General features: G+C 36.6%; 2 protein-coding genes, 1 long non-coding RNA gene and 1 other non-coding gene across 4 annotated transcripts; 2 read left to right on the top strand and 2 right to left on the bottom strand.

Moving 5' to 3' along the window:
* The first annotated feature begins 5,871 nt into the window (after positions 1–5,871).
* On the top strand, positions 5,872–5,978 carry LOC127124174 (small nucleolar RNA R71). Its single transcript, XR_007803801.1, has one exon. It is a non-coding gene; the product is annotated as a small nucleolar RNA R71 (small nucleolar RNA).
* Positions 5,979–37,209: 31,231 nt separating this feature from the next.
* LOC127121086 (uncharacterized) lies at positions 37,210–40,966 on the top strand. The gene is made up of 4 exons (XR_007803307.1): positions 37,210–37,546; positions 37,634–37,846; positions 38,819–38,897; positions 39,143–40,966. It is a non-coding gene; the product is annotated as an uncharacterized LOC127121086 (long non-coding RNA).
* Positions 40,967–44,679: 3,713 nt separating this feature from the next.
* Positions 44,680–45,588, bottom strand: LOC127121733 (AT-hook motif nuclear-localized protein 28-like). Its single transcript, XM_051052179.1, has one exon. It carries the CDS (start codon positions 45,586–45,588, stop codon positions 44,815–44,817), a length of 774 nt encoding a protein of 257 aa, XP_050908136.1. The 3' UTR covers positions 44,680–44,814.
* Positions 45,589–52,399: 6,811 nt separating this feature from the next.
* Positions 52,400–53,266, bottom strand: LOC127121732 (protein MAINTENANCE OF MERISTEMS-like). The gene is made up of 2 exons (XM_051052178.1): positions 53,099–53,266; positions 52,400–53,002 (listed from the first exon to the last, which is right to left on the bottom strand). Exons 1-2 carry the CDS (start codon positions 53,264–53,266, stop codon positions 52,400–52,402), a joined length of 771 nt encoding a protein of 256 aa, XP_050908135.1.
* Between the last annotated feature and the right edge of the window lie 18,823 nt (positions 53,267–72,089).

The following is a 72,089-nucleotide window of genomic DNA, read 5'->3' as shown; positions in this document are numbered from 1 at the left end:
CTTTTTTCTTTTGTTCTAGGGGAGGGTCTTTCAAACCCTAACGAATGATAATCTGACCATCTTTTACTAATAGATCAAAGATTTCGTCGCACTTAGACACATCAAAAGTATAGGTATTAGCTACGTATTTGTCTGTTTTTTCTGGATCGACAGGATTTTTTCCATTTGATGGATTCAAAACCTTACACGCATAAGAAGGTCCGGTCTTAAGTTCTGCCACGTTAACCTCACTCTTTTCGACTATATCTTCATCGTCGGAAGAAACTCCTTTGACTGCGATGTAGGACACTTTTTCTTTCTTATGACATCGACCCGCCTTGGACTTCTCAGCTTTCAAGCGTTCGATACGTCAAACCCTATCGGCCAATTCAGCCATATCTCTAAGATACTGAGTATCCAGCTTTTTCCTTATAGAATAATCTACACCCCAGCCGCTATCTCGACTAGTTCGTGTTTAGGGACTTGGGTAAAGCATCGTACTTTCAGCAGTTTAAACCTATTCAGGTACTGATCTATTGACTCAGCAACCTTTCGCTTAACGTTCACTAGTTCTTTGAGGTTGATCTTTGATTGTCCCATGTAAAATTGTTCATGGAACAATCTCTCTAACTGTGTCCACTTTTGGATCGATTGTGGATGTAGCATTGTGAACCATGTAAACACATTTTTCATAAGAGAACTTGGGAAGTATTTTAACTTCAAGTCCTCATTGTTCACTATGTCGCCAGCCTCGGTCTGATACCTAGCCACGTGCTCGAAAGTGGATTCTTCGGTATCCCCAACGAACTTGGTAAATTTCGGGACTTTCCATCCCCTAGGCAATTCTGTCTATAAGACAAAATCTGGGAGGGGCGAAGAGTAAGTCGGCCGTTATAGGTAAGGACTTACTCCATTTTTCGCTATGATCCGTTAGACGAAAGCCTTTAGGTTTTGCTCTCCCATGGATGCATCGTGTCGAACTTGTCGAACCACCTAGTTCGGGTTCTGGTTACGGTTAACTAGTACCACAGGGGGGCCTTCGTGCCATCCTTGGGATGTATTTGAATTCCTGATATTCATGTTCGACAGTATCATCTGTCATCTCCTCTTGTCAAACCGGTGTCTCCGGTCAAGCGGGAGGCATAGGATTCCGACGGACTTAAGCCCTTGGGGCTCCCAAAAGATCTCCTATCCTTGTATTTCGATTTCCAACTGTTGGTAACTCTGCGTCAAATCCGGGATCAATGGCCTCAATATAGCACCCATTTGCTGAGTTAGCATGTGCACCATTTCATGGTTGCTCTCATCCATCTATTGTCTCATAACAACGACAGAACTTGACGTAAAAGTTAGGACTGATTGAGACGTCTATCCGAAACCTGGGGGTCGACCAAATGGGGTTGCCAAAGGTCCAAACCCCTGGTAGCAAGGGAATGACGATGATGAGGTATCGTTGTAAGTAGAGCTGAGATTATGTATATTTTCCATAAACTCTGTTGGCATTCCCAACGTTTTGTGCATGGGGACCATGAAACTGTGCATATGTTACCCCATAGTTCCCATGGTTGTCGTTGTCGGCGTTTGTGGCTGACACGGTGTCATAATTGGTCCTACAAACGCTGTTGAAACCGCTGACGCCACACTAAAGTTGGGGTCGACAACTTGGGGTGTCGTTGTGTCTCCCGTCGAAGACGCTTCTTCGTGGGGTCTAGGAGACGTCATTTTTCCACAGTGCAATCACATACACTTAGGTCCCACCAGGTGTTCCAATTTGTTGTTTCCTCAACAATCTCTAGCCTTCCTATAAAAGGGTTACTTGCAGGATCGGCTACAAAGTCCTGGACTTAGTGTTTGAGCGTATGGCTTTTGGTAAACAATGTTTTTGAAAGGTCTAAAACGGTGTAAACGTAACTCTTGATGAGTTAGGAACGTGACAAACGTAAGCCGAAAGGGGAACGTATAAACGATAAAGTAAGAAAGGCAAAAGGTAAATTTGGTAATATTAAATGACTTGTAAATCTAAAATGGAGGCAAAGTACATTTTTGTGAGGAGATTGACTCTTTTCTCGTAACGCTTTGATACTTCAAGCTTTATCCCTCCTACAAATGTTCAAAATGCAACCCCTAGAATCTCACCTAACATTGGCTTAAATACTAGTTAAAAATAATCGTCTGTAGGTTACAAAACCATCTCATGATACCACGCGTCGGTCCACTTCCCCCATTTTGACTAATAACAACCCACGATTTCTTTGAGCGCCCACGATTTCCTTCACCGCTCAAACCCTTCGACTTCGACCGAGGCTTACAGATGTCAACCTACGGACGCGTCCACCATCCTGTCGAGGGTGCTCCGAGAGGTTCCCTAGTCGAAATTTGCTTTGTCCCCTAGCTGAAAATTGGTCAACTAACAAAACTACACATAATCATTCTTTATTTGTGTGCCATCTAGAATTAGGGTTGATAACGTCAAATTTAGGTTGATTGGATTGTAAATTGGGTTAAGATCTTTGAGGGTTCTAAATAATAAAATCGAGTTGGGATTTTCCTTCAAGATCAAATTTGGATTTGAAGGTTTTGGAAAGATTATGCAATTTGGATCCGATCAAGTGAAGGCTTTGAAGAAAAGAAGGTTCTTGCAAAGGAGTAGTGTGGGATAGTGAATCATATTGGTAAATCTTGGGTTACAACAATTTGCGGTTTGGATTCGATTGAGTGAAAGCTTTGAAGAATAAGGGGTTTCGTGCAAAGAAGTAACGTGAGATGGTGAATTAAATTGACATTTTGTGATTGATCATTGGGTATAGACTATCCTTGTAGCTTGACATTCAATTGGTAGTGATCCAAAGTCTTTGATCAATTTGTGTTCATTATCATAAGTTTACAACATTTACGCATATCCAAGCTTTTCAATAGATGTTCGGTTAGACGATCCGATTCAGGTTGCTTCTGCTTGCCCTAAACTTTTTAAAATAATTTTTGTTCAAAGTTTTTAACTAGTGATCTTTTCAACCCCCCCCCTCTCTAGATAGAAGCTTATCAACGATTAATTCTCTATTATTCAATGGAACGTGATCTTCTCTTTTTACTCCCTCCCGCGTTCGGTTATAGACTGTGATGCGTCGTCATACCCTAATTTTGTCTAGGAATTTAAAATTTCCATGCATCAAACTTTATTTTGTTTTGCTTAAAATAAAATTTTGGTTCTACAGACAGACCAGTTGAATCAACTTCTTAATTGCATGTAAAATTAATGAACATTTTTTTTAGATTTTGGCCTGTAACTGTCTGTTTTATTGATCTCCAATTCGCATAGTTAAACCTGGTGTGCTATGTTTATTTTTACACGCATCCGATCAATCGCATTTTGATCAGCGTGAGCCTTTTTATCTCAGTACTATTTACTGCGAGATTTGATCTTTATCTATCTGTTTTACGGAAGTATATTTCGCATAGATTATTCAAATGTATTCATTTTATTTTTTTGCACAATTTTGTGCAAGATTTGTATTCATTTTAGTTCCTAAATTTTTGTTTTTATTGTCAAAATATCAAGCCAAAATAAATTGAGGCAAATAAATAATCATTTGTTTTTTATTTGCTTTATTAAAAAACATTTGAATATTATTTCATTTTAATCTTTTAAAACTCATTTTGATCTCCCAAAATATCCAGGGATAATTTTAGGAATTCATTTAATTGTGAAAACCCTAGTTATTACTCAAGGTTAACTTCTAGCCATTAGATTCAAATGGTCAATGGTACAAAATCAAACTCACTTGGATCCCTCTTTCAATTCTCACAACTTAAATAAAAATATTAATTAAAATAAAATAAAATATAATGCCAGCTAAGAGAAAAAACGTGATACTCATCCCTCCCTCATGTAGCACACGTGGCACACTCCCATTGAATCTCTCTTTCTTTCAATAAAAATTATAATGAAATAGTTTCGATAAAAAGAAAAAGATTTAAATTTACTTTTGATCCCCTATTAAGATATGTTAATTTTGTGTCTCCGTTTAAAAAAATCATCTTTTTGATTCTCAGATTTAATATTTTTTGAATTTTTTTAATCCTCCTCCAAATTTGTGTATGTGACACTAACATAACGATGATTGTACGATGCCACATCATACATTTGACCATATCACATTTTTTTAAAATAAAAGATTTAAATTTAAATATTATTTAATATAAATAATAATTAATAAATAAAATATTTTTTTTAATAATTAACTCACCACAGGTTATATTTACTATACTTTGTAAAATAATTTTTAACTTTGTTAGCTTATGGGAATCGATTACACACCCATAGGAAAATTAAAAGAAGATTATGCCATTAGTTCTTCAATACAATTATGACTAATTGATACATCAATATATATATATATATATATATGAAGCTTAATGCATAACTATTCCTCATTCTGTCTTTCTGCTTCCTTCACCTCATTCTCTTTTTTTTCCAATGCATACTAGTTCTTGTATAATCTTGTCAATATTTTTCTCTATCATGTAGACTTATTTTGTTCTGAAAAAAAAGAAGAAAAATTTATAGTATAACTATATTAAACATATTCATTTAGAATAAATTTGATAACTAAATAGAATCCATGTTTATAAACTTACACCTTCCCAATTATGGTCCAATTTTAATTCTAAAATCTCAACTATCTTCAAACAATCACAATATTTGCTTTGAACACCTCTAAGGTAAACTCCGAAGCGGAAACACAATTTTTGTATAGAGAATTTGGACAGCCAAGACAACAAGTATGTTTTTTCATTGAACCAACAATGTCCACGTGAAATTATAAATGCATGCAAACTGCACCTCTTCCATAATCACCTCGTTTTCTGACGAACGGTGAAACTCGTCGATTAACTCACGACAACCACTATACTTCATCAACTCCAACTACAGTTTCGAACGATATCTTTAACTCCGATCAAAGCTTCACCACCTCTATTTTTAAAATCCAAAGGAACAAACCATGAATCTTCAACTCTGATTCAAGCTCCACCACCATCATTTTCGTCGTCACCTTTTCACTGTAACAAACCTACAACTTCCGTTCAACTTCCCGGGGGAACTACGATCACCGATTCACGACCAAGAAAACTCTGGCATCCACCATGACAGTAATCACAATCGCAAACTGCTGCATAATGTAACTCTTTTATCTACTTCTTTTTTTTATCTTTTTATTTTAACTTATTTTGTTTATATTATTTATATTGTTTATTGTTTATTGTTTTAGTTGTTTTGATTATCATAATTCAATTCTTTATTGCTTATTTTGTTTATATATATATATATATATATATATATATATATATATATATATATATATATATATATATATATATATATATATATATATATATATATATATATATATATATATATATATATATATATATATATATATATATATATAGTTTTAATTGTTTTATTTTGTTTATATGTATTTGTTTATTATTATTATTATTTTAAAATAGTTTTGGTGTATTGTTTAAATATGTTTGAACTCTGTATGATTATTGATGTCGAATGTGCATGTTCTATTGATTTTCCTTTTGATTCAAATGGCATCATGTGTATCTATAAATATTCTGCTTTCAATCTTTTGAGTAAGTGCATCCACTTTAGCATTGATGCGGGCTATTCCATTAACTTCGTACATTCCGCCTTTCGGAGTTGATTTTTCTACAGCAGCACGTTCACCTCCCCGTTGGAAATGATTTTGAGCCATGATCTCTATGAGTTCATAAGATTCGTCATACGGTTTGTTCATTAGAGCACCGTCAACGGCAACGCTTAAATTCATCTTAGTGTTATATAACAGACCAATGTAGAAGGTATGGATAATCATCCATTCTTCAAGTCCATGGTGTGGACAAAGTCTCATCATGTCCTTGTATCTTTCCCAAGCATAAAAAAAAGATTCATTATCTTTTTGCTCAAATATGTTGATTTGAGCTCTTAGCATAGCTGTTTTGCTTGGTGAAAAATATCGGGCTAAGAAGAATTTCTTTAACTCGTCCCATGTGGTTACAGAGTTTGAAGGTAGAGACTGGAGCCAAGCTCTAGCTCTATCTCTTAACGAAAAAGGGAAAAGACGTAGTCTAATCGCTTCTTGACTGACACCGTTTGCTTTCACTATGTTTGCATACTGCACAAACACCGACAAATGTAAGTTAGGATCGTCTGTAGGACTACCTGAAAATTGGTTTTGTTAAACGACTGATAACAATGAAGGTTTCAACTCGAAATCGTTTGGATTCATCGCAGGGGCAGCAATGTTGTTATATGTTTTTGCTTGCGGTGGAACAACATAATACTTCAACGAACGGTTTTGTGATCTTTCGGCCATAATCGGTTCTGGTTCTGAAATTAGGATAATAGGATATGGAAGATCGTATTTAATACGAAATCTGTTGATTCGGCGTCTTAAATTAAGATAACGCTCGATATCGTCAATTGGTTTCTCTAACACCTTGCTATGAGAGCGAGTGTTTGGCATACAATCGACAAAGAAATAAGAAAATTTGTTGCCTTAGTCTATACTGCGCAACAAAGGAATCACAATATTGACTAAATTAGTCCCCGACAACGGCGCCAAAAACTTGATCGCATCCAGACGTGTCTGTCGGAAGATGACTACAAGTGCACAGTCTATCGTGTAGTTTTAAAAGTTTGTCGAACCCACAAAGACTAATAGTCAAACTAATGTTATCTATTTTTGCAGTGCAAAGCTAAGGCTATGGGTTATAAGGTTATGAACGGGAAGAAAAATACTAATTTCTAAAGGTTTAAAAGTTATGATAAAACGAGCCCAGAATATGGATTCTGTGTTCCTAAGGGCTTAGGTAGAATTCGGGAAATAAATACGACTCTATTACGTTATGTAGAAAATATCGACTTAAAGGTCCCGACTCACACTCTCGCGCTATCGACAAAGACCACACCTCCTAACCACAGGATTTTGCTTTCGCTAGCCCGTTCTAATTAGAAAGCGTATTTTGAAAGTAAATGAGATCCTAAATGATGCCTAAAGCGCTCTCGCTAACTTTAGAATCGATGCCTAGTTTCCACTATTTGGTTCCTTCCTCACACTCTTGCGTTATCGGACTGAGCCTTGATTTTTTCTTCACTCTCGTGCAAAAACAATAAAACATAGATTTGGAAACTAAATCCAGAACATAATTAAATCATATATTCGCACTTATCATTTCTACCGAGTTCCATCAGTAATGACGGTCCTCATACGATGGACTCAAGATAATTTAGCAAGGCATGATATTAATTGAAAGCAACATGAACTTACGTAAAATTAAACTTGAATTAAATTGAACTTGAAAATGGCGGCAAGTTTGTTCTTGATCCAAAGTACAAACGATACGAAAATTAAAAGGTATGACAATCCCTCGATGTGAGTTATTGTCACTTTACAGGTAATTTTCTGCCAAACACTAAGAAGAAATATGATAGAGCTTCCACGCGAACTTGATGGGTGCCAAACACTCCAAAAATGGTCTTATATATAGAGTTCAGACCCTTGGCAACTGCTTGGAATGTGCAGACCTAGTGGAGGGAGTGGCCGTTGAGAAACTGCTGGAAAAACTGCCCATTATGCAGAACTGCCTTCTGCATGATAATGGCGAACGCCATTAGGGAAATGGCAAACGCAATTCCTTTAATACTTAAGTGACGTGGCAGGCAATGGAGATGGCGAACGCCATCTAGCAGGTGGCGAACACCATCTGTTCAGAATGGCCAAATCCAACTCTTTTGCTCCTCTTTTGCTCATTTTTCGCTCTTTTTCCACAAGGCTTCCAAATTTCCAATGAAATCGGCTAACAACTACAAAACAAATAAAACAAAATTAAAAAGCGATAAAATACATAAAAACATATATGGATAACATGTGAAATAAGTCTAAAAATACGATACGATTTCTCGTTATCATATGTAAAATCAATGAACATTTTTTTTAGGTTTTGGCTTGTAACTGTATGTTTTATTGATCTCCGATTCGCGTAATTGAACCTGGTGTGCTTGGTTTATTTGTACGCGCATTCGAGCAGTCTCATTTTGATCAGCGTGAGCATTTTTATTCGGGTACTATTTACTGCGAGATTTGATCTTTATCTATCTGTTTTACGAAAGTATATTTCCCGTAGATTATTAAAATGTATTCATTTTATTTTTTTGCGTATTTTTGTGCACGATTTGTATTCATTTTAGTTCCTAAATTTTTGTTTTTATTGTCAAAATATAAAGCTAAGATAAATCGAGACAAATAAATAATCATTTATTTTTATTTTCTTTATTAAAAAACAATTGAATATTATTTCATTTTAATCTTTTAAAACTCATTTTAATCTTCGAAAATATCCAGGGATTATTTTAGGAATTCATTTAATTGTGAAAATCCTAATTATTACTTAATGTCAACTTCTAGCCATTAGATTCAAATGATCAATGGTACAAAATCAAACTCACTTGGATCCCTCTTTAAATTCTCACAACTTAAATAAAAATATTAATTAAAATAAAATAAAAGATATTGCCAGCTCATAGAAAAAAATGTGATACTCATCCCTCACTCATGTAGCACACGTGGCACACTCCCATTGGATCTTTCTTTCAATGAAAATTGAAATGGAATAGTTTCAATAAAAAGAAAAAGATTTAAATTCACTTTAATCCCCCTGTGAAGATATGTTTCATCTTTTTGTCCCCGTTTTAAAAAAAATGATCTTTTTGGTTTCCTTATTCAATATTTTTTGGATTTTTTTAGTCTGTCTCCAAGTTTGTGTATGTGGCACTGGCATAACAATGATGGTGCGATACCACATCATACATTTCGCCACATCACATTTTTTCTAATTAAAAAAATTAAAATTTTAATATTATTTAGGATAAATAATAATTAATAAATAATTTTTTTTAATAAACAATACAATTATGGTAAATGAGTACATACTCATAACAATTCCTCTCTCTCTCTCTGATGCATACTAGTTCTTGTATAATCATGTCAATATATTTCTCTATGATCTAGACTTATTTTATTCTGAAAAACAAAAAGACGAAAAATTTATAGTATAACTTGGGATTGTATTAAAAATATTCATTTAGAATAAATTTGATAACTATATACAATCCATGTTTATAAATTTAAACCTTCCCAATTATGGTCCAATTTTAGTTCTAAAATCTCAACTATCTCTAAGTAATCACAACATGTGCCTTCAACACCTCTAAGGTAAACTCCGAAGCGGAAACACAATTTTGTAGAATTTGGATAGGAAAGACAACAAAACTTAGAGTATTTTTTTTCATTGAAACAAACATGTAAACGTGAAAAGCAAAAATTTTGTTTTCATTTCTATCAAAATAACCTCATAAACAACATTTGCATGTGACAATTTCATTTGCATGAAGGCTTACCACAAGTAAAATATTATGAATAATCAAATCCAAGAAAGTTATCATAAATTCAAGATTAAAGGGGATTAAAAAATAAAAAAAATTAAAATAGGGAGATTAAAAGTAAATTTAAGCCAAAGAAAAATGAATTTTCTTCTCCACCCCTCTCTTCTTACAAAAAATTGCAACCGTTGCTACTCATTTTCCCAACCTTAACCAAACGTCTCTTCTTCCTATCTTCCATAGCACGACCTACAGTCTTTCTTTTCTGATCCAAACACCTTAAGCACCAACCACCTTCACGATCCGCTACTAAAACCACCATGATATATCATCCAAAATCTTTTTCGCATTGTAGTAATAACACTAAAACCATATTGTCATACCCCAATTTTGTCCGGGCATATTTAAATTTTCATAGAATTAATTTCATTCTTTATTTTTGCATCATATGCATAACAAATTATACATTCCAAGTTCATACCAAATTCCTTCATTTACAAAGATCTCATTCAACTAGCTATTAGGTTACATTCCATTGCCCATTACATGAAAAGATATGAAATCCGGAAATATTGATGAGATGTTGACTTTTGTCAACCGTTGACCTTTTGGTCAACCGGTTGACCAAACTCAACCCCTTAGCTTAGAACCGTTTTAGTCATTCTCATGTTCCTTTTCAAATCTTTTTAAATCATAAGCATTCATTGTTTTCTTAAACCTTTATCATTAAAGCATTAATCCAATCTAGCTTACACTTCCATACACAAGTTAATATAAACCATGTTCATTTCAAAAGCCAAAATTATATTACATGAACCTTTGTGAACCAATACACAAATCTTGTTCATGCTCATTACAACAACAAAAAGCCAATTCACAGGTTGACATACACCATACAATCATGATCACAAAGTTCATCTCAGCAAGTATCTGTATCACCTGCAATCCCATCATTTCCCTTGACTTGAGGATACAGTCATTTCCTAAAGATGGAGAGTTTGGTTTTAAAAAAGGGAGAGGCCTTAAGTGGCATTGTTCCAGACCGAGTCACACAAGTCAGTGTAAGTTTTATGCGACCACAAATGCACGATCTTCATATCCTTTGTATACAAATTGCAATGACCAAAGCAACATGGAAACCTGCATTTTCACAACAGAAACACAAATCAACGGCAGATCGTGGCATCTAAACCAATGCATCATCATAGCTACTAACATATCTGTTGCATAGAGGAAATAAAGCAAAACCTGCAGTGAAACCCACAAGGTAACCTATGCGGTTCCTGGAAAACCCAAATCAAAAGCTATACAACACAATGAGGTAGCCCAAAGGCAGCGATACTTGCGATATTAATTCAGTAGCCGTAATGGCGCTTGACTAACCAATCTACAATAGATTGGCAATGTGAAACGAATAATGTAATTGCCAAAATGCTGTAAAAAAAATCTGCCATACTAAACCTAAACCGCTGCTAGCAGCTCACAAAACAGCTCACTACCGTGCATATTCAACATCCGCAAACAAACTTTCAAAAAATAATTCGAACGAAAAAGGAGTAGAAGGCGGTCGCCTTATTATTCTTCGAAAGAATTGGACGATTGGTGTACACCACATTGCTCAATCTTTCGTCGTTCTTCAAAAACATCTCAAACAAATCAAACTTAACTTCTCGGCCCCGTGCGATCGAAACAAAACCAATCAAACACCCAAACACATCAATTTAACTTGTCACCCCCGCGTGACCAAAACCCTTTCAAAAGAACCCTGTCAATCCTTTCTAATGCGCACAACAAACCAGTGCTAGAGCCTCCACCGAGAGTAGACAAGCCAGCGTTTAGCCGTTAGAACGCCGACCTACACAGTCGTTCATCAAAACAAAACACACCAAATATTCGTAGTAGCCCGAACTACGAATGCTCTGATTTCCTTATTGCACTATAAGGAGAAGTAGGCAGGAGATTGTTGTATCTTCGCGAGCACACTAATAAAAAACCTCTCATTTCCCTCATGAGGTCTTCATCCATATCTATCAACAATTCTAATCACTCGAAGCAAGCAAATAACAGTCAACTAACAGTCAAATAGCAAAATCAGACTAAAAGGTTCCCGTTGAGTACAACGGACGTGAGGGGTGCTAATACCTTCCCCTTGCGTAATCGACTCCCGAACCCGAATATGGTTGCGACGACCATTATTCTTTTTCCTAAAGGTTTTCTCGATATTTTCCTATTCCTTCATTGGAATGAATAAAGTTTGGTGGCGACTCTGTTTCGAACAACATTTTTTCCGCGTTCCATCGTGAGGGATCGCATTATCATTTTTTCGAGGTGCGACAGACTGGCGACTCTGCTGGGGAACCTGCTCCAAGCAAGAGAGAGTCTAGCCTAACTTAGTCTGATTTTGCTATGATTGTTGGAATATATTCTTTCTTTCCCTGTTTATCTCTCTGTATTTTATGCTGATTACTTGTGTTGTATGTAATATGTTGATACTTTAATATGGGGCCTGATGTATGCTGTGAGATAAGCTCCATACCCGAGCTTCGAGAAGAACTTAGAACCCGAAGTTGTGTAGTATTGAACCGGGGGGTGTACACCTTATTGGGACAATACGAAGACTCCACCTAGAGTAGATCTGTTTAGAGTTTTCGTTACAATATGGCTAGCCCATCATTGTGGGGGAGGTTCTAAATACGATCCGTGACTCTAGGGACCTCGCCTTAAACCCAAGTTTTGTTTTCATGATTGGTGATTATGTAGTATTGAACCGAAGGGTCTACACCCTGTTCGAACAATACGAGAATCCCACTTAGATTAGATCATTTCAGAACTCCCATCACGATGTGGCTAGCCCACCATTGCGAGGAAGTTTTGAACTTGATCCGTGAGTCTAAGTTCCTTCCTTGAAAACATAACTTTAGAACCTACCTTTGGGGAATTTCTAATCAGAGAAACCTTTTCTTCTTCCAGTTGTACTGATGTACTCAACATGTGGATAATTTTGAGTCTGTATTCCTCTGCGAAAAACATGGCAGAATTTCATGCATGTGCACATCATCAACATGCATTGCATATCATTGTCCAGAAAACAAACACTTACACCATATTCTACTCTTTGTCCAGTAACGCTGACTACTCGACACCGGTACGAGACCCGCCGCAACTACAAGATTACACTCGAACAGTTGGAAGTAAACCAAGTCTCGATGAGGACCGATATTGACTCCATGCAGGCAAAGATGGATCGCTTGCTTGAGACCATGTTGCTCCTGGCCCAGAAGGAAAAGGATGTTGAGACTAATGCCGAAGCCAGGAAAGTTGCTGCCGAGTTTGGATCACCACCGCTCAGTATCCCTGGGGTGACTGGCCTTGATGGTAACCCTAATCATCCTAGAGGAGGACCCATCCCTATTCTTGTTCCCATGGTCAACATGAACCCCTATGAGCATTCTGCTACGTCTGCTCGCCATGGATTCATGATGGGTGATGAGGATCCATATGACGCCTTCTTCATGCCACAACCCGCCAAACCTGTTGTTGGAGATCTCCCGGACCCAGTTGTTGAGAGACTCCATGCTCTGGAAGAGAAATTTAAGTCCTTGGAGGTTCACACTACTCCCGGTTTGGACGCTGTTGACATGTACCTAGTACCGGGACTCGTGATTCCACAAAAATTCAAAGTCCCCGACTTTGACAAATACAAAGGGATCAGTTGCCCGAGAACCCATCTTAGAGCCTACTGTCGCAAAATGGCTGCCCACATCATTAATGATCAACTCCTGATTCACTACTTCCAAGATAGTCTCAGTGGGGCATCCTTGGAGTGGTACATGCAACTAGAGAGAGGTCAAGTCCAATCATGGAGAGACCTTGCTGAAGCCTTCCTTAGGCATTATCAGTACAACACTGATCTAGCACCCAACTGCACCCAGCTGCAAGACATGACTCAACACAACAATGAGTCATTCAAGGAATACGCACAGCGTTGGAGAGAGCTAGCAGCTCGTGTCCAACCTCCTCTTCTTGATAAAGAATTAATCGACATGTTTATGGGAACCCTGCACACCCAGTACATGGAAAAAATGGTACGATCCAGTTTCCCAACTTTTGCTGAGGTCGTCTCCATGGGAGAACGAATCGAGAGCCAGATCAAGAAGGGGAAGCTACCTTGTGCTGCCAATGCTTCAAATGGGATGAAGAAACCTTATCCCAATCTCCCAAAGAAGTCAGAAGGGCAGACCAATTCCGTAATGAGAGGAGGGGGATATAGGGCACCTTCGTATGCTTATACGCCTTACCCTCAGGTTGCTGCTGTCATCCCAACGCCATATCAGCCTCCACATCAGCAACCATATCAACAACAGTATCAACATCCTTATCAATAGCTCGCTTACCAACAACAACATCAGAATCAACAGCAACGTGCTCCACAACGTCAACCTAATCAGCAGAGGGCAAGGAGGCCAGAAAGACATTTCGATCCTTTGCCAGTATCATATAGCAAGATCCTCCCCTATCTGCTGAAGGATGGATCAATTGTACTGAAGGAGATAACACCTGCAACTCCACCATATCCTCCAGGCTACGACGCCAATGCTCACTGTGAGTATCACATGGGTGCCCCAGGGCACACAATAGAGAACTGTAAGGCCTTCAAGCACAAGGTTCAGGACCTGATCGATAGTAAAGCAGTTACATTCACGCCAGTTAGGCCAAACGTTACGACAAATCTCATGCTAGCGCATGCAGAGTCAAGTGAAGCTTGAAGGTAAAGCTTCCCACCGGCCTGAACAAGCAGAGCAATTCCGCCGAAGAATCCAAAGATGAAGGCATGTTCATTTGAATGAAGGTGGTCATTATGCCCTTATTTACCATTTCACATTCTTGTAATTTGATCTTGTTTGTTTAAGTACTGTATGCTTTGAACATTGTTGTTTTTATTTGGTCTTATTAATGGGATGATTATGCATGCTTTGAATCAATATTTCATATTCACTCATATTATCACATTTGCAAATCACAAACACATACTTTTTCACCTCACTTTCTTCATCACACTATCGTTAGTAAATGTTGGAAGGAGGATGACGAAAAGAAAATACTCATAATTGCTGATTGAATGCTTTCGGATAAAACCTTGCTGATGATGTACAGGCATTGTTTCAAATCCCCAAACACTGGAGAGATAAGGAGTTAATCCCTAGTCAACCACTTCGAGCCTAGAAGTAGGAGTTTCTTTCAGATCTAAAAAACCCTTACGCTTAACCTGGGGCAGGGTAGTGTTCAGTTGATTTGACTACACATTCAAATTACAAGATGAAATATCCCATACAAGGATCAACCATATGACACTCTTCACACACATCCCGAAGTGTCGAAGGAACCATACAAATCCAATTTTTATGTCGGTTGTTCTTCAATGACCAATAACTTGGCAATCACAATTTTCAAAAAAAAAATCAAAGAAAAAAGCTCGCTAAGTCGAGCACCCTAAAAGGAGACTTAGGCAAAACAGGGGCAATCCCGATGGATTAAAGCTTCAAACAAAATGGTCCATGCAAAAGTTAGGGATCAAAACAAAAATCGAAAGAGACAATCAAAGTCTCCAACAAAACAAAACAAGATTCAGTGACCACCATACCAAAATCAAAGGGTCACCGACATCCAAAAAACGAAATAAGGTGGCTGCCATTCCAAGAGACCTTGAATCACCATCTTTATCCTTACACCTGCAAAAGACGATTGTGTGTGAATTAACTGAACATAGGTTGGAGATCATCACGAAGAAGGGGTGGGTTAAAATAAACTTTGAGCCTTATATCCTTTTGTTTCAATAACCATGAACCAAGCCACTTTACAACCCTCAAAAGACCTAATTGAAGTAGGGTTTATTCTGAAAGCATACTACAGCAAGGTTGAGTAAACTGACTCCTAGAGATTTACTAGTATTCCATTCTCACTACATCATTCACACACTAGCTAAAATCAACACTGCGTTTGGACTCATGATCCACTCGCCATACACTACCACGACACTCCAAATGAATGATTGTTTTTCAAAACTTGCATAACTGTTACATTAAGATAACCATTTCTTGAATAACAATTCTTAATTGTCAGTCAGTGCTTGACATCAAGGAAATTCCAACAAGGGGCAATTCAAGGGGCACTTGATCGTTGACGCTGATACGAAACAAAATCATTTCATAATCCCATGGATCATGGGCATGGCATCCATTTGATCATATTGACCTAAAAACGGTCAGCATAAGACAAATCTCCAAGCATCGGTTGATCAGGGAGGAAAGACACTTCAATACTCAGGCAGTCCGGGGCAGGTCCCTCAAAGGCTAATCAGGGGCAGACCATAGCCAAATTTGGACGTCGGAAAACAAACTTAGACCATGTCATGGGATAATCACTCCTAAGGTTTCCTTTCAAGGAGAATTCCTTTGAACACCTTACAATCAGGGGAAAGACGAGTTGCAAGGGGCAAACTCCTTTCATATCTTCAAGACAATCAAGCAGATGGCGTCAGACACTAATGACTGCTTGAATTCGTAACAAAAACATCAAAAGTCCATGCAAGTACAACATCACATCTTGACAAGAAACCTTGCAGCACGTCAAAGGCATAATCATCATGCGTTGATCACGTCGATATGCTCAGTTACAGGCTGACCAAACTCATCAGGAGAAAGATTTGAGATCTTCTCAAAGACAAATACACAATATATCAGCAAGAGATCAAACTTGGGGCACCAAGAGTATCCGCATCCATTGCGTGTTCATCACATCATCAACTACTGAGTGTCGGGAAGTCAGATCCTTTCCACCAATCAATAGCTCAATCCACATTGACAATCACCAGAAAACCCAAAGCCCACCTCGTTGGCACCCACACAAATACAGATACAACCAGCATTGGTTTCACAAAATACATTGCCTTTGAAAAGGGAGGCCAATCCCAAACTAACCAATCATTCTTTGCATTCAAACATGCATCTCATGCATCACATGCATCACCTCATACTAACGCATACATGACATTTATGCATATAGCACGAGTCAAAATCCAAGGTTTAGTCGTAGGCACCCAGGCCAACCCTCAGTTGAGTCATTGTTTTTCTATGAGTGAGTTCTTACCCTACTATCGGGTGTTCCCCATCGAGTTACCTCCTTCAACCTTTTGTTGATAAGACATTATCCTCAGCTAAGTCAAACAATGTTTCTCCAAACACTTACCTTGTTTCACGTTGAGCGTCCCTCAACAAGTCGTTTCCTGTAACCTTTTGTTGATAGAAACTACACCTCCCTAGAGAATATTTGTTCTGCAACCTTTTGCTGTTGATACTCCAAGCGAGTCTTAACCAGTAATGTTCTAACACTACCCAGCAAATCAGGTTTACTGAACTTTGACAGTAGCCTTATTTTTCCAAATATTTTTCTCACCATCATCCTTTTGGTGAAAGTCCATTGAGGAATAATATTAATCATCACCCTGTTTATGATCATCGTTATCCTTTTGGTAATGGTAAATCCTTGACATTTGTGATCTTACTATCATCCTTTTGGTGTCGAAGATCCTTGGAGTTTTGGTCCAACCTTCATCCTTTTGGTGAATGGCGACCTCTGCAATAATTACAGCCTACCGTCATCCTTTTGGTGTCGGTGATCCTTATGGTGATAAGCAATCCTTGTCATTCTGGTTCAACCATCATCCTTTTAGTGATGACTTTCAGTTCAATCTAAATATCATCCTTTTGGTGATAGGGATTATGGAGTTTGGTTTAAACTATCATCCTTTTGGTGATGGAGACATTTGGAAAGTCCAATCCCACTGTCATTGTTTTGGTGTCAGCAATATTTGAAGTTATTATAACTTGTTATCATCCTTTTGGTGGTAACAAGTTTCGAAGAGATGTTTCCACCTTCATCCTTTTGGTGTTGGTGATTATTGATTCATTATCATCCTTTTGGTGATAACGAGTTCTGTTGTGTTGTAGTGCCTTCATCCTTTTGGTGATGGTGACTATCGACTTATTATCATCATTTTGGTGATAACAAGTTTTGTGTTTCGATCCTACCTTCATCCTTTTGGTGACGGCAATCAGTAAAAGTTATTAGCTTACTATCATCCTTTTGGTGGTAACGAGTTTTGTTGTTTAAACCTACCTTCATTCTTTTGGTGACGGTGACCATTTGAGTTACGGGCTCATTATCATCCTTTTGGTGATAACGAGTTTTGTTTTGATCTTACCCTCATCCTTTTGGTGATGGCGATCATTGAGTCTGTTTCAGCTTATTATCATCCTTTTGGTGATAACATGTTTTGAAGTTTTGTCCTTATTATCATCCTTTTGGTGATAACAAGTTCTGCTGTTGATCTTACTTCATCCTTTTGGTGATGGTGATCATTTGAGTCTATTTTGACTTATTATCGTCCTTTTGGCGATAACAAGTTTTGTATTTTAATTATACCTTCATCCTTTTGGTGATGGTGATTGTTGACTTATTATCATCCTTTTGGTGATAACAAGTTCTTGTCTTGATCTTACCTTCATCCTTTTGGTGATGGTGATCAATTGCGTTGTGTGCTTATTATCATCCTTTTGGTGGTAACAAGTTTTGTCGTTTGACATTACCTTCATCCTTTTGGTGATGGTGATTGTTGATTCATTATCATCCTTTTGGTGATAACAGGTTTTGTTTTGATCTTACCTTCATCCTTTTGGTGATGGAGATCCTTTGAGTTGTGTGACTTATTATCATCCTTTTGGTGGTAACAAGTTTTGTTTTTAATTATACCTTCATCCTTTTGGTGATGGTGATTGTTGACTTATTATCATCCTTTTGGTAATAACAAGTTTTTGTCTTGATCTTACCTTCATCCTTTTGGTGATGGTGATCAATTGCGTTGTGTGCTTATTATCATCCTTTTGGTGGTAACAAGTTTTGTCGTTTGACATTACCTTCATCCTTTTGGTGATGGTGATTGTTGATTCATTATCATCCTTTTGGTGATAACAGGTTTTGTTTTGATCTTACCTTCATCCTTTTGGTGATGGGGATCCTTTGAGTTGTGTGACTTATTATCATCCTTTTGGTGGTAACAAGTTTTATTTTTAATTATACCTTCATCCTTTTGGTGATGGTGATTGTTGACTTATTATCATCCTTTTGGTGATAACAAGTTTTTGTCTTGATCTTACCTTCATCCTTTTGGTGATGGTGATCAATTGCGTTGTGTGATTATTATCATCTTTTTGGTGGTAACAAGTTTTTTCGTTTGACATTACCTTCATCCTTTTGGTGATGATGATTGTTGATTCATTATCATCATTTTGGTGATAACAGGTTTTGTTTTGGTCTTACCTTCATCCTTTTGGTGATGGGGATCCTTTGAGTTATGTGACTTATTATCATCCTTTTGGTGGTAACAAGTTTTGTTTTTAATTATACCTTCATTCTTTTGGTGATGGTGATTGTTGACTTATTATCATCCTTTTGGTGATAACAAGTTTTTGTCTTGATCTTACCTTCATCCTTTTGGTGATGGCGATCAATTGCGTTGTGTGCTTATTATCATCTTTTTGGTGGTAACAAGTTTTTATCTTGATTTTACCTTCATCCTTTTGGTGATGGTGATCATTGAAGTTATTTGACTTATTATCATCCTTTTGGTGGTAACAAGTTTTGTCTTGTATCTTACCTTCATCCTTTTGGTGATGGCGATCATTGAGTTTCGACTTATTACCATCCTTTTGGTGATAACAAGTTTGTTGTGTGACTATACCTTCATCCTTTTGGTGAAGGTGATCTTTGAAGTTGATGAGTCAACTAATCATCCTTTGGTGATAGCTTTGATATTATACTCTCAGTAATGGGAAACTTTATCAAGATAACCATCATCCTTTTGGTGACGGACATAATCCTTTTGGTGATGGAAATCTTTTGGATTATGTCTAACTTTCATCCTTTTCGTGATAGCGAGATTTGTTGTCAATCTTACCATCATCCTTTTGGTGATGACGATCTTTGTTGTACCCACTGTAACCATTATCCTTTTGGTGATGACTACTTTTGAAACTCGGTTTGTCGATTATCCTTTTGGTAATGACGATCTTGGAAATCATGGCGAATTTTTATCATCCTTTTGATGGTAGCAATTAACTCAATTGTCATCCTTTTGGTGCCAGAAAGCCTGTTCAGTTTTAGTCCCACATTTGTTTCTACATCAATAACAACCTCTGCAAGATTTAAATGTTGACTCGAGGGTTGGCAGTGATCTGACGTTCTACCCCCAATTACCTTGGTGCTGTTAGAATCCATTGCATTTTCTTTCTGCATTTCTCCATTGTATTTCAAAGGACAAAATTTGGGTCTTTTCGTATTTAATTACCTTCCACCATGAATGTATGAAGATTGTTGTCATTCTTACCTTCTAGTTCAAGTTAATTAAATAAGGGCAACTGTCATACTCCAATTTTGTCCGGGCATATTTAAATTTTCATAGAATTAATTTCATTCTTTATTTTTGCATCATATGCATAACAAATCATACATTCCAAGTTCATACCAAATTCCTTCATTTACAAAGATCTCATTCAACTAGCTATTAGGTTACATTCCATTGCCCATTACATGAAAAGATATGAAATCCGGAAATATTGATGAGATGTTGACTTTTGTCAACCGTTGACCTTTTGGTCAACCGGTTGACCAAACTCAACCCCTTAGCTTAGAACCGTTTTCGTCATTCTCATGTTCCTTTTCAAATCTTTTTAAATCATAAGCATTCATTGTTTTCTTAAACCTTTATCATTAAAGCATTAATCCAATCTAGCTTACACTTCCATACACAAGTTAATATAAACCATGTTCATTTCAAAAGCCAAAATTATATTACATGAACCTTTGTGAACCAATACACAAATCTTGTTCATGCTCATTACAACAACAAAAATCCAATTCACATGTTGACATACACCATACAATCATGATCAAAAGTTCATCTCAACAAGTATCTGTTTCACCTGCAATCTTTAGGAAATGACTGTATCCCCAAGTCAAGCGAAATGATGGGATTGCAGGTGAAACAGATACTTGTTGAGATGAACTTTGTGATCATGATTGTATGGTGTATGTCAACATGTGAATTGGCTTTTTGTTGTTGTAATGAGCATGAACAAGATTTTTGTATTGGTTCACAAAGGTTCATGTAATATAATTTTGGCTTTTGAAATGAACATGGTTTATATTAACTTGTGTATGGAAGTGTAAGCTAGATTGGATTAATGCTTTAATGATAAAGGTTTAAGAAAACAATGAATGCTTATGATTTAAAAAGATTTGAAAAGGAACATGAGAATGACTAAAACGGTTCTAAGCTAAGGGGTTGAGTTTGGTCAACCGGTTGACCAAAAGGTCAACGGTTGACAAAAGTCAACATCTCATCAATATTTTTGGATTTCATATCTTTTCATGTAATGGGCAATGGAATGTAACCTAATAGCTAGTTGAATGAGATCTTTGTAAATGAAGGAATTTGGTATGAACTTGGAATGTATGATTTGTTATGCATATGATGCAAAAATAAAGAATGAAATTAATTCTATGAAAATTTAAATATGCCCGGACAAAATTGGGGTATGACACACATAACCTCATCTCCACCATCTAACTCGTTTTCCGACGCACCACAAAACTTACCGAGTAACTCATGACAACCACTATACTTCATCAACTCCAACCACAGTTTTAAACAACATATTAAACTCCGACCAAAGCTTCACTACCTCCATTTTTGGAATCCAAAGGAACAAACCGTGAATCTTCAACTCTGATTCAAGCTCCACCACCATCATTTTTGTAGTCACCTTTTCACTATAACAAACCTACAACTTCCGTTCAACTTCCGGGGGAACTACGACCACCGACTCACGGCCAAGCAAACTCCGGCCTCCACCATGACAGTCATCACAATCGCAAACTTCTGTTTTTTTTTTTTATCTTTTTATTTCTACTTACTTTGTTTATATTGTTTATGTCTTATTATTTTAGTTGTTTTAGTTATCATAATGTAATTCTTTTTATATATTTTTGTTTTAATTGATTTATTTTGTTTTTATGCATTTTTTTATTATTATTGTTATTTTAAATTGTTTTCATGTATTGTTTGAACATGTTTGCACTCTCTATGGTATTGATGTCGAATGTGCATGTTTTACTGGTTTGCATTTTGATCCAAATGACATCACATGCATATGTAAATATTTTGTTTTGTTGCACTACTATTTTGTTCGGATCATATTAGATCCGCATATTTGAGATGACGTGTATGTTGTAATGATTTTAGACTTTTGCCTAAATTCGATAACGTCGTTATATTATTGTAAATATTTTCATTTCTTACATGCTGATGCTTGTGGTTTATTATCATGTGTTTAGTTTAATTTTGTTTATCAACGTTGCATTTTGCAATTTTATTTTGATTGTGATGAGTGCATTTCTGCATTAGCAAGTTGTTGGTTGGTTGTATTTTGTTTACGTGCGACATTTCAATTTTTTATCGTAACGTTTAAATCAGGTTTGTATTCGCCTTTGGTAGTTCAGCATAAGGTCAACACATGTTTGCTTTTCGCTAATTTACGTCTCGTATATTGCTTTCGTTATGATATAATTCGATGCATTCGACTCATTTGCGATGACCGCACTTTACGCTAGCAACTTGTTCGATTTGTAGTAGCATACGACATTTCGTTTCATTTCATTTAAATCAGATTTGAATTCTGCATTGGCACAGTCGTATGACACATCCTCGCGTTACAGGAACTCAATTCATGACCTCGCATCACATTTAATTTTACGCGCACGTTTACTTTCTGATTCATTTGTGATGAACACGTGTTGTTCATAATTACTATATACAATTGTTTCCCCTATCATTTTATTGCGTATTTGGTATTGCATTTCGTACAATATGTGGCATAAAGTCATGTCTTGGGTTTCGACTCGCATCTTTCATCCTTCAACCATCTTCACCATCGATTCCAAACTACATCTCAAAACCATTTTAAAACCATTTCACAATTAAAATCATCTAAACGCTTTTCGCAATAAAAATTGATTGAAAAAGATTTGGGGAGGAAGTCATTTCTTCTCCTTTCCCTGAACGTTCACGTGACGGCCGTAATTAGCCCACCCTTTGAACATTCGTCAATCGCATCAAAATGCTTTTCAATAACCGAATTAAGTTAATTCTTTCGTGGACGAAAAAGGATTAAGGAGGAAGTAATTTCTTCTCTTTTCCCCGAGTGTTCGTGTGATGGTCGTAATTAACCTACCGTTCAAATAATTGTCTCTATTAAAGGAGCACAACTTAATTCGCCACACGAATTTCATAAATAATTCAATTGAAAATGGATTGGGGCGGAATTAGTTTCTTCTCTTTTACCTGAATGCTCATGTGATGGTCATATTTAGTCTACAGTTTGAATATTCGTCAATCATTTAAAAACACTCTCAATCCATCAAATAATTTTTTTCTCGCCCTAACGCTTAAGCCTCTCATGCGCGAGCATACAAGCAACATTTAACCGCTAGAAAACGATCAAGCATGATCCTTTCTACTGCGATACAAACAAACACTTATCCTTTCATGCACGAGCATACCAACACCATTTAACCAATGGAGTGGGACTTAAACATTCATTCTTTAAAATCAATCAACCAACACTCATTAGCTACTAAGAACTACGTAGCTTTGTGTTCCTCGTCACACCTAGGGATACGCCAGAGCAAGATTCATTGTCTCGTTAAGCACTATAACAAAAAACCCAAAAAATATATTTTGTCTTGCACAGAACTACGTCTCACTGAATTCCTCATTGTACTTGAGGATACCTAGGAGCAAGACATGCATCCTTGTCAAGCACCCTAATAAAAACATTTTTGTGACCCCATTTCTTTTCCTTTTCAATCTTTTATCACTCAAAGAAAATAATTAACATAAGCTAACATTTATCACAAATCTAACTAAATGGTTCACGTTTAGTACAATGAACATGATGGGTGCTACGACCTTTCCCTTGCGTAATCGACTATGGAACCCGATTTTGGTGCGACGACCATTTTTTTTTTCTTTTAAGGGTTTTATCGATATTTTCTCTTTCTTTATTTGGAACTAATAAAGTTCAGTGGCGACTCTGTTCAATCATTTCCGCAAGCGCGCAAACGCTCGTGAGGTAATATTTTTATAAATGCGACACAAGTTACTTACATATTTCCATGAACGGACTTGTAAACCAGAAAATAGGTGAATGAATTATCTCCTACTTTTTTCCTTCAACTCTCAATGTTGCTCCATATCCAATGGTTCATGGGACATAAAATAATAGTGATCTAGCCGATTTATATAAAGAGATAAAATCTAAGGTTAAGAATACTCCTGAAGGAAGTATAGTAGAGAAAAAACTACAGAGGATCCAAATCCAGAAAATGGGAGGCACAGCCAAAATATAGGCACCCGTTCTAATAAATGGACCGCTAGGAGACAGGAGGCAGGTGTAAGTGGCATGTTAATCGTCCCCTTTAGTGAACCTCATGTTCTTCCTCCTATGGGTATTTTACAAATATACCCATACAAATATCATCCTACCAAAGAAATAAGGATAAGGAATATAACTCCGTGAATGGTTGAAGAAATTAGTTGCAAAAGAGAAAACTACAAGAGATAATATGTGTAGGAAAGAAGCAGTTATTACACCAGAGAATAATATGAGAAAAAGGAAAATGTTATGATATATATGTTTTAATAAACATGTCTCTTTGGCCTAGTAGCCATAATTAGCATGTTAGAATATTTACATGTCTACTCGAAGATTTGCAAATTAATAGATGAGTCGGATTAAAAGATGATTCAGAAGGCAAACTTAATTATCACAGACTTAAAAGTAACTTTCAAAAGGTTTTCTAAAATTTTCAATTTAAAGAAGTGAACGGTCTCACTAGAACGTTTAAAATTGATAAATGTCCTATATATTAATCTTGATAGCTCTCCTTAATAAATTGCATTGGTCTTAATAGTTTTTGATGCAATACATTCAACATCAAAAAGTATAGAAATAGAGGACTCTATATAAAACCTGACCGCTTTTATATTATTGGCAGAACGCTCTATTTTTTCTGCATTAACGCTTGAAAACTCTCCAATTTAGTACTCCCTCCGTCTCATAAAAAATGTCTTATTTGAAAAATGTGCGGTTCTTAAGAAAATGATTAGATGTGTTGGTTTTAGTAAAAAAAAATTATTTATTAGAATACCCCTATTAGAGTAGTTAATAAAGTTGTTGAATAAAGTGAAAGTTAATAAATACAGATATGATAGTGGAAAAATAATAATAAATGCTACATTGATAATATAAATGGACAATTATTTTGAGATAAAGAGAAAGTGCAAATAATACACTTTTAATGAGAGGGAGGGAGTATTTTTCTAAACATTGCATAATTATTATCTTGTTAAATAGCAGTCCTTGTGGATTCGATTTTTTTATCACTTCAATATTATTGATACACTTGCCAAGAAGTCATCATTAATCAATCAATTAATATTTTGTCCCACTAAGATTAATATTATTTAATATTAAAGAACACACTTTTTACATTCTTTTATGAAGCAACACTACATGTATCTACTCCAATAACAAAAAATACTTTAAACATCCCCCATTGAATATGATCTCAGTGATCAAAATGAAATATGACTTATTTGCATATTTACAATGAATATTTGGCTTATCCTACATATGCCATCTCACATATATTATACATTTTTCAAGTACACAATCTAAGTATGATTATGCTCTATATACACTCACCTTAAAGAGAAAAACCAGGATACATTTTCAAGATAAATACAAAAATGCAATGAAAAAGAAAAGAAAAATGAATGTTGGCACAAGACCGAAACAAGACTCTATTCATGAATATGAATAAAAGTTATTCTAGAGAGAAGGATGAGTTTCTCATTTAGAACAACTAAAAATGAATGCCGATTTATAGAAAGAGATAAAATATAAGGTTTAGATTACTGCTAAAGGGAGTGTAGCAGGAAAAAAACTACAAAGGATCTAAATCCAAAAAATAGGAGGCATAACCAAGATATAGGCACCCGTTCCAATAAATGGGCCGCTAGGTGGCATGTGTAGGTGGCATGTTAATCATCCTCTTTAGTGAACCTTGTGTGCTTTCTCTTACGGGCATTTTACAAATATACTCATACAAATATCATCCTTAAAAAAATAGGAATAAGGAATATAACTATAGTTAGACTCTATAATTGGTTGAAGAAATTAGTTTCAAAAGACAAAACTACAAGAGGTGATGTGTGTAGGAGAGAACCAGTTATTACACGAGAGAATAATATGAGAAAAAAGCAAATATTATGATATTTATACTTTAATAAACATGTCTCTTTGGCCTGATAGTCATAATTAGCATGTTAGAATATTTACAAGTCTACTCGCAGATTTGCAAATTAATAGATGGGTCGGATTAAAAGATGATTCACAAGGCAAAATTAATCATCACAGACTTGACTTTCAAAGGGTTTTCTAAAATTTTCAATTTAAAGAAGTGATAAGTCTCACTAGAACTGTTAAAATTGATAAATGTCCTATATAATTAATCTTGATAGATATCCTTAATAAATTGCATTGGTCGTGATGCAATACATTCATCATCAAAAAGTATAGAAATAGAGGACTCTATGTAATACCCCGCATTTCCTTAAATACTCAAATTCCTATTAATTGAGATCAATTGAGTTCCTATGTGCTCTAAAAGTTATCAGTTGGGATAAATAGGGTAAATAGTGAATCAATATTGACTTATTTAATATTAATTGGGACATTTTGGTAACACTAATAATGGGTCAATAGCTCTGGTAGAACAAATATTACAAGTATAGTGCCACTTGAGATATTTGTTACTATCTGTAATCTTTTTCTAACCACATGTTACTTGTGGAAAATGGTGGACACATGTTTATATCTCTTACCACCTACCCATATTCCATTTCTTTTCTCTTTGCATCAGGCAAGTGAATAGAAGAGAAGAAGAAGCTCAAGAGAAGGAGAAAAAGGAACTTTTGGAGAAATCAAGAGCTTGGAATCATCATCATCATCTTCATATCATCATATCATCCTCAACAACTTCTCCTCTTCCATTTCTTGAGGTAGATTCTAGTTAGAAACCCTAAGATTTCTAGGGATTAAGGTTGTAGAATCATAGGTTGATTATAAGAATCCATGCTTTATGATGAATGTTTTCTCTTGGTTTTGTTGATTTCCATGAACAAGTGCTTGATATGTTCTTCATGATTGTTGTCACTAAATGATTGGTTATGATTGTGGTTATGAACTTGAAACCCATGATAGATATATGTGTATATAAGTAGGTTGTGGGATGGGTTTTGTTGGAAGAAGAAGTGTGTTATCTGTAGAAGAGTGACAAAGTTATGCAGGTGGAAATCTATGTGATACTAAAAGCATTTCAGAGAATATGGTAAGGACCGATCAATTGGTCCTAGGTGTTTCCTCCAAGTCAACCGATTGGTCACACATTCAAAGCTGGAAAATGTGAAATTTTGCTGAGAACCAATCGATTGACACACTCCTCCAGTCGATTGGCCAAACTTTCTGTTTTGCAGAAAAGGAAATTTTACCAGGACCAATCGTTTGACAGGGGATTACAATCGATTGCATAAACTTTCTATTTTGGAAAAATTGGAAAATTTTCATGGGCCAATCGATTAACACTGAGGATCAATCGATTGATCCTCTGTATACATTGAAAAACAGAAATGTGAGAGGAACCAATCGATTGGCTTATGCCAAAAACTTCAAAATCCATTTCTTAAAGGTTTCTAAGTTCATTCCTTCAACCATTAATCATTTGTAATGCTATGCTTGTATTGAATCCCTGTTAATTGTGAAAATTACATAATGAACCTAATGAACTAACCTAGGATTGGTATTAGGCCATAAGTTAGACTTATAACTTAGATAATATTAGAAGGCGGCATTCATTCGTACGAAACTTGTGTGGAGGTCATGGACGAATGGTTGCCATAATTGATAATGAGACGCTTTGTATGGAACATGCCATGTTATTGCTTGTGTATTTTAGTGAATAAGGTCACCTGTGATTTATGAATCTTGTTATGATTTTTGGAACCGATCATGTATTCAGAATGTTTTTCCCTTGTTGGTGCACATCTCTATTTAATATGCTTAGATGAGTAAGCAATAGGATGTGAGACCGATGATTCGTGCCTCAATTGGGTTTGAGCCCCAACCACGGAGGACGTGGGGGAAAGGTGGACATCTAAGTGGGTTAGAGCCCCATACGGTGAAAGATACCATGAGTGGGTTAGAGTCCAATACGGGTGATGGTCGCTTGAAATGAGTTCAGAACTCATAGAGGACCCGATATCCACCGTGAAAGTCGAATCATACAAGCATGCATGAACTGGGCTTTCCCTAGACGTAGGTCCGCCCGGGGATTGATGTTTTGTGAATCTGAATAATGATCTTGTTTTGAGTTGCGAGAACTCAGGTGCATGTTGCCATACATTGCGAGTTAGTTCCCCATCACTTAAGTCTTCTCTCCCCTGTTGACTTAAGTTGGATATTGATTAGAAAATCGTATAGAGCCTAGTGGATCCATAAGATAGGGAACCCACTGAGACTATCATCTCACCTCATGTTGTTGATTATTTTTCAGGTGGTTCTGAGCAGGCAAAAGGTAAGGACAAGATAGAGTGATGTCTTGCTTATCTGATGTGTGGAAGGTTACTCCGCTGTGTATATATTTTTGAGATCATTGTATAATGATATAGCTCCTACTTTTATTTTTGGCAATTTTGTGTACGTTTTGGTGCCATGTTATGTTTCTTTTGGGCATGTAAATATGCACACTGTTGCTGCTAGGCGCTTATGTATTTCAGTACTAGTATTACACTATGTATAATATGTATTCTAGACATATATTATGTGTGGGTATTACAATTGGTATCAGAGCAGGTTGTATCCTCGACCTAGCCATGAGATATTATAAGTATGTATTTCTGCCTCATATGTGGGTTGTCATCATTGTCCTTGATGTTATATTCATGGTATTGAGCCTTATTAACTTAATTCTATTTGTATGACATTCAGGATCATGACTGACAGACACAGAGGTTGTGGTAGACCCAGAACTCAAAATTCAGACTCTGAACTGCCAAGTGGTAGTGAAGGTTTCCAATGGCCTCAGTTTGTGCAACAAATGCAGCAGCAACAGAACCAATTCATGCAATATATGATGCAACAGTGGAATGACGGTGTCCATCCCCAAGGGATTCCACAAGAAGCTGCAGGTGGTAGTTTCCGGGATTTATTTCGCATGAATCCTCCTGAGTTCCATGGTGGATTAAATCCTATAAAGGCTCATGAGTGGATAACCAGCATGGAAAGGATTTTTCAGATAATGCATTGTAGTGAAGAGAATAAGGCTATGTTTGCTTCTCACATGATGAAGGGTCCCGCTGTGAGATGGTGGAAGAGTGCTTCGACTCTTATGACCAATCAAGGAGTACCTAGGGATTGGGAGCATTTTAAGACTACTTTCATGGATAAGTATTTTCCTATCACTTTGAGGACTTAGAAAGAATTTGAGTTTCAGCAGCTTAGACAGGGTATTATGACAGTAGCTGTTATGCTGAGAAGTTCGAAGATATGGTTGCTTATTCTAGACAGACCGCATACGCGCCAGATGAGAAATGGAAGATCAATCAATTCCTTTTTGATCTAAGAGGTGAAATTCCTCACAGTGTTTATCAAAGGGAATTCACTACTTATGCTGAATTGTTAAGGCAATGCTATGTGGCTGAGAATAGTTTGAAGAAAGTTCAAGAAGAAAGAGATGAGTATAGGGGTGGACAGAAGGACTTAGGGAAGCCGGGTAACTAGTTTAGGCCTAGACCTCAAGCTTTCAAGGGAAGACAAGTGCAACATGCAAGGCCTAACCATCCTCCGCAATGTCAAGTATGTAAGAGGTCTCATTTTGGAAGATATGCTGGAAGTGGAATTAAGTGTTTTACTTGTCAGAGGGAGGGACACATGGCTATAGATTGTCCTCATAATAAGAATCAGATGCAGGGGAGGAGCACCGGTCGAGTTTATACTTTGGATGCAAGGAAGGCTAAGAGCAATAATGCCTTAATTGCTGGTACGTGTCTCGTCAATGATCATCCTTGTTTTGTACTGTTTGATTGTGGGGCGACACACCCTTTCGTATCAATTCAGTGCATGAAGCTTCTTGGCTTGCAAGAAATTCCCTTGTCTCCTCCTATGGTGGTTACTACCGCCATGGATGATGTGGTTCAGACACCGTTGATTTGTGAAAATTGTTCGCTCTCGGTGAATAGTAGAATTTTCCAGATTGATCTTATTTGTTTACCCCTTAACAAGGTGGACGTGGTTTTAGGGGTGGATTGACTTTCCGCCAATTCGGTGTTTATTGGATGTGAAGAGAAGTTGATTATCATCCCATCTAGTGAAACTACTCCAAAGGATATATTAAATACTATCTTGGAAGGTACGGTTGACATGGTTAATTTCTTATTTGAGAAGGAAAAGTCAGTTCTCTTGGTTCTCACCAAGGAATCTAGCGATAATCTGAGTGTTACACAAATTCCTGTCATTTGTGAAGTTCCAGAAGTTTTCCCTGAGGATGTCACTTCTCTTCCTCGGAAAGGGAAGTGAAATTCTCTATTGATCTGATACCTGGGATGGCTCCAATCTCCGTTTCTCCATATCATATGGCGCCACTCGAGTTGAGAGAGTTGACAGACCAATTAGAAGAGTTGATAACCAAGCATTTCATCCGACCTAGTGTCTCATCATGGGGAGCTCCAGTGTTATTAGTATAGAATAAGGATGGTAGTATGCGGTTGTGTATTGATTATTTCTAGTTGAATAAAGTCACCATTAAGAACAAGTATTCGCTGGCAAGGATAGACGATTTGTTAGATCAGTTGAAAGGAGCCCGTGTATTCTCGAAGATTGATTTACGATCGGGCTATCATCAAACACTACTAAAAAATTAGTAAATAGAAGAGGTTTATTTGCGGGTGGTTTTAAAAACACCTACAAATTAACCAAGTAAAAACACTCTTACTCTATTTGTAGGAGTTTCTAAAAAATCCTACAAATTAATTTGACAAAATAGCCAAAATTTAATTTTATAATAGTTTTAAATTAATTTTCCTTTTTCTTTTATATATATATATATATATATATATATATATATATATATATATATATATATATATATATATATATATATGCAACAATGATTATATATATATTTTAATTTGACAAATATCTATGAATAAAGATTAATATAGTATTTTTGCAATATCTAATAATTCTAAAAATAAGAGTTATAAAGCAAAACGAAAACAAGAAGAATAAAAGGTAAAAGAAAAGTAAAACGCAACTGAGGAGAGATCGATACTCGCGAAGTCTTCTCTGGCTATCGCTATTGTTGATCTTGATGGTGGTCTCTCTGTTTTCGATCTTGCTCGGCGATCTCTCAAGTTCGTCTCTCTCAATCGTGTCTCTCTCCTTGGTCGTTTCGCTTCTTTCATCAGTTGAACTCGTATCTATTTTCCGGTAACCCTCAACATATACCCATCTCTCATCTCCCTTATTTGTTCAATCAATAGGATTCAAATCTTATATTGTATTATTTTATTTAATTGAATAATGGTTAAATAACTTTATATTTTTAATTTACGTTAATCATAATGGTTGATTATTTTTAGGGTTTAAGATTAGAATTGAAGTTTAACGATGTCTTTGATCTTGTTTGATTTCTTTTATTGATATGTATTAACATATGATACCTCTGTTATCATTCAACATTTAGCATTTAGATGAACATGATACCTATTTTATCTTGTTATCAATTGAATGCTTCATGAATTTCTTGAGAAGCCTGCACATCTTGTGTTAGAATAAAATATTGTGTTATAATAAAGTTTCCTTTGAATATAATTTAATTATTTGATTTTTTTTATTAAACCATCAACATTATGTTCTTTTTAAATTTTACAATTGTATTATATTACAAGTGATGATCCGAAAACTGGAAATGGTGTGTAATTAGCAATAGATTATCCACTCATCCAAATAATACCTTATAGTAGGGATTATCGAAAATAACTTTGATAAGTTAATACTAAAAGCTCAAGTAACTTTCTGCAATTCATAGCATGCCATTTCAAAATTACCTCAACAAAGTTACTTGTGTTGTTGGTGTTTTGTATATACAACTTTTGATTGTGTTGCAGCAGGAAACTTTTAATAGGAGTAACCTACAAGTACAAGTTTCATTTGTTTGTACTTTGTAGACATTTCTAATGTAGTGACTCACCTTGTTGTTGCATATCATGCCATAATTACATATAGCATCTAGTATAGCACTATAAAATTTTATCCATGTATCTAAATATATAGAAATGTAAGTTGAAATTAAAACCAGTTTGTGAATATCTTGTAGAACCATCTAAAATTTATTTATAACTTTAGGACTACACTAGTTGATATGTATATGTTTATTGACATAAAAATTTTTATTGGGAGGTCCTACATATCATAACCAAGATATGTCTTCTCTGTCTGAATGTTGTTCAATCCTCGATCAATTAATGACTTGAACACTATGCAATTTAGACCAACCTTTGACGATGCAATTCTAATGAAGTTTGATTTTCTTCTCCACCTTTTTTTTAGTTCTAACAAAGTTTATTGCTACATGTAGTTCTTTTTCCTATCAATATGGATTGGAGCTGCAGGGCTTTTGCGTTGTGTTTTGTCTAGATCAGGTAAGAATGACAAACTTATGTAAAGTTGAAACAAATTTAACTTTATCCAATATATATATATAGGTTATTAAAGGTTATTAGTTAGTGAGTATTTTGTATATTTATAAAAACATATTTTGGCTATTTATAATATTTTTTCATTATTAAAAAAAATAAAATTTGTTAATAAAAGTTTAGTTTGCTGAAACATACAAGAAATCCTTTAGTTAAGAAAAGTTCACAAAATATCTTTATATAACATTTTGTGTTGGTCAAATAATCTATATTATTAATTTATCTTGCACGAGTATGAAAAACATGTAAATTAAAAACTTTTAAGATATCAAACAAAACATTTCTCTTAACAGGGTTTAACTTGTGTATCTTTTATGACTAAAACATAAAGAGATGCTTGATAATTAGCCTAAATAAAAATGTGACATTGAAACCAAACATGACATATGTACTAATATGATAAATTAAGAAATGCATCTTTACTAATGCTAATAAATGGAATTGTTAAAATAGGTATTCTTACTTTCTTGCTCACGCTTCTTTGAAAATATGTGGGTGAAACTTTATTGATCTTACTATTATTTTACTATGTTTTTTGACTTCTTTTTTAATTTGTAGTGAATACAAAAGTAAATATTGATTTTAATCCTGGGTTTATTATGGATAAATCTTGGATTTCTAAGCAACGACATACAGATGAATACTTAATTGGATTAAGTCAATTCTTAGATTTTGCTTTTGAGAATGGAGTTATTGATAATACGATACGATGTCCTTGTCCGAAATGTGGCTGAAAATACCGTACTAGAGACATAGTTGAGGATCATTTGAAGTTTCAACAATTCCCCAAAAACTATGTCACATGGAAACTTCATGGGGAGAGAGAAGTACCAACATCTTTTCGAAATGAAAATATTGTGCAAAAGATACATTTCTTTGAAAATTTGATAGAAACAATGGTCAAAGATGCATTTGGGCATTATAAAGAGCAGGAGACTAATATAGATGAATCACACCTACCTGAGGAAAATGAAGGGCCAAACGAGGATTCTAGTGATTTTCATGAGTTTATTAACGATGGAAATCAGACATTACATGAAGGAAGCAAGTACGCAAAACTAGAATTTTTACTCAAACTATATCATATAAAGATTTTGTGTGGATTAAGTGACAAGGCGTTGACGATGATACTAGATTTATTGAGAGAGGCATTTCAACAAGCAAAGTTGCCTCCTTCTTTTTATGAGGCAAAGAAAATCATCAATAAACTTGGTCTTAAATATACCAAAATAGATGCATGTCCAAATGATTGTATGTTATATTTGGGAGATGATAAAAAAGAGTTGAATGCATGCAAGCATTGTGGAACATCTCGATAGAACCTCGAGAAGAAGAAAAACCAATCTTTAATGGTTTTACGCTACTTTCCGTTAAAACCAAGATTGCAAAGATTGTTCATGAGTCGTAAGACTGCAAATCATATGAGATGGCATGCCTCAGAGATTAATAAGGATGGGTTAATGAGGCATCCAAGGGATGGTGAGGCATGGAAGACATTTGATTTGAGGCATCCTGGATTTGCTTCAGATCCTAGAAACATTCGATTGGGACTTGCGACTGATGGTTTTAATCCTTTTGGTGCCATGAGTCTTTCCTATAGTATTTGGCCAGTGTTCTTAACTCCGTATAATTTTCCTCCTTGGATGTGTATGAAGCACACCACTTTCATTTTATCGATGATCAATCCAGGAAAGGAGATTCCTGGAAATAAGATAGATGTTTACTTGCAGCCCCTTGTAAAAGAGTTAAGTGAGCTATGGAATGATGGTGTAGACACATTTGACGCCTCAATGAATGAAACTTTTAGAATGCGGGCAGCTCTTATATGGACAATTAGTGACTTTCCCGGCCTAGGGAGTCTATCTGGTTGGAACACCTATACTGGTTTGGCTTTCCCAACTTGTAATTTTGACACTGAGCCTTGTCGTCTTAATCATGGTAGTAAATGGTGTTTTACGGGTCATCGTCGTTTTTTGAGAAAAAAATCATCAATTTAGATTTAATCGTGTTCGCTTTGATGGAAGTAGGGAGGAACGAAATCCAACATCAAAAAAATCTGGATCCGACATTTTGAGGCAAATAAATAATCGTAATGGAGGAGCAATGTTGGATGGTTACAAAAAAAGGTCAAGACCAGGACCAAAGCAATGGAGGAAAAAAAGTATATTCTTTGAACTTCCTTATTAGAAGTATAATTTGTTGCGACATAATCTTGATTTTATGCATATTGAAAAAAATGTGTGTGACAATGTATTATATATTGTGCTCAATGATAAGAATAAATCAAAAGACAATCTAAATGCTCAGAAAGATTTGAAACAAATGGGTATAAGGCTTGATCTATGGCTTGATGAAAAAGGGATGTATCATCTTGCGTTGTATTCACTGACACGTGATACCAAAAAGTTGTTTCTTAAAACTTTGAAGAATGTCAAACTACCAGATGGTTATTCAAGCAATATTTCAAGATGCATTAATGAGGCACAACAAAAGATATTCGGACTGAAAAGTCATGATTGCCATGTTATAATGGAACAACTTTTACCATTTTCCATACGCAATTTATTGCCAAACAATGTTACAACAGTCTTGGTGGAGTTATGTTCATTTTTTAGAGTTCTTTCTGGGAAATGTTTGAACTTATCAGAACTTCAAATTCTCCAAGGTCGCATAGTTATTACACTTTGTCACATGGAAATGTTATTCCCTCCATCATTCTTTACATTTATGGTTCATTTAACTGTTCATCTTATAGAGGAAGCTAAACTTGGAGGTCTGGTGCATTATAGATACATGTATCCCATAGAGAGGTAACATAATCATATTTTTAAATTAAATCATCTCTCTGTCTCTAGTCCACTTGCATTTACACATTATCCATTATTTTGGTAGGGATTTGGGTCATTTAAAGTCTTTTGTGCGTAACAAGGCTCAACCAGAAGGTTCTATAGCTGAAGGTTACTTAGCCAAAGAGTCTCTTACTTTTTGTTCTCGATACCTTGATAATATAGAGACAAAATTTAATAGACCTGATCGTGTTTGTAATGACCCAAATGAGGATAAGTCTTCCTTTACATCATTTATATTTCCTCAACTTGGTAAACCAGTAGGAGCTTTATCAACATTCACTTTAACCCCAATGCAAAAGTTACAAGCTCATCGATATCTCCTTCTAAATTGTGAAGTAGTAGCGCCATTTATTGAGTGAGTAATTGAAAAAAAACATCATCTCTTTTGTTATTAGCCTACTTAAGACGTATTAGCTACATAATTTTATTTATATATAATTCTTGTAGGGTATTTAGACAATTCATAAAAAGAAGTTCAAGGTCAAGAAGACTTTCAGCTACAGAGATTGAAAAGAGATTAGTTAAAGAGTTTGCTGATTGGTTTAAAAAACGGGTAAATGGAAAGTAAATAGTTATTCATATTTTCATGTTCACATATTTAATTTTGTATAATACAATAATTATTTTATATAGATTTTGAATCCAGAAACATTAAGTACAATGTCTACCGACCTTAAAATTCTAGCTCGTGGCCCTTTAGACAGTGCAAGAAGATTTAGTGCTTATAACAACATCAATGGTTTCAAATTTTGAACCTTGGCTCGAGAAGCGGGATTGAAAACACAAAACAGTGGGGTTTTCTTAACATCCAAAACTTCTTGTGTTTCGAGCAGTGTTGACGGAAACATGAGACAAGCAGACTTACCTTATTATGGGAAGTTGGAAGATATCATTGAGATTAACTACTATGGTCGATTCAAAGTTATTCTTTTTAAATGCAAATGGGTTGACACTACACGTGATAGAGGGTACAAAAAGGATAGATGGAATTTTAATTGTGTAAATTTTAAGAGATTGATTCATAATGGTGATCGGGAAGAACATGATCCATACATTGAGGCATCTCAAGCACAAATGACATATTATGTTGATGATTTGGTTAATATAGGATGGAGTGTTGCCGTGCATTTAAAGACAAGATATTTGTATGAAATGGGAGACAAAATAGAAGAGGAAGTTTATGAAAATGAGCCATACGAAGAGAAACACCTTGACCAGCTTGGTAACATTCATGATGAGTATGATCAATTGGCAACAAACCATTTAAGTAATAATTCAGTTGAATGAAATATGGTTGTTGACTTGGAAAAAGATACACATGTTTGAATATAAAAGTATTATTATTACTCTATTTAAGTAAAGGTAATACTTTAAATTTGTTGAAGTTTTAGTCATTATGTTGAATATTTACTTTCTTACATTTCACCTTTTTATACTTAGAAGTGTAGTATACAATCATAGATTTATCTTTATTTGATTTGAGTTTCAATTAACTTAATTATATTTAACAAACTTTATTTATTATAAACATGCAGCCATGGTAAAGGTTAAGCGGTTTTCAAATCCACTCAAGTCACCACCTCAAATAGTAGGTACAACTCATCATCCACCTCAAGCTCAACCTCATGTCACACTTAAAACTCAATCTCCAGCTCAATATCAAGCTCCTTCTTTACGGCCTTCACCTCCGGCCCAATGTCCAACACATATCCCAAGTCATCCTCCAACTCAAACCCAACTTCATTCTAGACTTCAAACTCAAGTTCTAACTCATTCTTCACATCATATTCAAGATCCAACTCAAACTCGAGCTCCAACACATAATCCAACATATACTACACCTACCGTTTTATCGCCAACTCTTGAAGTTCCACAACAATCTCAAGAATCAAGGCAATGTGTTGGACGGGAGTCCACACAATATTGGAGTGTTGAATCAATAGGTATGCATCATATTTTCTTGCATTTTACATAACCCTTTTTAAATATATTTTTGGTTAAATGAATTATTTTATTATTAAAGATTTATGAGGAGTTATTAAGAAGATTAAAACCACAAAAGATCAAGTAAATAACTTATCTACTGGAGAACGTGTAATTGTGCACTTTGATGACCAAGGTGCTGCATATGGCGAAGCACAAGGCTTGCTTGCTGGATATTGTGGAATATTAGAAATTGATGGTAACTTGTTTCCAATAAGTTTTGATAGATGGTTTGGACCACCACCATCAGGCATGCCAAAATGTTATTTTGAAGATTGCTCTAAAACAGACATAAAGGTATAAAAGTTGTGTATATATAACTTTACATTTATATTTAGTTTGTTCATTTTAATGCACAAAATCTAACTCTGTCTTTTTTTAAAGCCTCAATTTTGTTTTAGGACTACTGAAGCTCTTGCAGAGCGATATTGTCGGCTCAGCATTGGGAAAAAGTGGGCTTCCCATAGGCAAAGATTATGGGATGAATTCTATAATCCAGCCTTAGCAAGAGATGAAATTGTATCTAATGTACCACTCGGTGTAGATAAAACTCAATGGGCTTTATTTGTCAACTATCATCTAAAACCATCTACGAAGGTAAATTGTCGAACCTATGAATATAAGAGAATACAAGTCTGTTTTGCATTAGCATAAATTAGAAGAAAATAATATGCAATAGTATATAGCATATGCAGCCAAACTAGATCACATTTCCTATAGTAAGAACCAAATACGTATAAACTCAAACGTGAATGGTTTATACAAAATTGAAATTCAATTTTTGAAACAATAAATGCATTTGATTCGTGACTAAATTTACAAGTCAAATAACATTTTTGTTTAAAGGGAACTATGTGATGATTTATGCATATTAATGCATAGTTTAGTATATATGACATTGTTACAATCAATTTGTGTTATGCATATTAATGCTCATAGAGAGAAATGGTTGATAGTTTCTAGTAGATCAAGCCAATAGAACTTGCCATGTAGTATTTGTGTTACTTTGTAACTTAATTTATGATTACAAATTGTTTGTAATGGCTAGAAAAATATTATACATAGCTTTTGTTTTTTGCTTATTATTGAAGCAACCAACCTTTAATTTGATCTTGAAGGTCTTGGTCTTATAGGACATGGTAGTTATTTGTATAAGAAACTGAAGTCATAATTTTTTTTGTATATACATTGGAAATATATATATATATATATATATATATATATATATATATATATATATATAAGTGGCTTAATATTGAGTGATTACTAATTTTTGGCGATATCGAAGCAATTGGATCAAAATATTCACTCACTATTTTAACTTTTTAATTTTCTACTTCTAATCACTATGATGTTGTTAACCTTTTTTGAAAGACCATATTTATGCTTTATTTAAATGCTCTTGTTTATTGCTTATTTTGAAAGAATATATCAATTTGACTCAATTTTTGTTGATCCATTCTTATCTTTAGTAATTCTCTATTTGGTCTTGCATGTGGTGTTTTTATATAAAGTTATTTGATTAATTCGTAAACTCATGTATGTTTGTTCATATGAGACTTGTCGCAGAAATAAGGAAATACGTAGTAAGCAAATGGTTCCTCATACCGGTGGTTCTAAACCACTCTCACGAAAAAGACATGAAATGGTAATTATATTAATTAACCTCAGATTTTACTATAAAGATATACATCTTATTAATCATAATACTTTTATGGTTTGCAGCAAAAACTTTAGTGGTAAGTTTAATTTTATAATTATTTTTTCAAGATTTCAATTTACTCTTATGAGTTTGTTTTGTTAAACATCAAATTACTAACATATTTGAATAGTACACTACTTATTGTGTTATTATTGTTGTGTTGTTGGGTTGATAGTTTTGTACGTCTGTAGGAATAAATTGAAGTGGGTTTGACTCAAAGCACTAATGATGAATCTATAGTTTCTCCTAATGATGTTATTGCTAAAATTTTGGGGCCTGAGCATCCTGGAAGAGTGCGATGTTTAGGTATGGGAGCAACACCTAGTTATACATTTAGAAATACCAGATTTCGACTTTCAGACTCAGGTACTTCATATGGTATTTCTACATCACCATCTAAATTTTGGCAAGAGAAGTACACACATTTGGAATCTTGTCTTAAGAATATCACAGGAGCATTTAAAGCTTATATAATAATGAAAGAAGGAAGGATCCCTAATGAGTTAGTTGGTGTCTTTGGTCCATCAAATGTGAGTATTTTATATAAACTTTACGTTGAATACTAAACTATTATGTTTTGTTGAAATAACTAATTTTTCTAAATAATAATTTTAGATTTTGTATCTTATTACATTGAAGTAGTTGTAATTTGGGAGTATATTTATATATCTATTATGCATTTGCAAAGAAAATTAGTTGCAATTTAAAATATTTTAACCAAGTTTTTTTCAGCCAGCCAATGTCGCAGGTGAGTCAGATTTATCAAAGAATGTAACGGAACCTAATTCACCAATGGATGCAAGTGAGTCTGATTTACCAATAGATGCAAGAGAAACGTCTGGTGCTAGCAACATTAGGATGTGGCGACATTACTTGTATGGAGTGTGTTTTGAGATGTTCAGCGATCACAAGAGTTTGAAATACTTATTTGACCAGAAAGAGTTAAATATGAGACAGAGGAGATGGATGGAGTATTTGAAGGACTTTGATTTTGAGCTTAAGTATCACCCGGTGAAAGTGAATAAGGTTGCAGATGCCTTAAGTCGGAAAGAGATGCATAAAGCTGAGTTGATGATGTAAGAATACGAATTATTGGAAAAGTTCCGAGATCTTAATCTTCAGTTTAGTTGGACGCAAGATGGTGTGATAATGGGAAATTTGAATGTTACTTCTAACCTAAGGGAATAAACCCGACAAGGACAAATGATAGATGGGCAGTTGCAAGAGATGTCGACTCAACCAGGTTTTGCTCGGTCACCGGATGGACTTATTCTATTTAATCAAAGGATTTGTGTTCTGAATGATGCCGAGTTGAAAAGAAAAGTTCTAGAGGAGGGCCACAAGGGGGCATTTACCATACATACAAGTTCTTCAAAGATGTATCAAAACTTGAAGAGGGACTACCGGTGGCCTGGAATGAAGAGGGATATTGCAGAGTATGTGTCGGAATGCATAGTATTCTAGCAAGTAAAGATCGACCATCAGAAGCCAGGTGATTTATTGCAACCTTTAGAGATTCCAGTTTGGAAATGAGATAGTATTTCAATGGATTTTGCAGTAGGGTTACCTCGTGCCCAAGGTGGTTATGATTCAATTTGGGTGATTGTGGATCGGTTAACTAAGTCCGCGCACTTCTTGGCCGTGAAGACTACTTACATGACAAGTCATCTTGCATGGTTGTTCATTTCAGGAATCGTGAGACCGCATGGTGTTCCAACTAGTATTGTGTCCAATATAGACCCAAAGTTTAGTTCAAGATTTTGGAAGGCATTCCAACAAGCTATGGGATCGAAGTTGTGTTTGAGTACGTCTAATCATCCCCAAACGGATGGTCAGACTGAACGGACGATACAGACACTGAAAGATATGTTAAGAGCTTGTGTACTTGAAAGTGGATAGAATTGGAAGGAGCTCTTACCATTGATTGACGTCGCATATAACAATAGTTATCATGCAAGTGTAGGGATGACTCCTTATGAAGCCTTGTATGGACGGAAATGTAGAACACCTCTATGTTGGACGGAAGTTGGTGAAGAAATAATCTTAGAACCAGAGATTATTCAAGAGACTACAAAAAAGATAAGGATGGTCCGTGATAATATGAAGAAAGCACAAGATCGCCAAAAGAGCTATGCAGATCACAGAAGAAAACGATTGGTATTTGATGAAGGTGATCATGTATTCTTGAAGGTGACTCCGAGGTTGAGACTGAAGGGACCATTTAAGTCATGGAAGCTAAGTTCGAGATACGTAGGGCCATACCAGATTATATAGAGGATTGGAGAAGTAGCTTACAAATTTGGCTTACCACATTCTCTATCAGAAATGCATGACGTTTTTCACGTATCTCAACTTAGAAAGCTCATTCCAGATTCTCTTCAGCCTATTCTTCTAGATTCAATAGAAGTAGAAGCAGACCTAACTTTCAAACCTCTATCAAGTCGTATTGCAGGACGAGAAGTTAAGGTATTGAGGAATAAGGAGATCCCTCTTGTTAAGGTTCAGTGGGGTGAATCACATCTGTAAGATTCTACTTGGGAGTGGGAGTCAGGAATGCGAGAAGCTTACCCTCATCTCTTCCAGGTAATATTTGAATTCGAGGACGAATTTTTATTAAAGGGGGGAGGATGTAATACCTCGCATTTCTTTAAATACTGAAATTCCTATTAATTGAGATCAATTGAGTTCCTATATGCTCTAAAAGTTATCAGTTAGGATAAATAGGGTAAATAGTGAATTCAGATTGACTTAATTAATATTAATTGAGACATTTTGGAAACACTAATAATGGGTCAATAGCTCTGGAAGAACAAATATTACAAGTATAGTTCCACTTGAGATATTTGTTACTACCTATAACCTTTTTCTAACCACATGTTACTTATGGTAAATGGTGGCCACATATTTATATCTCTTACCACCTACCCATATGCCATTTCTTTTCTCTTTGCATCAGACAAGTGACTAGAAGAGAAGAAGAAGCTCAAGAGAAGGAAAAGAAGGAAAGTTTAGAGAAATCAAGAGCTTGGAATCATTACCATCATCTTCATATCATCATCTCATCCTTAACAACTTCTCCTCTTCTATTTCTTGAGGTGGGTTCTAGTTAGAAACCCAAAGATTTCTAGGGATTAAGGTTGTAGAATCATAGGTTGATCATAAGAATCCATGCTATATGATGAATGTTTTCTCTTGGTTTTGTTGATTTCCATGAACAAGTGCTTGATATGTTCTTCATGATTGTTGTAACTAAATGATTGGTTATGGTTGTGGTTATGAACTTGAAAACCATGCTATATATATGTGTATATAAGTATGTTGCGGGATGGGTTTTGTTATGAAGGTGGAAATCTATGTGATACAGAAAGTATTTCCGAGAAAATGGTAAGTACCAATCGATTGGTCCTGGGTGTTTCCTCCAAGTCAATCGATTGGCCACACACTCAAAGCTGGAAAATATGAAATTTTGCTGAGAACCAATCGATTGACACACTCCTCCAATCGATTGGCCAAACTTTCTGTTTTGCAGAAAAGGAAAATTTACCAGGACCAATCGATTGACAGGGGATTACAATCGATTGCATAAACTTTCTGTTTTGGAAAAATTGGAAATTTTTCATGGGACAATCGATTGGCATTGAGGATCAAACGATTGATCCTCTATATACTTTGAAAAATAGAAATGTGAGAGGAACCAATCGATTGGGCTTCCCCAATCAATCGACTGACTTATGCCAAAAACTTCAAAATCTATTTCTTAAAGGTTTCTAAGTGCATTTGTTCAACCATTAATCATTTGTGATGCTATGCTTGTATTGAATCCTTGTTATTGTGAAAATTACATAATGAACCTAGTGAGTTAACTTAGGTTTGGTATTAGGCCATAAGTTAGACTTATAACTTAGATAATATTAGAAGGTGACATTCATTCGTACGACGCTTATGTGGAGGTCGTGGACGAATGGTTGCCATAGTTGAGAATGAGACACTTTGTATGGAACATGCCATGTTATTGCTTGTGTATTTTGGTGAATGAAGTCACTTGTGATTGATGAATCTTGTTATGATTTGTGGAACCGATCATGTATTCAGAATGTTTTACCCTTGGTGGTGCACATCTCTATTTGATATGCTTAGATGAGTAAGCAATAGGATGTGAGACCGATGATTCGTGCCTCAATTGGGTTTGAGCCCCAACCACGATAGACGTGGGGGAAAGGTGGACACCAAAGTGGGTTAGTGTTCCATACAGTGAAAGATACCCTAAGTGGGTTAGAGTCTCATACGGGTGACAATCACTTGAAATGAGTTCGAAACTCATAAAGGACCCGATATCCACCGCGAAAGTCGAATCATACGAGCATGCATGAACTGGGCTTGCCCTAGACGTAGGGCCGCCCGGGGATTGATGTTTCGTGAATCTGAATAATGATATTGTTTTGAGTTGCGAGAACTCAGGTGCATGTTGCCATACATTGCGAGTTAGTTCCCCATCAATTAAGTCTTCTCTCCCTTGTTGACTTAAGTTGGATACTGATTAGAAAACCCTGTAGAGCCGAGTGGATCCATAAGATAGGGAGTCCATTGAGATTATCATCTCACCCCATGTTGTTGATTACTTTTCGGGTGGTTCTGAGCAGGCGAAGGATTAGGACAATATAGAGTGATGTCTTGCTTATATGATGTGTGGAAGGCTACTCCGCTGTGTATATATTTTTGAGATCATTGTATAATGATCTAACTCCTAGTCTTATTTTGAGCACTTTTGTGTATGGTTTGTGCCATGTTATGTTTCTTTTGGCCATGTAAATATGCACACTGTTGTCGCTAGGCGCTTATGTATTTTAGTACCAATATTACACTATATATAATATGTATTCTAGACATATATTATATGTGGGCATTACACTCTATAAAACCTGACCACTTTTATATTATTGGTATAATATTCTAATTTTTTCGCATTAATGCTAGAAAACTCCGTAATTTAGTTTTTTTAAAATATTACATAATTAATTATCTTGATAAATAGCGGATCTTGTGGATTTGTTTTTTTTTATTACTTTAATATTATCGATACACTCGACGAGAAATCATCATTAATCCATCAATTTATATTTTATCCCACTAAAATTAATATTATTTAATGATTAACACATATTTTACATTCTTGTATCTACTCCAATAGTAAAAATGCTAAGTTCCATCATTTAAAATCTACGTATGCATTAAACAACCCCAATTGAAGATGATCTCAGTGATCAAAACGAAATACGACTGACTTACATATTTACATGGAACCTTCGGCTTATTCTACATAGGCCATCTCACATATAAGTACACAATCTAAGTATGATTATGCTCTATATACACTCACCTTAAAGGAGAAAAACCATGATACATTTTCAATGCAATGAAAAAAAAGAAAAACGAATGCTGGCACAAGACCAGAACAAGACACTATTCATGAATATGCATAAAAGTTATTCTAGAGAGAAGGATGAGTTTCTCATTTAGAACAACTATATATTAACCCTTGAAGACGAAGTATTGACACTTAACGGCTCTAGAAACTCGGCTCTAGAAACTCAATTGGTGCATATAAAAAATGAAAATATTTTCAATATGGCACATTTTGTAAAAGTGTTTATAGACATCAATGAAAAGAAACATATTAGAATACAAAACTAAAGCAAGGGAATTATTAAGTATGATAAAGACATGCAAATGTATAACAACGCGTTTTATTCTATATTGAAATAGATGTATAAAAACCACAGAATTAAGCACATTTTATTACAACATTAATGAAAAGACCTTGAAAGCAACAACTCGCAAATCCTCAAGATTCCAATTCTTATTATTACAGGTGGCGTTGTGCCGGTGCTTGAGGGTTGACAACTTGGCTGTTTAGCTGAGTTGAATTAGCATCTGCAACACCGTATCTGGACACATTGGCAGTGTCGTTTGCACTGTTATGTTGTGGTGCAACAACACCATCATGGACGACGGCACCACCATGTCTTGGATCATCCTTTTTATCGTCGCGGCCATCTTCATTGTTGGAGGCCACCCTACAAAACTTTGGCTTCCTCAAAAGAGTGGCAGAAACCAGAACAACACCTGAAGCCCTAACCCTTCCTCTAACAATTCCACCAAATACTTGACCATGATTACCAGACAGGAAAATGGAAAACGAAGAGTAAGCAGGATCGACGACAAACTCCGAAGGATCGCGATCCGACTCAGGATTAAAATAAGTTCCAGAGAGAGATGTCATTTGCAAGTGTCCTCTGATAGTGAAATGCGAGTTTTGCGACGCGGAGTTGAGAAGACTAACTTCAGAGACAAGACCAGAGCCTTTCAGCACTGATATATCAGCTTGATGACGCCAAGCCGTCTTTATTATCGACTCGACGACATCTTTGCCAGCAGGGATTTCAATGAAAATCGGTTCCATGAAGATTTCAGGCTCTACCATGATCACAGAAGGTGGTTTAGGTTTGTTCTTGGAGCCCTTAGGTCTACCTCTAGATCTCTTGGAGGATGGTGTGGCTAGATCCTCCGAGAGTTCTTGAGGGTGACTGATACATCTGTCAAAGGAAGGAGAACTTTGTGACAGTACATTATCTGCCATGGTTGGAAAATATAATCACTGAGATAGTGTGTGAGAGTATTTATAGCAATATTATAAGATGCAATTGTTTATTAAAAAATAATTTTTTTGGATGATGATTTGTATTTGTATTATTATAAAATATGAACTATAAACAATGGACTTCTCAAAACCTTGAAAATTTTAATTTTAGTCAATAATTATAATTTATTTTAGAATATAAATATGTTATTTACTTCTAGAAATATATTTTAAATATTTATTTTTCAAAATTGTTTATTATATCGGGCATAATAAATAAATACTTTTGAAAATTTAAATTTTAGTTGATAATTATAACTATATTTTAGAATATGTTATTTACTTATAGAAATATAAATCTAAATATTTTTTTTAAAGTATTTATTATATTCTAAATATTTATTTTTTAAAAGTATTTATTAAATTCTAAATATTTATTTTTTAAAAGTCTATTTTTTAAAAGTATTTATATTCTACCGTGTTTAGGGATAATAATTTGACTCATCCCTATGGGCATTCGCAAATTTATCCACAACGGTAGGGTAAAAATCCACAAAAATTAGTACGAGCATAGACTCAGATAATTACCCATAAAAAAACGGGTACGGATGCGGGTATGAGGATCTTGGTACCCACCCCGCCCCATACCCGCACACTATATATTTATGTATTTTTATTTTTATTTATATATTTTAATTTATATTATTATATAAAAATTTATGTCTATTAATTATAAAACGTATATCAATTTATCTATTTATTTCAACAATAAATTGTTTGAAATTTTTTTAACGTTTTTAAAAACTTAAAATTATATGATATTTTATAATTGATCTATTTATTTTTAATAGGAATTCGGGTCACGGGTACGGGTACGGATACTTACATACCCATAGGACACGGGTACGGGTGCTAAAGTTAGCACCCAAACAGGTATAGGCTCGGACACCGGGACATTTTCAAATCGCGGATATGAGGATGAGCATTATAGTACCTTGCTCAAACCTTACCCATTGTCATCCCTAACCGTGTTTGTTTTCACGGTAGAATATAACAATGTGTCCAGCTAAAGCTAAAATTTATAGCTTCTTATCAAAATGTCACTGAAACATGCTTACCAAACACCCAATTACCCTTTTCCCTTTAGTCATAGATTGTGTATAATTTATTATTGTGTTGATTTTAATATTATAATGTTTTTAATTAATTCATCGATTTCTTTAAAAAAAATTATAATATATACATTATATATTTTGTACCTACAGTCACTAGTCAAACAATTAAATATTTTTCTAGTAAATAATTATTTATTAATAAAAGATAGCATATTAATCATAATTAAAAAATATTTGTTATAATTAATGCCAAAATTGTATAAAAATAATAATATAATTTGGTTAATTGAATCACGTGTCGAGTAGTCATTTTTCTCAATATTTTGGTCTTTAGTAAACTTATTTTAATTTGTGGTTTTTTTAATAGTAAAGTATATTAAAATATAAAAAAAAAGTTACAATATAGAAACATGTGAATTAACGGTGCACTAAAAGTAGTCATTCTTTAGCGATCTAAGATATTTTATTATGCATTTTTTAAATATTTCAAACTGTACATCTCACATCAATATCAATAGATTAAAATTTGATGTTTAAAAAGATTATGTCTGGTCAAAAGTCTATCATGTAAATGCTTCTAAGAAAAAACCATTACGTTATACCCCCAACTCTTCCAGACCTTTGTCAACCCTCAAATCATCTGAGATGACCAATATTCTTCGTCGGCCGCCACTGAGGAAAACCTAACATACCTAATGCTCACCGAAAAACCTCTCATATATCTAAGATCCATTCCTAGACCACCCCCTTACCACCCAACTACAGGACTAAGGAACTCCACCAGAAGCTCGTCCTCCCCGATAAAGAGAGAAATTATCCCCAAAATTCCCAACCCCAAACCTCTCTTATTCAGTTCCCCATCAATCTCACAATTAGATACTTTTTCCCCGTAATGAGAAACCACCTCTCAAAAGAGACGTACAACGAGAACTTCCATATCCAAACATCTTGCTTGAAATTGGTATTCAAATCAGTCTTATTGTTGTGCTAGTGAAGAACCAATAGGGGAAAACCCTCTCCAACAAAAGAATTCCCTCCTTAAACCGACCACCCTTCCACCCAACTAGGAACCACACACTCGATCTCCATTTCTAGAAGAAATAATATTCTTCCATTTAGATTGCATATCAAAAAACCATCTACATCCACTTACTTATTGACACCATGTTCATAAGGTTTCGATCCTTAACCCCTAAACCACCATCCCTCTTACACTTGCATAGGTCTTCCCATTTCACCCAAACTACCTTAGCCGCTTCTTTTGAGCCTCTGCAGAGGAACCTCCTTTTAAACAAAATAACTTCTTTCACACATTAAATAACATCTATAAGAAAGAAAGGGCAAAATAAAAATCTATTTTTGAACATAATTCAGCAGGATAACCCTCCCTCTGAGACTCACAAATAGAGCTGTCAATTTAAGGGGCTGGGGCCTAATTTTTAACTCCCCAAAAATATAGAGGGTCCAAAATATTAAAAATAAATGAGCCCCAAAATATGTAGGCCTCATATACTAAAGACCCATAAAATTCAAGTAAAACCTTAAGGCCCCATTATTTTTTTAAGTTAATATTTTTAAAGAAAAAAATGAAATTGGTTTTTCAAAAATATCAAAAATAAATTTAATTTCGGAAAAAATCTATTTTGTTTCAAATAAATTAACTTTTTTTATTTTAAAAAATTGATTTAATTTTTAAAAAAAAAAATCGACTTTTTTGTATAAAATTTGACCTTATCTATTTCCAAAAAAACTCAATTTTGTTTTTTAAAAAAATCACCTATTTTTTTTATTTTTGGAAAAATCGATATCTTTTAATTTTTTTAAAGTGACTTTTTATGTTTCGAAAAAAATTGACTTTTTTCTCGAAATGATTTTTTTTTTTCAAAAAAATTGCCTTTCTCATTTAAAAAAAAATTGTTTTTTTAGGTATTTTTGAAATAATAATTTTTTTTATTTTCGAAAAAATTAACTTTTTTTTGAAAATATCATTAAAAAAAATCAATTTTTTTTAATATTTTCAATAAAACAACTATTTTTATTTTCAAAAAAAATGAATTTTTTCTCTATTGTTATAAGAAAAAAAATTAAAGTGTTTTTTTAAATTTTTGAAAAAAAAATTTCCAGAAAAAATTTATTTTTCATATATATTTATTAATTTTAAAATATATATTGAAAAAAATAAAACATTTTGTTTCAAACAAATTATATTTTTAACCCCTCACTTAGGCCCTTTAAAAAACAAAAATATGAGGGGATTTAAAAATAAGGGGCCAAAAAATTATTGATTTAGTATGGGGTCTAAAAAAATTGGACCAAGTAGGGGACTTAATGATAGGGGTTTTCTCATTTAGGGCTTTTCTGATACCTCTACTCACGAATGGAAAATTTACTTCATACCCCTACACTTATACTAATACCTCTACATTTTTTTAAAAATACCAATTTTACCCTTAATTGTTTTTAACCAATTTACCATGTCATTTTTAACCATTCAATTGAGACTTCCGAAAATTACACTATCCACCCTCGTACTGGAACTCATTGAAAAAGACACCCGGTATGTTTTTTTTTTCAAACCGGAAGACTTTGTGAAAGATATCTGGAACACTACAAAACGTATACTGGAAGAGTTACTTGAAGAATTCCGGTTCTTTTTGAAAAAAAAAATATTTCGGGACACTTATCATACAAAGTAACATACACCGTAAGTCTTTTCTAAAGACTTCCGGTGTTCTATTAATGTGATCCAGAACTCTTCCTTGAAGACTTCCGGTGTTATATTTCTATGATCCGGAACTCTTCCTTGAAGACTTCCGGTTTGCATTTTTAAATTATTTTTTGATTTTTTTATTTTATTTTACAGGTATGGAAAATCTTCCCCAAATATGTGTAGATACTTCTGATGCATTTTTAACCACTCAATGATTTGGTACACGAGAAGAGGTGATCAGATGGATTAAAGAGGTTGGAATCGATAATAAAGTAACTGTATTATCACTCGTTCAGATACTAAAATATGCAAGAGAGGGAGAAGTAACAAATTAATATTTGATTGTGATAAAGGTGGGAAACACGAGGATACTGATAGTGGAACCCAAAGTGCGTCCAAGAAATGTGGATGCCCATTTAAAATCAAGTCGACTCCGGCGAAAGATGGATCTGTTTGGAAGATTGATGTAAAATATGGGGTCCATGATCATGGTTTGCCTGATAGATTAGAAGGTCAATCCTTTGTTGGTAGGTTGACAACAGATGAGAAACAACATGTCGCTGATTTGACAAAGAGACATGTACCACCTAAACACATATTGTTTTCCTTGCAAGACTGAGATCCAGAGAATGTCACTCGGATTACGCAAATATACAAGCATAAACGTATGATATAAAAAGAGATAAGAGGTCCTAGAAGTGAGATACAACATTTGTTTAAGCTTATTGAGGATGCAGACTATGAGTATTGGAGTAGAAAAAGGGATGACTCGGAAGTTGTGAGAGATTAATTTTGGGCGCATCCTGATTCAGTTAAGTTATTGAATATTTTTCCTGTTGTGTTAGTTATGGATAACACCTACAAGACAAACAAATATAAACAGTCTTTGTTTGAAATTGTTGGCATGATATCAACCGAGTTAACTTTTCCTGTCGCATTTGCGTATATGGAGCCTGAGCAGACATAAAATTTTTGCTGGGTATTGGAGAAACTTAAAGAATTGTTTGTGAAGAAATATTTGTGTCCACAAGTGATTTTGACAAGAGGTCTTGCTTTGATGAAAGCAATTGAAATTGTGTTTCTCAGGTCGATTAATTTGCTATGTAGATTTCACATTAACAAAGATGTTGGTGCAAAATGCAAACAATATGTGGTGAATGACATGCAAAAGGCGATAGACACATTATGGATGTAAGTTGTTTGGGCTAGTGATGAGGTTGAGTATGGTCAACGGTTGCATCAACTTGAGCAGGCATGTGTTGATTATAGTGGATTTATTAATTATGTGAAAGACACATGGTTAACTCCACACAGACAGAGATTTATTGGAGCATGGATTAATCGAGTGCTACATTTGGGTAACACGATAACTAATCGGCATGTGTTATATTTTTTACTATGTATTTTTTTATATGTGATATTTTTAATATTTTCAATATGTTACTTTTAGGGTTGAATCTGCTCATTGGAAGTTAAAGCAGATGTTAGGAAACAATATAGGTGACATGGTCAAATGTTGGGAAGCTATGAATAACAACTTGAGGTTACAACAGGGCAACATTAGAGCATCTTTTCAAAAATGTTTTTACGAAGTTGAGAATTTGCATATAGGTCCATTTTATGGTAATTTGCGTAGTTCAGTGTCTCGAGCTGCTTTGAGACGTGTTGCTAAAGAGTTATTGAGAGTTGATTATGTTGGAACTAACAGGAAAGTATGTGGTTGTACTCTTAGAACATCTTATGGGTTACCTTGTGCTTGTGAGTTAGGAAGATACGCACTAGGTGGTATACCGATACCAATAAATGTTGTTCATGTTCGTTGGAGGAAACTAACTATGGAAGTTGAGTTAGAGGTAGGTGCAGATGATGGATCAGAGGTGGATACGACTTGTGCAATATATGAATTGTGGAAACGGTTTAGGTCATTAGATGTTGTTGGGAAAAGGGCATTAAAAAGTAAAGTTTGTGAACTTGCATACCCCACAATGACTTCATTGTGTCCACCACCCGAGAAATTAAAAACCAAATGAGGAGTGAAGAAGAAAGGAAAAAAACCACAGGATATGATGTTTATAGGGAGCCTTTGTATCATGAGTATGTTAATAAGGCATCTCAATCTTCACAAAGGCAATCTCAACCATCACAGACTTCGAAGAAGTTAAAATTATCAAAGAAGCAACCACAATCAAAGAAACATTTCACTCTTCAATTTCCTAATCATATTAGGTCATACATTGAAGATGTAGTTAATGTTGTATCATATGGTAATTGTGGATTTAGAGTCATTGCATCATTGCATGGATATGGTGAGTATGGTTGCTCAATGGTTCGCCGAGACTTGGAGTTGGAAATAATGGACAAGGAAAGGTCAACTTTGTATGACACATTATTTTGTAATTGGTTGGCAGAAGTGAGAGAATCTTTGATGATAGAATCCTTTGGTTCACAACCACCATAAAAATGGTTGACTCTACTAGATATGGGTTACTTGATAGCAAATTGCTATAATGTTGTACTTGTCTGATTAGGCAATCCGTGCCTGACTTTCTTTCCTATGACAAGTTCACATTCACCAAATGTCTCCATTTATTGCATTGGTTTTGTTAACCAAAATCATTGGATTTAGGTACGTATTTTATTTTATATGACTTACTGTTTTAATTATTTTACTTATTTCACTTTATTAAATATATGTTTTAATTATTTTTATCAGGTAAACATGAAAGAACAATTTCCGTTGCCACCGGTCACATTAGATTGGAAGAAGTTTTGTTATCCAGCAGCAACATCTTGGATGTTAGGATTTGTAGGACGTCTACAACATTGACAATTACTTACGCCTATATTAGCATGAATATGTAACTAAAACATGAATATTATATTATTTCTATTTTATTAAATTCAGTTCTAAAAGTTAATACATAAATCAATGTGAACGAGAAATATGCAAAGCTTCAAATAAATCAGCAAACTGCGGATCTTCCTCTTAGGCATTAACTTGTCTCAGATAAAGATGAATCAATGTAGAAACATGAGCCCAATTAGGATCAAATGGTCCTGCTTCGTAAATAGGAACTCGCACCTCTCTTGGTTCATCACGATGGGGCGGGACCAAACGAGGATGCGAAACACAATAATACCACTCCAGGTATCCATCTTCTATATCAGATGGAGTGGTGGCCAATGTTGTTGGACGGATCACAACCAGGATGCTCTGATGGTAACCAATCCAATCAACATCAATATCATTAGCCATCATACAATCAAGAGGTGGGGATGAAACATACTTCTTATACTCGAACTGACGTATACATCTGCCAGGCAAGTATGGAACAAATGTGTCACCCCACTTCAAACACCCCCTATACAGACATAACTCATCAAACTGAAGCCATCCTCTATGATCCTCAAATGGACGCCATATGACATCGACATGTGTCAGCTCGTCCAAAATAGGTCGCAAATCATCCACCTTCATGACTCCTTGCCTATAGGACCATCTCATCGCTCGAGAAAGACCACAATTATCAGCTGGTTTCCAATTCTCTCCTCTTTTTCCAACAGTTGGAAAGTACTCGTGAATCCAACACTGCTACTATATAAAAACATAATAAACAAAATAAATTAAATTAACATACTTTATAAAATGAATCCAGCACTTAATAAACATAATTAAATTATATACTTGTAGGAGAGTAGGATATCCACCGAGTTGCTTGCAACTGAACATGGAGACATCTTCAAGGTATCTGTATAGGGTAACCAATGCAGCTGCTCCCCAACTAAGTCTCAAACACCTATCTAAGTCCGTAAACAGTAAGAGATATCGTGCATCGACAAGTGTAAAGGTCATGTCGGCAAAAATTATGGAACACACCAACATCAACAAATATGCTCTAGTCGCATATGCCCAGCTAGAAGAAACTCTATATTGTACAAATAAATCGTATAACCACTCCAATTTATAATAAGAATCCCTGCAGCTACGAACATGTGTTTGTACCTCACTATGTGACACTCATAAGTAGTCAATAAAAAGTTCAACAACAACCTCTTCAGTGACATCTTGAGGACTCCAGAACACACCCATCATGGGCAAGTGAAGCAGACAAGAGGCGTCATCCAAAGTAATCCTCATCTCACCAAATGACATGTGAAGTGAAGATGTCTCTAGATGTCATCTTTCCACAAATGTGGATACCAAATTTGTGTCTATCTTGTTCAAATTAGTTCTCTGAAGTGAAGATAACCCAGACCTAGAAACCCAACTCTCCCCATGTCGTGGAAGAGTTAGTGGAACCCTCGATGTCAACTTAAGTCCGTGTCCAGCAACCTTTAACTCTTTCTTCGGACATCTTCCCTGAAAACAATTAAAACACATATTATAAAACACAATATAAAATATTTAAATATTATTCAATTTCAAATATATGTCATTTATTTACCTTACCAAACCATAAATGGCGAGTAAAATGATGCTCGTACTTTACCAAAGTCCTGGATAGCCAGTCGGATCTGCTGCAGATGTAGATGTGCCCCATCCTAAACTACTGTATGGAATCCTACCGTCGGCACCTCGTCTTCGAACCACTATAAAAAAATTATAAAAAAAATTAAGAAAAAAATCACACACCGGAACACTACTAAAAAGCGTTTCGGTGTTATGAAAACTTAGTTACACTTCTGGAACACTTTTCAAAAGACTTTCGGTTAATTGAATGAAAATCGAAAGTCTTTCACGAAGAGTTTCGATTAATTGAATAAAAATCGGAAGTCTTTTATGAACAGTTCCGGTAACCACTCTTCCAAACTGGAAGTCTTTATTAAAGAGTTTTGGTTCAACGCCTAAATTTTTTGGAAAATATACCCTATTTATACGAGGGAATTTTGGTCCCAAAAAATCTATTGTAGGGGTATGGATATAATTGTCGGGGTATGAGGTAAAATTTCCCTCACAAACTTATTCCTCCAAGATGAAAGTCTCATGGACACAACCTATCATACCCTAAATTTTGACCACCATCGCTTTCCTTTATGGATAACTTAGAACTTAGATTAGGGGTTTTCATGGGTGCGGGTCGACCCACGAACCCGCTGATCCAATCCAACTCAACACATAAATTACCTGAACCCATTCATTTACGGGTATACCCAACCCAACCCATAACAACCCGTGTAGTTTTGGTTCAGGTATCGGATTTTAGTTTTGCAACCCCCGGACCCGTTGACCCAACCCATTGATGTGGCTTTAATAATTTCTTATTATTTTAAATAAAAATATAAAATTAATTTCTCATTAATAACCATAATTTTTTCACAAAAAAATTATTTTCCACTAATAATACTACTAAACCAATGGTTTATGTAATTCTAAGATTAAATGTTATTTTTAATTTTCTTTTGTCTCATTTCCAACTTATGTATTTTACAAAAATAAGGTGTCTTGTTGAATTTTATACTATTATAAAGTGTTATGTCGAGTTGATGAATTTTATTAGATATTATATGATGTATTTCATTGAATTTGAGTGTTATAAATGAATATGTTTGTATTGAGTTGTGTTATATATTTTTTTAAACCGACAAAAGAAATCATAAAATATATATATTTTTTTGAAATACAACCCGCGAAGCCAACCCAACCCATTAATGAACGGGTCGGTTCGGGTCGCTTTTGAAAATGAAATTGCGGGTTGGACGATGAACCCAACCCATTGAATTTTGAATGGATCGGGTAACATATCTAAAGCCCATGTAAGTCATCTGATCAACTCCAATGACCTAAAAGTCAAAGAGGTAATGTTTTAAGAGTTTTGACCTTATCCTGAGCCATAGTTGTCATCTTTGGACTCTTAGGGTAACGTTTGGTTTTGAGTTAATCAATCAACTACGAATGACATAATTATTAAAAATTAGGCTAAAAGTTATTAGTTATTATTGGCTATGAAAATGTTTTAGTTAGTGTCTCTATTTTAATTAGCTACTTAAGTATTAAAATTATTATATTATATTCTAATATCATTAAGACTTTGTGTGTTTATTTAAAGATTTAGAAATGGCATTTAATTTTCAATGAGTGCAATGACCTAGTGGATAGTAAATCAAGGGTGAGTAATGTGATTGTGGGAGAACTTGAGTTTGAATCCCGTATTTCCTTTTTTTAGTGTCTTTATCTTTTTTATTAGTTTTTTACATTTCACTTCTACTTTTGTTCAAATTATTTAAAAAAACACATTTTTTTATCATTTTATTATTAATTTTCGAATTTTCTATTTAGGCATTTTTTAAAAATTTATTTTTTCATTAAAAACATGATTTTATGAATAAAATGCTTAAAAATCATATAAAAAAGATTGTAAAGAATTTCTTTTCCCTTTTAAATTATTTTATCTTTAAGATAATATTTGTATTTTAGGAAATAATCAATTTAATTAGTTAAATCAAAATCATAAAACATAATAAAAAACAAATAAGGTAAAATTCTATTTAACTTTTGCAACAAGTTAATTTTATAGAAACTTTATATTTATTTTTTCTATTAAAAATTTAAATTAAGTGGGTTAATGGTCTTAATTGTAATTTATTTTTTTCCTTTCTTATTAATCTAATCTCTTAGCATAAATACTGACCTGACTAGCTAATTTCTATCATACCCCCCCCCCCCCCCCCCCCCAAAAAAAAACCGCTCCACTTATAATTCTCACACGTCTGTTAGATGCCCAAGTTTGCTTATTTGAGCTATCAAATATGGGCATCTTTCACTCCTTTTTATCGAAAAAGTGTTCGAAACCGCCCTTACTTTTGTTGATTTGCAATACTATGTGAAATGATCTTGGTACCTTTAATTTGTGTGTTATTGTGCAAGAATTAGGCATGAAAGAGTAGAAAACTAAGGCATAAGAAAGATGGCAAAGGAACCAAGAAAGAAATCAAACATAAGCAAGCTCGCTAGGCGAGTGAGGTAGCGAAGTATTCGCTAGGCGAGCACGCAGCGAGATGCCAGCGAACACTCCCAGACTTGGACAGAACCAAAAAGATCAAAACTCGCTGTGGCGAGGGAAGTAACGAAGTATTCGCTAGGAGAGCATCCAGCGATCAAGCAGCAAACACTTCCAGTAGCAAAAAGATCAAAACTCACTGTGGCGAGGGAAGTAGCGAAGTATTCGCTAGGCGAACATCCAGCGAGCAAGTAGCGAATAATTCCAGTAGCAAAAACATCAAGACTCGCTGGAGCGAATGAGAGAAGCGAGGGATTGTTCGCCTAGCGAACAGATGCAAACTTGTCTGGGATGATTCCTCTGGACGCAGGCTCTTCTGGTGACTTATTTTGGGGCTCGCTAGGCGAACCATTCTGCTCGCCTAGCGAGCATGACAGCTCAGCAACCATTTCTATAAGTAGTATGGGCTACTTTTTGGAGGGGGATCTTTTTCATCTTTTATCATCTTTTTACTTATTTTTTGCTGAGAGGTGATTTTTGTGCCCTAGAAACCCCATTTCTCATTCTTCTTCTTCTCTTGACAATATTTTACAAAAATAAGGTGAATTCCCATCCAATCTCGATTCTTCGACTCGGATGTTGATCAACCTTCTTTCGAAACTTGTTGTTCAAGCTACCATGAAAATGAGTAGCTAAGTCTTTCATTTTGTCAAGGTTAGATGTAGATGATCATAAGCTTTGTATGTATATGGGTTGATCTTCATTTGTAAACTCTTTCATGATGAATGTATGGTGAAAACCTTGTTTTATTGATAACTCTTTGTGTTGGTTTATTATTGAAAGGTGTTTTCCAACTCTTGACCTAGGTTTTCATCCATCCTTGTTCTTTAGCTAGAGATGGTTTTGAATGAGTTTGTTCACTAAAAAGTTAAACCTAAAAGTTGTCATTTTGATAGATTGTGTGAGAAATCAACAATGGATCAAAAATGGGAAAAACCCATAATGTGTGTTAGAAATAAACACATTGGGAGGATTTTATGAATGTGCTTATCATCTAATGGAGTTTATGAGTTTTGTTTGATCGAACATATGCATGCAAAGTGATCGTCGAACCCTAACTTTGACAATCTTTCTCAAATCGTAAAACCAAAACTTTTACCGTAATTTCTTACTTTTTATGCAAGCTACCGTAACCGAAAACTAAAACCCCCTTGTTACTATAAGTTAAGAACTTAACAACTGTCGAACGGTGGCAATATCACATAATCCCTATGGAGACGATAACAAATCCCGATACTCTATCCCTGCACCAACAAAATGGCGCCGTTGCCGGGGATTGTGAATTGATATTGTGAGCATCGCAATAGTTGCTGAATTTTTAACTTCTGAATTTTTGACTTGTGCTTGTTAATTTGTTTGGTTTAGTGTGCAACTTTCGTTTTATGCGAGGGCAGGTTCCTGAGGACCAACTTCTTTTTGATCCCGAGATCGAAAGAACCGCAAGGAGACTGAATAGCAGAATGAGACGAAGGAGGCAACAAGATAGACAGCGACAAGAACAAGGAGAAGGTTCTTCTACAACACACCCACCACCTTTCACACCTATCATGGATTCACCACCACCACCGCCCGTTTCCACACCATGTGTCAACAGTTCGAGGAATACAGCTCAGTTTGCCAACCACACGGGAAGGCAAGCCGAGATGAAGAAGGGAACTTTTAACTTGCTATACGGAAGTCCATTCACCGGAATGGACCATGAAGACCCCTTTTCTTTTCTCACCAAATTTTACGAGATAACATTGGCAGCCGGAGTTGATCAAGCTCAAGAGCTACCGTTGTTCAAAAGACTATTTCCTCATGCTTTGCTCGGCAAAGCCAAAGATTGGTACTTGGATCAAACACCTGCAATCATGACGGATTGGAACGTGTTGGAATAGAAGTTCATTGAAAGATTTTTCTCCCACAACCGGTTCATGGAATCCAAAACGGCTATCTCCGTGTTTTTGCAAGGAGCCAACGAATCATTGAATGAGGCATGGGAAATATTTAAATCCATGTTTCGAAAGTGCAAAGGGCATGGTTTTGACGAATTGACGCAAATCCACATTTTCAAGAATGGCCTTCAACCTAATTGCAAGACTTTATTGGATGCTACCTTGGGTGGTTCTTTGTTGTCTAAAAGCGCCGCCGAAGCTACTGATATCATTAACTGTATGACACTAAATGACCTCCAAAGTCAAAATAGAGGCAACACTTTGAAGAAACCGGGAGTGCTTGAACTTGGGACAAATGATGTTATTCTTGCCCAAAATAAACTAATTTCATAACAAGTTGAACTCTTAACTCAATAAATAAAAGAGTTGAAAGAGCCTTCAAAAGCTAAACAAATAGCTTGTTGTGAGCTTTGCAAGGGTGATCATGACACCAGGTTTTGTCCACCTCCCGGGTTCGAAGAGGTGAATTACATGGCGAACCAACGAGACTACCAACCGAGGCAACAACAACAACAACCGTATCAACAACATCCTCAAAATTAACAACAACACTTTCAAGGGAATCAAGGGTTCCAATCAAGGGCTAACTATCACCATAACCAAGGTTATGGGGGTGGTACTTCTAGCCGTCAAAATCCTTACCAACCTCAACAACCGCCGGTCGTGACTTCAAAGTTAGAAGAGACATTGACATAATTTATGAAATTGTCGATGGCTAATCAAAAGAGCAACGATGCGGCAATCAAAAATCTCGAAACTCAAGTCGGTCAACTTGCTAAACAACTAGCGGAACAACAACCCGGACCATCTTTTTCGGCAAACACGCAAACGAATCCAAAAGAGCATTGTAAAGCGATAACGACGAGAAGTGGAAGGGAGTTGATTAGTGAGAGTGAAAAAAGAGAGGATGAGAAAAAAGATGAGGAGAAAAAAATAGAGGATAGCATTGATGTTGAAGTTGGGGAGTGTAGTGAGGAAGAAGTTGAAAAGAATGAAAAAATGGTGAAGTAGAAAATAAAGAAAGTGTGGAAGTTGAAAAAAATAAGAGTGATGAAGTGAAGGTGGAGGGAGTAAAAAAGAAAAGAGAAAGGAATTCTAGAGTTTCTAAAGGAAAGGAGGTAGTTGGCGCTACTCCAATCCAAAACCTTCCGTATCCACATGCTCCATCTAAGAGGGAGAATGAACGGTATTACGCCCGGTTCATGGATATATTCAAACAACTTCAAGTAAACATTCCGTTTGCCGAAGCATTGGAGCAAATGCCTAAGTATACGAAATTCATGAAAGACATACTTACTAAAAAGCGGAGGTACACGAAACCGGAGACAATTGTCCTAGATGTTAGTTGTAGTGCAATCATTCAACGGATGCTTCCGAGAAAAGAGGTTGACCCGGGACGAGTTACTTTGCCGGTTAGAATTGGTGATGTCTATGTCGGAAAAGGGCTAATTGATTTGGGGTCAAGCATTAATCTAATATCATTGTCTATTGTGAAGAGGCTTGGCAACATTGAAATGAAGGCCATCCGGATGACTTTGCAATTGGCGGATAAGTCGACTACCCATCCTCATGGGTTAGCCCAAGATGTATTGGTCAAAGTTGACAAATTCTTCTTCCCGGTTGATTTCATTGTGATTGATATGGAAGAGGATGACGATGCTCCGCTTATTCTTGGCCGACCGTTCATGAAAACCGCACGCATGATGATTGACGTTGACGACGGTTTGATGAAAGTAAGGGTCCAAAATGAAGAAGTTACTTTTGATCTATTCGAAGCCATGAAGCATTCAAAGGATAGTCGTGATAGCTTTCGCATTGATGTGATCGAAGAGGCAACTTTTGAAGTTTCTAAACATATTCATGAGATATCTCCTATGGAGTTAGCTCTTGATGACTCCTTTGAAGTTTTCACAATTGAAGAAGAGCAAGCTCTTGATGAATGCCTAAGGGAACTTGATAGTCTAAAAGAGTTACATCCGTGGGAAGTTGAAGAGGAAGTATTGAAGAAGGAGGTTAATGAAGAAAAATCACCTCCCAGCAAATGTTTGAAGATTTATCTTAGAGGTCTTGTGGATCGCGAGAGCTGTGCAATCTGCTTGGATGCTCCTCTGTGAGCATCTCGAACCGTCGAGCTTATCCGATGTTAAACAAGCGCTTGTTGGGAGGTACCCCAACATTGTAAGTATTTACAGCTTTGTGTTGTGTGGTATTGGTTTTCAAATTGGTGGAACCTTGCTGAATTGTGTTGTGCAGTGTTGTTTTGAAAAAAACAAGATCCTGTCATGTTCGCTAGCTGCTCGCCAGGCGAAGACAGTAGCGAGATGTTCGCTAGCTGCTCACTAGGCGAAGACAGTAGCGAGCCGTTCGCTAGCTCTTCGCTAGGCGAACGTTACGTGACAGAACTTTATTTTGTTTTTCAGAGGGCCACTCCTTTGGGCCCAAAACCCATTTATTTTGTTTTAGTCTGAACATAGGGTCACGAACTCACTCTCACTTTCACACTTTTCACTTCCATCTCACACAAAAACTTTGAGAATCATCCTTGTGCAAACCCTAACTGTTGCATTTCAGAATCAATCAACCTCTTCAATCCGGTTTGTTCTGCCTCCATTCCTTTGTGCTTTCAAGGTTGTAAATTCTGAAGAATGAGTCATTAGGGTTGAATTTGGGAGATTGAATTTTAGGTTTGCATGTATGTTTAGAACGATTCCTAGCATGTTAAATTACTTTGTTTCTGGAATGGGTATCATTAGACTTTGGGTTTTCTGAAATTGGATTGTTAACAGTGGAGAACTCAGAATCCCATAACATTCGCTAGCATCTTCGCTAGGCGAATCTGTGGCGAGCATTCGCTGTCACTTCGCTAAGCGAACCCGTAACGAATCTTCGTTGGGTCCTCGCTAAGCGAAGCTGTAGCGACCATGACAGTATCTTGTTTTTCTGTTTTGATCTCTAATCTGTTTTGTGGTTGTGTGCTGTTTCTTTTCTATGATTTTACAGATGGCATCCAGGTCAAGTGCTGCAAAAAAGAGAAAGGTCGGGAGCACTTCCCGCACTGTGCCAATTCAATTTGACACCGATAAATTCGTTGGGGCGAAGCAAGCCGCACGTTATGTGGCATTGGAGAAAAGGAAAATCTTACCTGAGAAGAGGTTTTTGATCAACGAACAAGGCGATTATCGGACATTTGCAGGGTTGATAAATAGCAAGAAATGGGACAAGTTGATCTCTCCACTCGAAAGCTATGATATTGAGATAGTGCGCGAGTTCTATGCGAATGCACTGCCAAATCACGATGAGCCTTTCACTTGGACTACAAGAGTGTCAGGACGTCAGGTCGCTTTTGATAGGGATGCTATTAACTGAGTGCTTGGTGAACCGCTCCATCTGGGAGTTAATGAGAGGGATGCATACCATAGAGATCTGAGGCTCCATAGGAACACTGATACTATTTCTGCGGCCCTGTTATTTGAGGGAAAGTCGGTTGAGGTGAACCCATCTGGGGTTCCTGTGAGGTACCATCGGGAGGATATGATTCCCTTGGCTCAGCTGATCTTGATGTGGTTCTGACTAACATTAAGCCCAAGTCACACACGTCGACCGTGACGATCCCAGTGGCACACTTGGTCCACTGTATTCTAACTAATGTACAGATCGATGTGGCGCGAATCATTGCGATTGAGATAAAGTCCATGGTTGAGAGCGGGCTGAAGTCGGGGCCGCGAGTTAACTGCCCCCTTGCTTTTCCTTGTCTCATCATGGCTTTGTGCCTACAGTCGAGTGTGAAGCTACCCTCCCGTAGTCAGGTAAGGATTCCGTCTGCAATCGACGATCGATATGTGGACAAGTACTGTAAGCCGAAGAACTTCCGAGGTAGAACAACTGCTGATGATACTGGGGCTGCTGATGGTCCTGGTGCTTTTTCTCAAGGGTTTGATCCTTTCCAGCAAGCTGTTTGCAATTACAATTGGGATTGGATGGCGGCGACTCAGCGTGCCATGATTGATATACATGACTCTATGCACGTATTACAGTTGCAGGTACGTGACCCTTCTGGAGAGCATCCTATGATGACGCGTGAGTAGTTCCTGCAACATGCTAGCTGGCCTGAGGACAGGCCTGTTTTCGGAGAGGGGGCGGGTGCTGGTGCTTCTGGTGCTGATGGTTCTGGTGGCGCTGATGATGCTGATGGTGATGATGCTGATGATGCTGATGATGATGATGCTGCTGATGATGATGATGATGATGATGGTTCCGGTTCTGAGGCCGGTAGTAGTGAAGAGGGTTCTGAGTCCTATGAGGACTAAGTTTTTTTTTATGTTATGTTTTATTTTCTTGTATTTTCAGATATTTGGTATTTTGGTTATGTACTTTTTGGGGTGTTTTGTCCCCCACACACATTTTAACATTTTGAAGTGATGGTTGTTGTTTATGTTTTAAATTATTGTGTATGGTTTGGATTTCTTTTGTTTAATAAATTTTTGGTTGTTGAGGGTCAAACCTTCTAGATTGGTTGCTCCTCAAAGAAGTATCCAATGAAGGTGCATCAGAGCTTGGATGGCGATGATAAAAATAAACAAGCGAATAATGTTAAGGTACATGGTTACCTCCGGTTAGAATTTTAGAATGCATTAAGAACTTTACTCTTTTCGTAATTGAATATTGTTCCTTTTGCAACATAATTGAATGAATGATTCACCTAGGGCTTAGAACCACAAATTGTGAGGAAACCTCCATTGTACACTAAAATGATGGATTCTAATAAACTGTGTTGATTCATTTGATTCATGCTTTGTCTTTTATTATTGTGAATTTGTGGAAGCAATTAGAAATGATCAAGGCGCTTGTTTTCTTTCGAGCACAAACAGTTGAATCTCAGCTTGAAATAAGGCGAGATGTCAATTTTTTTTCTTGAAACCCTGAAATTTTTGATAATTGTTCTTTTGCCGTAAAAAGTCAAGAGCATTCACTTGGGGTGAGTAAAAGATAAGTTGGGGAGAACGAAAATGAGAATCGGTAGGTGCCACAACTCTTGAATAACCGAGCAAGCATTAAAAAAAATTAGAAAAGAGAAACATCTGTTTTGTGAATACGATGTGAAAAAAAAATGAAAATGAATGCTTGCTTAGAAGAAAAATAGTGAAAAACAAAATTGAGTTGTAAAATAAGAGTTGTGAAGGTTTCAAATGAGAAACAAGTGGAACGAAGTTGAGATGTGTGAATAGCTTGTACAGTGAATGTCTCTTTTGCGTCGGCAAGTTTGTTTTCAATGACCTTAGATATGACCCTTGTGTCGCAACCTGAAAAATACAGTGTGCGAAAAAACAACAACCGGCGAAAGAAAAAGACAGAAGAGTCGCCACCGTGCGTTATTCATCCCAAAGGAGGGAAAGGAAATGCTCGAAGTAAACCTGAAAAAGGAAAGGACAAGACGGGGTCTCGCAACCAAATCTTGGGTTCGGGAGTCGGTTATGCGAAGGGAAGGTATTAGCACCCCTACGCATCCATAGTACTCTACGGGATCCACTTTTGTAGGTTTTGTCTAAAGGGTGTGGGTTTACCTAATGTGTTTATTTACTAAAAAGGTTAAGAGAAATGACTCGCGCGGATGTCGCATCCATTGCATACGTATCTCATCTGAATATGAGAATCAGAGTCTTCGTAGCTTGGCTGACCTATGGGTTGGGGGATGTGTGCTCGCTAAGACATCGCGTCTTATGCCTACGTATCTCATCTGGAATGAGAATCAGAGCAAGCCGTAGTTCGGCTAACTACGGGGTTATGGATTGGGTTTTGGACGAACGACGTTACTACGCAATCTACCGGATGCTCGACCTTTGGAGACCTACTCGCCTGTAGTAGAATGAGTAAACGTATTGCTTTGGGTTTTAGGGTTTGGGATGCTCGAGGGCAAAAAGGCAGTCCTTGACGAAGGAACCGCGCTACCTGCAGGGATATGAATACAAAACACAAAACATGTATCTCAAAGTAAAATGCCACCAAGGGGCTCAAACGTTGCCTCCTATCGAGGTCTTCCAGCTAGGAAAGCAGTAAAATGCGGGAAAAATGTAAAAGTACCACGCGGATAAAGATCCGAAGTAACAGCAATTAGAGGAATGGGAAACCCTGAGATCCTTCCAAGCTAATGCCATCAAAGAAAAGTGAGTCAGTACAGGTAATCGGAACGAACCTCCAGGGGTTATCCCACAAATAAAGTGGGAAACCACGCAAGTTATCCCTGCAAAAGTCATGTGAGCCCTCACAAAAACTCAACAAAAGGGTTAGTGAAACACCATAAGCATTTTTATCATGAATAACAGTATGGTATCAGAAACCTCAAACCCTGTGGCATACACTCAAAAATTAAACGGTTAAACATTCAAGGCATTGTTTATACATTCATATACATATTAAACCCATGGGCGAAAAACCTAATGAAATTCATCCATCATACCTCATACATTCAGAGTATTCAACTTCAAAGCAAAAGGTAATGGGAATAAAGGCAAACCTGATTGGGGAGCTTGATTGAAATTGAGTTGCACCCGTGAGGTTTACAAAACAATCTTCAGGGTTTATGTGAGGCAGAGGTGATTCTGTGTAGTTGAGTTTCCTTCAGGGTTTGGAGGTTGCTCTGAACTCTGTTGGCTTTTCTCTCACTATCTTTTTCCTCAGGGTTTTGTTCCAAGGAAACCTCAGAGTGTTTTGCTTCTCTTCCTTCTTTCTCCAGTGAATCTCCCAGTGTAACTCCAAGTGTCACTCCTCTACTGAAACTTCAGTATTTATAGACTGATTTTCGTGGGTAGTGGGCTCAAATGAGGGAGACCCAAGTCCAAAATAATTTGTTATATTTTATTTATTTATTTATTTAATTAATTAATTAATTAATTTTTTTTTCTTTTTTTCTTTTTTTTTCGTTTTTTTTTTTTCATTTTTTTTCCAGGAAAAATGAAGGGTAAATTTTGGGGTATTACAGCTGCCCCTATTCAATCAACTGGAGACCCGGAAAGAAGATGGCAGCTGCTTTCGTGCTTTCGAGGTATCAAGGGATTGAATACAATAAAAGCCCAAAAATTTGCACTGAAGTGAAGTGAAGTAACAATGTCTGTCAGAATCGGCAAAGAGGTGGTCTTGAAAGAAGAATCCGTCTGGTACGGTGAGAGTCAGTCTGAATATCGAAAAAGAATGTTAAACTGGATACCAAAATAAATGGTAACACAGAAATAACCATGGCCTGAATGCCGCTCATCAGTCTGAATACTGGAAAGGATTTCGATCTGAACATCGGAAAATTGGCCTGAATGCCACAAGTCGCATCGACTTGAACGTCAGAAACTTCTTCGATCTGAACATCGGAAAGACTTAGCCTGAATGCCACTTCGATCTGAATATCGGGAAAACCGGCCTGAATGCCACTTCGATCTGAATATCGGAACACTGGCTTGAATGCCACAAGTTGCATCGACCTGAACGTCGGAAACTTCTTCGATCTGAATATCGGAAAATTGGCCTGAATGCCACTTCGGTCTGGATACCGAAAAACTTAATGCCTGTCAGCATTGGCAGAAATAGGGAATGATAATAGAGGCGGCGCATGGGCCGATGACACTTGCTGGGGATAACAAAGGTAAGTCATGAACAATCTTTAGTCTGAGTACTGGAAACAACTTCTAGCTTATCACTTGGGATACCGAGAATGTTTTATGCTTACATGCGTATGTTTGAATTTTTCAATGGCGTAATGCTCCATGGAAATGCTACGCGATTTGGAAGGATGCAATGCAATATGATTCTACATGCAGGGATGCGAAATGCTGGGTAGAATGCCAAGCCGAGGCAAGGGGATCTGCTGGGGAAATGATTACCATCCTCTGGGCTCTGGCCAGGCTACTGGAGATACACACCACAATGAACTCTGTGGGGAGATGACTAGCCATGCGGTGTTCTAGCCATACCGAGACTCTGATCGGGGAAAGAATGGCATTGGAAGCCTGCTGCTGAGGAAAGCTACAATGATTCTGGCAACCACGGTTTGCGAGAGATGACTCAGCAGGGGGAGAAAACACTGATACGGTACCGAGGTTCTGCTTCAAGGAAAGAAACCATGGATCTGGCATTGGGATTATCGATCTGGCATCGAACTCTAAGGAGCAGCCACTTCTGCTGGGAAGATACAGTCTGGCACTGTCAACTCCGCTGGGGATATATAGTCTGGCACTGTCAACTCTACTGGGGAGTGTATGTCCTGAAACAAACGCTTGGGGAAGTACAGTGGTGAGAACCTGTTGGGGATTGAAGAATCCAACACTCTGATCAGCTCTGCAGGGATAAGACACCAGATTCGTCTGTTGGCGACTTCACTGGGGAAGATATTCACGATCGTCCGCAGGGGATTTTAATGGAATGCCCCGAGGGTATCTGTTCTGAATAGACGATCCAAAGCACTTAAAATTTACAACAATTTTAAATGTTTATTAAGCATGTACCTGTAAAGCCCTTATGTGTCATGATGCAATGTTTATCAAAAATTCGGACGTCATTTTTGCAAACAAAACAGTAAAATGAAAATGAAAACAGAGATATACTGAATAACATGATTTTATTGATTGAATGGCCTCTGAATAGGCATTTACATTAAGAAGCAATCCCTGGAAAGAGGTAATCGCACAATAGATAAAAACAGAAATTAATCTAATGGCACTGTGAAATGGATTTCTATTGGGTTCCAATTCTGCTATGACTAGCCCGTCTTCAAGATCCTCCCGATGATCAGCTTTCTGAAAGAGTGATTGGACTGTTTCCTATCCTTCAATAATTTCCAATCATTGGCACGAGATGAGATTCAGAACTACTCAGAACGCAGTCATTCGCTTAATCCCTAACTTTTGCCTGGATCGCCCTTTTCGGGTTTTCAATCCACCGGGATACCCATTTTTGCCTAAGTTGCCTTTTCAGGTTTTCAACTTACCGGGTGTACAATCTTTTTTTTTTATTTTTGTCCCTAATTTTTGCCCGAACCTTTTCATTTTCTTGGTTCGCCGGGATGCCCATTTTTTGCCTGGACTATTCTTTTTACTGTCCAGCGGGTCTATTTTATGCGAAGTATTTTTTAACTGCGTCTGAGTTCACAGGGGAAGTGAAGTTTTCACCATCCATAGTTGCAAGCATTAAAGCCCCACCATCAAAAACCTTGGTGACAATATACGGTCCATCATAGTTAGAAGTCCACTTGCCCCTGTGATCTGTCTAAGGAGGAAGGATCCTTTTCAACACTAAATCTCCGACTTGGAAACAACGAGGATGCACTTTCTGATCAAAGGCTCTCTTCATCCGACTCTGATACAACTGCCCATGACAAATGGCTGCCATTCGCTTCTCTTCGATAAGACTCAACTCATTGAACCTTGTCTGAATCCATTCAGCTTCGTCTAGCTTGACATCCAACAAGACTCTTAGAGAAGGAATCTCCACTTCAACAGGTAGGACTGCTTCCATACCATACACAAGGGAGTAAGGGGTTGCCCCGGTCGATGTACGTACTGAAGTGCGGTACCCATGCAAGGCGAAAGGTAGCATCTCATGCCAATCTCTGTACGTGACGACCATCTTCTGCACAATCTTCTTTATGTTCTTATTTGCCGCCTCAACAGCACCGTTCATCTTAGGGCGGTAAGGGGAAGAATTGTGATGCTGAATGTTGAAGTTCTGACACAACTCCTTCATCATTTTTTTGTTGAGATTAGAACCATTATCAGTAATGATTCTTTCGGGAATCCCATAGCGACAAATGATTTCTTTCTTGATGAAACGGGCAACCACATGTCTGGTGACATTCGCGAACGACGCTGCCTCGACCCACTTGGTGAAATAGTCGATGGCAACAAGGATGAAGCGATGCCCATTGGAAGCAGTCGGCTCAATCTTTCCAATCATGTCAATGCCCCACATGGCAAACGGCCACGGCGAAGACATCACATTCAGAGGATTCGGCGGTACATGCACCTTATCAGCATAAATCTGGCATTTATGACACTTCTGAGCATACTTGAAACAATCTGATTCCATGGTCATCCAATAATAACCCGCTCTCAATAATTTCTTAGCCATTGCATGTCCACCGACATGAGTACCGAAGGAACCTTCATGAACTTCCTGCATTAACATGTCCGCCTCGTGTCTGTCCACGCATCTGAGCAAAACCATGTCGAAGTTCCTCTTATACAACACATCGTCTTTGTTCAAGAAGAAACTGCCTGTCAATCTTCTCAAAGTCTTTCTGTCATTGTTGGATGCCCCTGCAGGGTACTCTTGATTCTTCAGAAAGCACTTGATATCGTGATACCAGGGCTTGTCATCGACTACCAGTTCAGCAGCAAACACATACGCGGCCCTGTCAAGGCGCATCACATCGATCCTGGGAGCATGGTTCCAACGAATTACCTTGATCATGGAGGATAGAGTAGCAAGTGCGTCTGCCATCTGGTTCTCATCACGAGGTATATGATACAATTTTACCGTTGTGAAGAAAGTCAAAAGTCTTCTCGTGTAATCTCTGTAGGGGACCAGAGTGGGCTGGAGAGTATTCCAATCACCATTCACTTGATTGATCACCAGAGCTGAATCTTCGAAGATGTCCAGAGTCTTGATTCTCAGATCAATGGCTTGCTCAATACCCAAGATACAGGCCTCGTACTCAGCTTCGTTATTTGTGCACTCAAAAGTCAAACGAGCGGTGAAATGCATGTGGGCACCCTTCGGAGTAGTAATGACAGCGCCAATTCCACTACCTCTAGCATTGACAACCCCATCAAACAACAAAGTCCACTTTTCGTTTGGATCAGGTCCTTCCTCAACAACTGGCTCTTCACAGTCTTTCATCTTGAGGAACATGATGTCTTCATAAGGGAATTCAAACTTCATTGGCTCATAATCATCAATCGGTTGCTCGGCAAGGTAGTCTGACAGAATACTCCCTTTGATGGCCTTCTGTGACGTGTATTGAATATCATACTCTGTTAAAATCATTTGCCAACGAGCGACCCTTCCGGTGAGAGCCGGCTTCTCAAAGATGTACTTCACTGGATCCATCTTAGAAATCAACAAGGTAGTATGGTTCAACATATACTGTCTCAGTCGGCGAGCAGCCCAGGCCAAAGCACAGCAAGTTTTCTCAAGCTGCGAATATTTGATTTCACAGTCGGTAAACTTTTTGCTAAGGTAGTATATGGCATGCTCTTTTCGACCAGACTCGTCATGCTGTCCCAATACACACCCCATCGAGTTCTCAGTCACTGATAGGTACATTATCAGAGGTCTCCCAGGAACTGGAGGTATAAGGATCGGAGGTTTCTGTAGATACTCTTTTATCTTCTCGAAAGCCCTTTGGCAATCTTCATTCCACCTGATAGCCTGATCTTTCCTCAGCAATTTGAAAATTGGCTCACACGTGGTTGTTAGGTGAGAGATGAACCTTGCAATGTAGTTCAACCTCCCTAAGAAACTACGGACTTGCTTCTCTGTTCTTGGCTCAGGCATTTCCTGTATTGCTTTCACTTTGTCAGGATCCACCTCAATCCCTTTTCCGCTAACAATAAAACCCAGCAATTTTCCCAATCTCACCCCGAAAGTGCACTTATTCAGATTAAGTCTCAGTTTGAATTTCCTCAAACGCTCAAACAGTTTCTGCAAATTCAACAAATGTTCTTCTTCTGTCTGAGATTTGGCAATCATATCATCAAGATAAACCTCGATTTCATGATGAATCATATCATGGAACAGAGTTACCATAGCTCGTTGATATGTTGCTCCAGCATTTTTCAGACCAAACGGCATCACCTTGTAGCAGAAAGTGCCCCATGGGGTTATGAAAGTTGTCTTTTCCATGTCCTCTGGTGCCATCTTGATTTGGTTATAGCCAGAAAAGCCATCCATGAAGGAGAATACCGAGAACTGAGCTGTATTATCCACCAAAACATCGATGTGAGGTAATGGGAAATCATCTTTAGGGCTAGCTCTGTTCAGATCCCGGTAGTCGACACACATCCGTACCTTTCCATCCGTCTTAGGTACTGGGACGATGTTTGCAACCCATGGCGGATAATTGGTGACTGCTAGAAACCCTGCATCCAACTGCTTTTGCACTTCTTCCTTTATCTTGACAACCATCTCTGGTCTTGTTCTTCTGAGCTTCTGCTTGACCGGATGACAACCTTCTTTGAGAGGCAAGCGGTGCACCACGATGTCTGTGTCCAGCCCAGGCATATCCTGATAAGACCAGGCAAAGATGTCAACATATTCTTGCAGCAATTCAATCAGCCCTTTCTTCACATCATCTCCCAAAGCAACCCCTATCTTGATTTCTCTCTTGGCGTCCTCGGTGCCGAGATTAATCACTTCAACAGACTCTTGATGCGGTTGAATGACCCTTTCTTCCTGTTTTAATAACCTGGTAAGTTCTTCAGGGAGTTCACAGTCTTCATCACCCTCTTCTTCAGCTTGAAAGATTGGATTTTCAAAGTCGAAACGAGCAATAGCAGAACCATTATCAATAGGATCCGGTGTTATGCATCTGCATGAGTGATGGTATGTGCTTATGAGTGTGAACAAGAAGTGAAAACTAAACAAAACATTGCCATTTTTTTATTTTGAAAAACTGCAAAAATAGAAAGACAGGGAACGAAATATTTGAATGCAAAAATACGTCCTTTATTTATGATAAAAATGCAAGTGTCACATAGATGGGCCCTACAATGAGTCATTACGCCCTGGGCGGAACGTAAGACTTGGATATGCATGAATAAACAAAGAAAATTACTCTTCAAGAAGAGTGACTTGGATAATCTCCTCAGAAGACCAATTGTTGATGACTTCACCCGGGATCCTCGGACGCACCCAGTTGTCAATGTCACAATCACTATCCCCATCTTCTTCGTTGATTGTAGAGACTTGACCATACTGAATGATGCCAGCACTGGAGAAAGTGATCGGCCCCTGAAGTGTTGTAGAAGTCAAAACTGGCTGATACCCAATACCGAACTTATCTTCTTTCACTGGTAATTCCAAAAGACGCCCCCAACCGGGAGCAACACCCGAATCCACCACGGCCCGTGCCTGCTTAAAGGATGAGATAGAGGCACCCGCTTTAACCTCTTCCACCGACTCTTGGACAGACAAATCTTCAACCTGGAGGATACCTTTGTCGAGCAAGGCCTGGATACCCTGCTGTAACTTCAAACAACCTCCACTCTGAGTAGCACAATCCAAACAACCCTTCCCACAACCGGGGAAAACATCGGCCTTTAGCAAGCATCCTTTGATATCCAACAATGGAGTCTTCAACTTCAACACATCCTTAATGGACTTGGCTTCTCCCTCTACCAAATTAACGTTCGCACCACCATGCTGGGGCATGGGATTGTTGACGACATGCGGAGCTGGTGCAAGGTCGATGGCCTTTGAATCTATGAGGTCCTGAACTACGTGCTTAAAAGCTTTGCAGTTCTCAATGTCATGGCCAGGTGCCCCAGAGTGGAAGCTACACCTAGCGTTGGCGTCGTAACCCACCGGAAGTCTACCAACAGGAGGAGCCAGAGTGCGCAGTTGCACAAGTTGTAGTTGTTGAAGACTAGAAAGCAACTGGGCGTACGACATTGGAAGAGTGTCGAAACACCGGTCCATCGTCCTTGGCCTCGGTTGATAAGCGGGTCTGTTACCCGGTTGTTGCTGCTGTTGATATTGAGCT

Source organism: Lathyrus oleraceus, chromosome 2 (assembly GCF_024323335.1).
Source record: "Lathyrus oleraceus cultivar Zhongwan6 chromosome 2, CAAS_Psat_ZW6_1.0, whole genome shotgun sequence".
Classification (NCBI taxonomy): Eukaryota; Viridiplantae; Streptophyta; class Magnoliopsida; order Fabales; family Fabaceae; genus Lathyrus; species Lathyrus oleraceus.
Note: the sequence above shows the minus strand (reverse complement) of the source record. Positions and strands in the feature narration are given on the sequence as shown.

Excerpts from the sequence above, each read along its gene's own strand:
- LOC127121733 (XM_051052179.1), bottom strand. The coding sequence starts at position 45,588 with ATGGCAGATAATGTACTGTCACAAAGTTCTCCTTCCTTTGACAGATGT.
- LOC127121732 (XM_051052178.1), bottom strand. The coding sequence starts at position 53,266 with ATGACCTTTACACTTGTCGATGCACGATATCTCTTACTGTTTACGGAC. Across the intron at positions 53,003-53,098 it reads GATATCCTACTCTCCTACAA|TGTTGGATTCACGAGTACTT; the intron begins GTATATAATTTA and ends ATATAGTAGCAG.